Source organism: Fundulus heteroclitus, chromosome 18 (assembly GCF_011125445.2).
Source record: "Fundulus heteroclitus isolate FHET01 chromosome 18, MU-UCD_Fhet_4.1, whole genome shotgun sequence".
Lineage (NCBI taxonomy): Eukaryota > Metazoa > Chordata > Actinopteri > Cyprinodontiformes > Fundulidae > Fundulus > Fundulus heteroclitus.
Window position 1 is genome coordinate 1,222,300 of NC_046378.1, and position 62,004 is coordinate 1,284,303.

General features: G+C 42.0%; 2 protein-coding genes across 2 annotated transcripts; one reads left to right on the forward strand and one right to left on the reverse strand.

The window, feature by feature from the left end:
* Positions 1-5,940: 5,940 nt before the first annotated feature.
* On the reverse strand, positions 5,941-28,122 carry LOC105919555 (A disintegrin and metalloproteinase with thrombospondin motifs 15). Its single transcript, XM_012854885.3, has 8 exons — positions 26,936-28,122; positions 23,783-23,915; positions 15,642-15,809; positions 13,927-14,210; positions 13,653-13,830; positions 10,737-10,912; positions 9,846-10,021; positions 5,941-7,469 (listed from the first exon to the last, which is right to left on the reverse strand). Exons 1-8 carry the CDS (start codon positions 27,881-27,883, stop codon positions 6,692-6,694), a joined length of 2,841 nt encoding a protein of 946 aa, XP_012710339.2. The 5' UTR covers positions 27,884-28,122; the 3' UTR covers positions 5,941-6,691.
* Positions 28,123-32,340: 4,218 nt separating this feature from the next.
* LOC105919558 (A disintegrin and metalloproteinase with thrombospondin motifs 8) lies at positions 32,341-54,283 on the forward strand. Its single transcript, XM_012854889.3, has 9 exons — positions 32,341-34,115; positions 37,753-37,992; positions 46,854-46,986; positions 47,143-47,310; positions 48,101-48,393; positions 49,613-49,799; positions 51,413-51,585; positions 51,995-52,170; positions 52,577-54,283. The coding sequence occupies exons 1-9, from the start codon at positions 33,390-33,392 to the stop codon at positions 53,313-53,315; spliced, it is 2,835 nt and encodes a 944-aa protein (XP_012710343.3). The 5' UTR covers positions 32,341-33,389; the 3' UTR covers positions 53,316-54,283.
* Positions 54,284-62,004: the final 7,721 nt, after the last annotated feature.

The window sequence follows — 62,004 nt, forward strand, 5'->3', positions numbered from 1 at the left end:
CTCTGGCGTGTTAGAATGCCTTCTGTCTTGGGTTTCTTGGTTCCCCGGCGTATTAGGACGCCCTCTGTCTCTCGGTTCCCCGGCGTATTAGGACGCCCTCTGTTTCTCAGTTCTCTGGCGTGTTAGGACGCCCTCTGTTTCTCGATTCTCTGGCGTGTTAGGACGCCCACTGATTCTTGGCTCTCTGGCGTGTTAGGACGCCCTCTGATTCTCGGTTCCCCGGCGTGTTAGGACGCCCTCTGATTCTCGGTTCCCCGGCGTGTTAGGACGCCCTCTGATTCTCGGTTCCCCGGCGTGTTAGGACGCCCTCTGATTCTCGGTTCCCCGGCGTGTTAGGACGCCCTCTGATTCTCGGTTCCCCGGCGTGTTGGGACGCCCTCTGATTCTTGGTTCCCCGGCATGTTAGAATGCCCTCTGATTTGTGGTTCCCCAGCGTCTTAGGACGCCCTCGGTTCCCCGGCGTGTTAGTACGCCCTCCGTTCTTGTTCCTTGGCGTTTTTAGATGTTCCTGCTTCCCTTGTGCCCCGGCGTTTCCCTCACGCCCCGGCGTTCTCTTCCCCAAGCCCCGGCGTTTCCCTCACGCCCCGGCGTGTTCTTCCCCAAGCCCCGGCGTTTCCCGCACGCCCCGGCGGGTTCCCCTCGCGTTTCTGTAGGCCAGTCATGCTCCAGCGTGTGTTTTGAGCCCTGGTGTTTTCAGTACGCCTGTTCTTCCCTCTGGCGTTGTCGTACGCCTGTTCTTCCCTCTGACGTTGTCGTACGCCTGTTCTTCCCTCTGGCGTTGTCGTACGCCTGTTCTTCCCTCTGGCGTTGTCGTACGCCTGTTCTTCCCTCTGGCGTTGTCGTACGCCTGTTCTTCCCTCTGGCGTTGTCGTACGCCTGTTCTTCCCTCTGGTGCTGTGGTGTGCCCGTTCCTTTCCCTTTGGCGCTGTGGTGTGCCCGTTCCTTTCCCTTTGGCGCTGTGGTACGCCTGTTCTTTTCCCTTGGCGCTATGTACGCCCGTTCCTTCCCCTTGGCGCTGTGTACGCCCGTTCCTTCCCTTTGGCGCTGTGTACGCCCGTTCCTTCCCTTTGGCGTTAAGTACGCCCGTTCCTTCCCTTTGGCGTTAAGTACGCCCGTTCCTTCCCTTTGGCGCTGTCGTGCGCCCGTTCCTTCCCTTTGGCGCTGTCGTGCGCCCGTTCCTTCCCTTTGGCGCTGTCGTGCGCCCGTTCCTTCCCTCTAGCATTTGTGCGTCTAGTCTTGCCCGTTAGCCTGGTGGCGATGCTCGCTTGTCAGCATCTGTTAGACGCGTTGTTTTTGCCTACCAGGGGTTGTTAGAAACCCCTTTAGTCCGCTTTCGTTTTTACTTTGTCTTGGATCGCCCTGAGTGGGTAGTTTTTGTTTGATTTTTAGCCCGCCATCCGTACCACCCTCCACCCACCCTGGTCCGATCAGTTTGATTTGACTCTAGCCCGCCATCCGTACCTCCCTCCACCCACCCTGGGTTGGTGGTTGTTTAATCTGTTAGGCCGTCCGGAGACCGGCCTTGAGGGGGGGGTAATGTCATGGTTTAGTTTTGATTCGGCTTTGGTTTACTATTATTCTCAGTTTTTCCACCTTGTTTGGGTTTTAATTTGTTAAATTTTAGTTTCCTCCTTCCCTTCCACTCAGCCTTCACTCCACTCTCCTTGCAGTCAGTCACACCTGTTAGTAATTATTCAGTCAGATGCATTTCACCTGTTAGTCTTTCTATTTAAGCCTCCCTCTGCCTCACTTTAGTGCTGGTCCATCATCATTCTACACCTCTCCATGCCAGTTCCCGTTTTGCCTTGGAAGCTTTGTTTGCTCCTGTTGTAAAGGTTAGTCCTGCCAGTCACTCTAAAGACTATTTGTTCGCTGTTTGCTCCTGGAGAGGTTCTGCTCTGTGTCCTGGTGTCTCCAGAGTTCTGCTAACCTGACTAGCCGCCCTGGAGAAGCTCAGCTCTGTGCCCTGGTGTCTCTCAAGTTCTGCTAACCTGACTAGCCGCCCTGGAGAAACTCAGCTCTGTGCCCTGGTGTCTCTCAAGTTCTGCTAACCTGACTAGCCGCCCTGGAGAACCTCAGTTCTGTGCCCTGGTGTCTCTCAAGTTCTGCTAACCTGACTAGCCACTCTGAGAAGACTTGGTTCTGTGCCAAGCCTTCCAGCTTAGCTGAACTCTCTCTCCAAGCCGTCAGCTCCTGCCTTCACCTGCACCCCTGAGCCCCTGTATTCCTGCACCTCTGGTTACTTCATCCATCAATCATTCACCTTACAATAAACCTCTCAAACTTTTGTCCTGTGTGTGTGTACTCTGAGTTCATCGATAAACAAACCTGACAGTGTGCATCTGCATGGTTTTATAAATCAGGATTTATTATACGTACGTCATTTTCGGCCTTTAGGCATACGCAAACTTTAGTATAGATCCAACGCAATGTTTTATAAATAAGACCCCAGAAACTTTACCCTCAGTTTCTTTACCAAGTCAGTGGTAATCTTGAAATGTATGGGATGTATGTATGGGATTGTTATCATGTTGCAATACTACGTTGCAGTCTAGTTTCTGTAATGAAGGGAGCTGTATGTCACACTGGACATTGGCATTCATGGTTCCTTCAATGATCTGTAGGCAGGACACATGTATCCCAAAGCTATGAGACTCCAAGCACCATGCTTGACTGAAGGCAAAACACTTGTCTTTGTACTCTTCACCTGCTTGCTGCCTAACAAGCTTGATAAAATTTGAACCAGATACATTTATCGTGGTCTCATCAGACCACAGCACATGGTCCTAGTAATCTTGCCATTAGTTTGCTTGTCTACAATATACTTTACTGTGGGATTTCTTGTGCATCATCTGTAGGAGAGGGTTATTTCTAAGACAACAGCTATGCAGACAAAGATGATGCAGTGTATGGTGTATGGTCTGAGCACGCAAAGGCTGATCTTCGACAAGTAAAATGAAAATAATAGGTAAAACATTAATGCAGACAACATTTATGATGACCACTTGGAGGCAAGTAATACTTTTGATAAAGAGTCTATTCCAGCCTAAATTAGATCAGAGAGATGATACACCCTGGACAGTTTACAACCCCATCAAAAATGGCCAATATAGAGGATTGGCATATTACACCATTAACCCTTACGTAGCTGTTGACGTCTCACTTATTTAATAAAGGGTCATAGGAGGATTAATCCAATGGTGCAAACAATGTTTTTCATTGTAATAATAAAAATTTGATTACTATTAAAGTGACAGGTATCATGAGATCTTGCAACATTAAAAATCCACAACATTTCATGTCAAAGAGAAGTATGTCTTGCAAAGCCCTCTTCAACCACTGCATCAGTTCAAGCTATAAAAAGCATAATTTCCACTATTATTAAGCTAACTGTGCATTTTTATTTTTGTATCTATGTAAATAAAAGCTGCCAACAGATGTACAGTTTGTCAAAAGAGTAGACAAAATAAAGATTGTTCTGACAGTCTCTTTTGAATCAAAGGAAATGACTAATTTAATTGTCTATTTCTGTTCGATGTATTCCAGTTTTTCCTCTACATACCATGAACATGAGCCCAGAGTGACCTAGAACATGTTTCCAATCTGGCTCCATGAGAGAGATGAAGAACTATCCCTTACAGGACCAAAGCAATGCACACTTTGTCAGTTCATTGCAGCAGTTCTGTTGTTTGGTAAAGCTATCAGGTCTAAGTGGTTCAGAGATTCCCTTTTTCTACTCCTTTCAGTTAAAGTTAGATATAAGAGCTTAATAGTTGGACATTTTTTTCCATTCTTTAGCCTTCTGGGAGACTGACAATTCTCATGGAATTTTGTAAATCCTTAACCAGTTTTTTTATGGTAATTTTAAACATTGATTGTTTGTTATCTGTAGATCAATTAGTTTTGTTTGTCTTTGTCAGTGTTTGTTCATTTACTGTTTTCTTTTGTTAAGTTAGCAGCAGGAAAAAATACTTTATTATTAATAGATGGAATTCTTGAGTTCTTTGGTTAATAGCTTTCTTTGATTCATCTTATCTTTAGTTGTATAATAAGTAACAATTGATTCTAAATTAATTTTTATATGAAGCAAAGTATGAAGCAAAATCATAATTTGCTTCATATATATCCATATATGTGCATATCTGGAGCATGTAACAAAAGTAATTTCCCTCTGGGATTATTAAAGTATGTGTGATTCTGATACTGATTCGGAAACCAAAGTAGCCCTAGCTAAAAGTATAATTGACATGAACACTGAATTAACTGACAACGTGTTTTTTAAATATATTTTTGATGCATTTGGAAATTCTCAGTCAACTTCTAAATATCACAATTATTATTTTAACCTTGCTTCATAAGTTAGTTTTGAGGTGTGCAAACACCAGAACTCAAAAGCATAAACCAGTGACACCCTTACAGTTTATGTTGAACACATAAAGTCACGAGGAGGTGGCTGGCCATGAAATGCAACAATCACCCTCTGCACTAAAGGGGGATTGAATTGAACAAGAGCCATAATTAACAAAACTACCTGCAGGAACAACAAAACAACTGATGTCTAATCAGCGGTTGTTCTGTCATTGTCAATCAGAGCACCATCAGGCAAGTAATGTCAAGCCTCCACTCAAACAAGGTGAACATATTAAGTTCAAAATTTTTCTGTGAAAGATTTGTTACTACAATAATCCACTCAATCTACAACAAGAGCAAACAAAAGCCTGGAATCACTCTAAGCAGGAAGGACAGCTCGATCCATTGCCATGTTATAGTGCACCGAAAGAGTGCAACGAACAAGAGTCACGCCAGAATAAAGATGGATAAGCTATAAGGAATGTAGACATATAGATTTAAGAACTAATTTAACATCATGAAGTAGACAAAAAAAAAACAAAATGTAACACACCATGCTCCGATTTAAAAGAAAACACAAACACCTTTCTAGCATTTGACAAAAATATCTTGATGATACTCAAGACTTTTGGGAAAATGTTCTATTGACTTCCAAGAGATAAGAGAACTTATTTTGAAGGCGTGTGTCTTAATTAGAACTAACAAAGCAGTACAGAAAAAAAGCATAGTACCTAGAGTGAACCATAGTGGTAGTAGTGTGATGGTCTTGAGCTGCTTCAGGAGTGGGATGACAGACTATATTGATGAAACCATGAATTCTGCTCTCTAGTAGAAATTCCTGAATATCACATCAGTTTGTGACCTTAAGCTCAAACATAGATATGCAGCAAGGTAATGATCAGACACACACCAACATTTTAGGACATACTAAACTTTTGGCAATTCAGAACATGCTAGCTTGAATTGCGAAACCACTTACAAGTGAACTTTTAAGGTCTTTAAACTTTTTTCTGTTTTTGGAGAATTGTTGAAAAAAAAATTAATAGGTGTGTAAAAAATGTTGATAAAGCCTGGGAAACATTTTTTCTTCTGCTCCATTGTGTATGAAGGAAAAGCTGATCTAACTGATGTCAGATGGAGTTTGAAGGTTTTGTATCAGAGCAGGGTCATCTGAACAGAAGCAAGAATAAAAAGTAAAAACTGATAGCACCAGTTACATGGCTGTGTTTCACTTTCTGCCCAGTTCTCCAGTAACACTTGAAGTACTAAAATTAAATGTAACAAATCTTCCGTTTTTGAATTAATGTTCAAAGGTAGAGTGGGCAATTTTTCCAGAAGTTTCCTCAAGTCCCTTTTTAAATAACAGCACATGCACAAGACCATCTTACCTGCACTTCCGCTTCTCAGGGGGATCTCATGAAAAAAATCTCCCAAATCTACTCTGGTCTTTTTTCTTTCTACCGAGGCCTTCCTCTTCTTCTCATAAACTTGTACGCTGTTTGCTTCTTGCAACTCTCAGCCATGTTGTAAGTCTACGGTGAGAGCAGTGGAGCTACAATGAATGGCTAACACTGAAGCTAACTGCACTGAAGCTAACTGCTAAGCTAACTGGATACATAAACACTAGAAGTGCGCATGTGCAGCCAACAAGCGGAAACTAACAAAGAACGTGTGCGTACACTGGGAGATAATATTTTTAACCTCCTTTTTTGAATACATACTGTACTGAATACTTTCAGGATGAAAGGACCATTTTACCTAGTGTAACAAAAAGTGTTTCTGAACAGGATTATCAACTGCCTCTGATGATAAAACCAATTATTTACATGTTTCCTGTATTTGAATCGCCTCTCTCTCTCTCTGTTACACCAGCTCTTTTAATCTCATACTACTTTTTATTCTGAATATCAGGCACAAAAACAATAAATCTTAACATAAAGATAGAGTTTTGATGTCTTGCTGAACTGTCTAATCTGGTGTGAAACACAGACATTTTGGCATGTCTAACTGCTGATGCAAAAAGAGATGTCCTTGAACAGCACTCACTTTGCCAGCTGGACAACAAATAGCAATATGTATGACATGCATCAAAAGAGCACTCATACTCGTGCAGGTGTTATCCTGATAGGTTCAGACGGAGGTAGACTAATGTAAATGGTAACCTTTGCCAGATGGGTTTGACCGTTTTTGACTTTAGTAAACAATGTCTTTTAAGACAATGGTGTGTCATAAACCCCAGCACAGTATTCAAGAGTTTTTGCTCCTAACATTGGAATCATCATGGTAAAGGTTATGGAGAAAGATACACTAGATTCAGTAAGCCCCCTTAGTCTGTTTGGCACTAGCATGGTTTCAAGTTGCAAAGATCCAATTCCTGAGGTTTCCTCTTTCCAGAGCAGTGGTTTCTCGGCAGATTAAGGCCATTCTCCGTAATGCAGCGTACTGGACGTCTTTTAAAGCCTTTTCCACAGGACTTAGAGCACTGAGACCAGGTTCCTACATTCCACATGGGACATGGATCCCCGCACGCTCTTACTGCTGCAGGTCTTTTAGCACTGTCACAATCTGTAGCAAGATGTCCTTCTGTGCTCTGGCAGTGGACCAGCCTCTTCTGCAGACCATTCCCACAAGTCACTGAGCATGAATCCCATCCTGCTGTGACCCAGTGACTAACAGGTCTCTTCGCCATCACTTCATTTTTAATTACGTTGTTTTTGTCATCAGTCAAGACACTGTTCTGTGATTTTTGGCTTTTCTCCTCTTTCCGATGAGTCTTCTCCTCTTTACGCTCCTTTGAGATGTAAAAGGAGTAGCGGATCCTGGGAGGAGTCATCTTTCCCACAGAGAGCACCTCCACAGTTAAAGGCTCTTGCAAAGGTCTGGTAGCCTGGAGAATCTCCACAGATGTGGAAGTGCCACTGTAGCGCAGCAGGCTTCCTTTAAGCAGCAGGTCCCGCTCTGCAGCTGACACCACGTAGTTGCCATTCAAGAGGTATTTACCATGGCGATTCTTCACAGCTAGGTAGTTTTCATCACTGACCATTCCTCTGTATCCCCGTTGGCGGATGTCAATGTTGGAGGCTCCAATGGGCAGTGCCACAACAAAGTTGTAGCCGTTACTGAAGAACAAGAGAGGACATTTTAAATATAACTTTTAAAAAAAAAAAAGATATACTGCTGAAAAATAAAAGAATAAATGGTTTGAGTTAGAGTAGATGTTATCTGTGTGAAGGCTTCAAGTGATCTAAGCCAAATGGCAAGGTTTGCTATAGGCACTCAACCCTGAGTGGTAGGGGAATATTTTATTGTTTACAATTTTATCTGTTGAAATCTGGACATTCGGTACAGAAAATAAACAGGTCATGTTGAGCAGAGCTTGGCACAAACACACTTCTTGCTAAGAACAACATAGGAGTAAAGAATGTTGACTGTCTCAGATGATGGTATTCCAAAAAAACAGCACCTTAAGAAACTGGTGCCAAAGCTGCTTACAGACTGTTTCCTATCTTGCCGTGTACGAACAAGCGGGAATTTTGCTGAACATCAAGTCCTGTCACATATTTGAAGAACGGGACACATCTCATTTTGATGTGTACCGTTCTTAACAACAGATGCATCTTGGGATCAGTGGTGTGGAATGTCATCATGGGGTGAATTACTTTAAGTATATCTTGAAAGAGCAAAAAAATAAAATAATTTTTTTTTTATAATTATCCGAACAAATAGGAATAATATGTCAATTCTATATGAGTATCCCGAAGATGTCATATACTGACTAGCCAAATTAATCAGACAGAAGTGATGCCATTGTTTTCACTTTAGTTTGAAGCATCCCAAGGTAAGTAAAGTATCAGGATAAAGTGGTGTGAGATTATTTTAGGTTCATTGCTGCAATATTTTAGTTGCATAGATTCAGTAGAAGTGAGGCGTACAACAAACTAGACTGGACAATACTGATGCTCTTTACAAGGAAGGACAGAACAGACTCTACTTCCTGAGGAGACTGAGGTCTTTTGGAGTGCAAGGGACACTTCTGAAGACCTTCTTTGACTCTTTGGTGGCATCAGTCATCTTCTTTGGTGTGGTTTGTTGGAGCAGCAGCTTATCTGTAGCTGAGAGGAAGTGGCTGGATAAAGTTATTAGGAGAGCCAGCTCTGTCCTGTGATTCCCCCTGGACCCAGTGGTGGTAGGAAACAGAAGGAATCCATCACTGATGGACAATGTCTCCCCCCCCATGCATAGAGCTGGTGCAGAGCTAGAGAGCTCTTTCAGTAACAGACTGCTGTATCTCAGATGCTCTAAGGAGCGTTTCCGCAGGTCCTTCACTCCAGCTGCTGTTATACTTTATAATCTCACATGCCTTAGCTACTTCAGGATGCTGCTGCACTATCTAGCACATTGCATTTCACAGCATTGTGTAGGCAAAGAGGATATAGTCTTTTCCACTGTTGAATATTTATATTCATTTACTCTGGTATTTACTTTTATCTTCAACTCTTAGTGTTTCTTTAGAGATAATTTTACATTAGTCTGGTTTGTTCCTTTTTCCTTTTTCATTGCTAAATGTTGTGTGTAACTGTCTGTGTGTTTCCCACTGTCACACCCAAATTTCCCCACTGCGGGACAATAAAGGAATTCTTATTGTACCATATCATATCATATCATATCATATCATATCATATCATATCATATCATATCATATCTTATATATGTGACATGGTTGGCTGGAGCTGTTGTACTTGTGTGACGGGATTTCTGACATGTATAATAAAATCTGTGCGAGCCTGGCTTGGGAATCAAAATGTGTTAAAGGTGTTGCAGAGCAATGTGTTATTTCCCTATGGTGTCATGCCTTCCTGAGCCATTCAAATAAAAGTCAGACATGCAAGTAAGATGGGAGTATAGACATTTGTGACTTGTTATTTGAAATCACTTGTGATTTGAAATCACAGCTGTTGCAGGATGTCTTGGATGGCCATAATTCAGTGTCACGCAGTAGGGGCTCTGTATTACTTTAACAATACCCCCATCACTATTACTGGGTGAACAAACATGTCACTGTCTCAACCAGTCACGTCATTTGTTATAGTTGTCAAAAGACATGCAGGCTTCTTCTGACTGCTTCTCTAATTAATGTTGTCCTTGACAAGCCTGTCAGTTTAAAAGCATTTGTGCCTTACTCTTTCAGTTTTCAGATTAAGAACTTCTGCCACACCCCCTTTTAAACTTCTCCACAACTATATCCCTGTCCTGTATGCTGTGTTCCCTGGTCTTCATTCTGCTGCTTGTTCACTAATGTTGTCTAACAGTCTTCTGAGCCCTTCATAAAACACCTGCATTGATAGTCAGATAAAATAACAGATTATTTAACATTATTTACTATTTTGGTGACACCTGAAGGCAATCGGTTGCACTGGATTATATTCAAGGATACCAGAGTTCGGGGGGTTTGAGTAAAATTGCACAGTAAAAATTTGTGTAAGTGGGATACTTACACAGGCTTTGTGAACATTCCTGAGACCTTCTTGCAGCCCTGGTTGTCCCCGCCACACACTCCACACTTGTCAAACTTCTTGTTAGAATCCAGCTTGCCGTCGCAACCGGCCTTGATGCATTTTCCCTGAACGCACACCGCCGAGGTGTCAGGGGAGCAAGGCGTCCCATCTACAACCTGCCACATTCAGATCACTTCATATTATGGTCTGCATTCTGCTCAAGAAGTTTAACATTGTTTTAGTCTTCCTGCGTAAAGACACATGACTGAAAACTGAGAGGATGTGTAAAGTATACAGTGCTAGTGTTTTTACAACAATCCTGTTTCCTTGCTGATTGCGTAAATTGTACTGACAAAGCACAGCGGTGAAGTGACTCTAGCCTGTGTGTCTCCCTGCTTGGAGTTCTGACTGCATTTGGAAGTCTAATAGTTGATATGCACACTATTCTTCATAATTTAATTCCTGGTCTTAGCTTTGAGATAAAGTCCAATGTGGTGTGGTACTTGATTAGGATTAATAGCAGTACAATGAAAGCTGGAAGCACTGCTCAATATGATGCATTCAAAGTTCCCAATTATTTGCATAGCAGCTAGAAAATATCAGCAGAGTCTCATTACAGCAGATAAATTATAATTTACTAGTATCGTGAACTCTCAAAAGTCACAGAATCCTCTTAAATATATCCCGTTTTTATGGGATAAAAAATTAAGACTATGATCAATTGGTCTCAAACTCTTTTTAACAGATAATGTAAAATCCTTTACAATCCAACAACTTTGTTAGAGAGAAAATATAAAAAATCAAATAAGTCTCAATCACCTGGTTTCATAAATGTGCACATCGTTAAGGTAAAACGTTATGGGACAACTTTTTAAATGGACATGTGCAAACCTTTGGTGACAGAACATAGAAGTATCCAGTTCCATTGGCCCGGCAGATGAGCTTGCATTTATCCTTGGGAGAGATGCCAGAATATTTGGGAACCCAAACTACGCTGGCTCCCAGTCTGCTGGTGTTGAGGTTTAAGCCATTGAATGTCTCACACTGCTCTTCACGGAAACTTTTGCCTGGAGATGAAAAACAGACCAATTGCTGACTTATAGCTCTAACAGTGAAAACTGATTCATCTAATCAGATGAAGCAGGGCAGATTTTAGAGTAAAACAGCAACAGTAAAAATCAAGATGAGCGTGATGCTTTCTTTAAGAACATTGTTCAACTTTGTCATAAACTTTCTTAAAGAGTGGGATAAGACATAAATATTTGATAAATATTTCATTCTGCACTAAATTAAGTATTTTCTTCATTTTAATTTTACTAAAATTACACACCTTGATCTTGACCTAATAAATAGAAATTAATATCTGCATTTACTTTTATAATATGCAAGTAAGTCACTTGAATCTACTCACATAAACACTTGGTATACTTAAAGCTAGAAACACAAGCTGCATACAGGCTACAGTGCTGTGAAAACTATCCTCCACTTATTTTTTCTGTTTTTGCTTGTTTGTCACATTTAATTATTTTAAATCAACACAGTTTTATTTTGCAACAAAGATAATCTGAGTAAGTACAAAATACACTTTTCATATGAAACTTATTGAGGAAAAGAAACTATCTAAACCAGCCTGGCTGATGAAAAAATTAGTCGCCCCTAAAATTCATAAAAGGTTGTGCCCCTCTTGGCAGCAGCAACTGCCATCTAGCATTTGCAAGAACTGGCAATGAGTCTTTTACATGAAACCGTGATGAGCTCATACTGCAGCATCTCATTCAGATTTAGGTGTGGGTTTTGACTAGGCCAATCCAAAATCTTCATTTGGTTTCACTGTCTTGCTATTTAGAAGTGGACTTGCTGGTGAGCTTTGGATGACTGGCTTTTCTTGTAGATTCCGGGCTTTTCTTGTTAGAATGTAAGACATTATATGGATGGTGTTTCATATCCAGTAATAACCCCATCCATTATTACATTTATATATATTCAAAATGCCACATCAGTAATGAAAACCAGCCTAATGCACAGATAAGCCAGCCAGAACCTTTGACCTACTTAACAAAGTTGTATGGTGTACAGACTCAAAGATGGAGCTGAGATCAAGTAGGACCAACACAGAAGGTTTTTCTGCATCAGCAGAGATCATGGTTATCTTTTACTCAAACAGCCTCAGTTGGCTTCAGAAAGCCAACTCAAAATGATTGGAGATCTAAAGCCTACAAAGCCAGGATCTGAGCTGGACTTCCACAACTTTTTTGACCAATTTACTAACAAAAGGCAGCTTGGAGATAGGACTAAAGTTACAAATTGAGTAATTTACATTAGTTTAATTTACATCAGGATTAGATTTCTTTACGTCATGAGTCACCTGGGCCATTTTGAAGTAAGATGGAACATAACCATGATCTGAAAAATTTAAGAGTGACAAAGAAACAAAAACTGAAGAAACCAGTGGGCAAATACCTTAATGACATAACATTTGACTTGATTTACTAACAACTTTTCCGTATAGTAGTACACCCCATTTCAATAAGGTACTTATATCAGGACATAAAAAAAATTGTCTTTATAAGCTTCTGAAATTATTTGTATCTGACCTAAAATGTACAACAAATTCCACATTTAGTTAAAAAAGATAAGACAAAAGGAGAAAACTGACAATGGAGAACATTAGTACATCCTATGACTAGACAGCCTGTAGAACCACGAACCCTCAGTAGTAGTTTTCTAACATCATTGTGAAAGAATTTTGGGCCACCATTGTTTCAAACATTGCTTCTGTCTTTGCATTCTGCACAGGCAGGATTTTGACAAAGCCATCCATCCATTATCTATACTGGCCTATCCATGCAAGGTCGCAGTGGGGCTGATCCCTATCTCCAGCGGTCATTGGGTGACAGATGTGGTATACCCTGGACTAATCGCCAGTCCATCACAGGCCAAGATAGAGACACACAGGACAGACAATCATGTACTCACACCTAAGGGCAATTTAGAGAGACCAATTAACCTAACGGTCATATTTTTGGACTGTGAGAGGACGCCGGAGCACCTGGACCTTCTTGCTGCAGGGCAACAGGGCAACAGTGCTACCAACTGCATCACTGTCCTTCAGAAAAGCCATAGCAACAAAAGGATTCCGTCCTTTTTGTGCTTTCTGATGTAGATTTGCTGCCGTCTTTGATCACTGTCTTGTTAGTGGTCCAAACTGACCACGCCTTGGCGGTAAGTAAGATATCCTCCAATTTGACTTCATAGAACTTAACTTAAAGAGGAGTTCATGACTGACTCCCTGCCTGCAATGTGCCCGGGTCCTGTGACAGCAAAATAGTCCTTCACCACCACAAATCCCGTAAATTGTGTCTCCATATTATTTTTTTTACTGAGAGTAATTTGCTAGATTAGATGGAAACATTTGTGTCACGTTAAGGAGCTGGGTGTTTGCGTCTTGGAAAGGCAGCAAAGATCGGTGGTTCAAAACTCTTAATGTCTGTCACTCTGGGTCCCTGAGCAAGACCCTCGACCACAGAGTGCTCCCTGTGCACCACTCAGTTTGGCTGCACACTGCTCTGAACGCAGAGAAAAGTTTCACCTCTGTGGGACTATAAAGGGAAATGTTTATTTATATTTCATCTCTGCTTGTCCTTTTGGACTCTTCTGACTTGGTCGAAGTAATTTTAGAGCCTGCTAAGGATCAATTTCATAATGCCCAGATACATAAAACCCTAGAAAAAGGGTGGACTTTCTGAATTTATAAATCATTTAAATGACACGGAGAGAGAGAGCCAATCTAATTGAATTTGAGCTTACCTGTTTCAGGGCAAGGCATGAGGTTACATGAGCGGTATTTTATGCGAAGGCCGTAGCAGTATTTTCCACCATTCTCAGGGACAGGATTATTACACTCCCTCTTTGCCAACTGAACACCTCCACCACAACTTCTCGAGCAGTCTCCAAATGCACCCCACTTCCCCCAGCGGCCATCCACCTTAGTCGAAAGGCAGAAGAGGAACCATGATTCACTGCTCATTGATAAAAACGTTTATGTAAAATGGGACAGGGCTTTGTTTCCCCTCTGTCTCACCTTGTTGTGCATTGTGCTGCGGTTATCAACGCAGGCGCCTCGGTAGCACACTTTGCCGTAGCCGCAGTTTGTTCCGTCAGCCCAGGGAAAGTGCCGGGTTTGACAGACCTGCTGTCCACGAGCATTCCCGGTGCACCACAGCTTTGTGCAGGGCTGCATGTAGGGGCAGGGTTTGGAGCCTGAGCCGAAGGCAAGCTCACACTGCCGATGCAGGCTGTAGCTGGAGCCGGGCAGGCTGTCCTGGAGAGTGAGCTGCTTCTGAGGCTGGTCCAGCAGGCAGTCACCTTCAGAGACAAACAAAAAGAGCTACAAACAGTCAGGCGAAAGCTGTGGAAGTTGTGTATATATACCAGGAGTGTTTTTTTTGCAAATGATCTGGTATAATATTCAGATTTAACAATATGATTTAGGCTTTAGTGCAACCCTTAGACCTTATTTAAGAATAAATCAGTGGTAAACTTATGTGCATTCGTTGAAAAAAGTGTACATCTTCATTTCACACATCAGAACAAAATGCAAACAATTTGATCTTTACCATGTTCTAAAATGTTATCTGACCACAAGTATACAAAAGCTCACCACAGACTTTGCACAGACTTTTAGCAGGTCAAGTAGCAGGTCAGGTTCTAGCTTTTTTTTGTTCTTAACCAGACCCAGCATAGTTCTGTTGGAGCTTTCCTCCTGTAGTATAAATATATTTGTCTCCATTGTCACCACATGTTCTCACAAAGGGATTGCTGGAAAGTCAGTGAGTGGAATGCAAGTGTCTGGGCTTTCTTCAATACATTTCACCACTTGGCTATATTTGATCAATTGAATTTGCATACTGCATTATGCTTCGGCTTGAATTCAAATATGCCTGCTTTGATTAAACTGCATTGGACTTAGTGGGATTGATCTGAATTGAGATTAGATCGAACTGAAAAGTTCCTTGAGATGGCGTTTGTCATAAACTGAACTGAACCAAGTTGAACTTTTCTGAGTGCTAAACTATTTTATGATAAAATTTGATGCCATCTTTTCGACAGCTGAAGACTGGGTAAATGGAATGGATGCCACAGTCCCAGTCCCAGTCATGGACAACCAAGATCGACTGACTTGAATATTAAGAAATAGTTGCTAAATTGTAGCCCCCGTTTCTCTTTGAGTTGTGTCTCCGACTCATGCTATGCATCACAGTACACTGTGCTAAAACTCTGCCTTTCATCATTTGATTTCATTAACTGGACAGCACACAGAACGCCAGGAGCGGGAATGTAAATCTAAAAAATGTTATCAAGGGTGTACTTTACCTTCCACTCACTGCTTTTCAATTTTGCCTTCATTTTTGTTTGGATGTTGTTCTACATTTGCGGTTAGAGTTTCGCAATCTGACAAGAACTGGTTAATTGTTATGTCCTAATACAATAACAACAACAGCAACAACAACAACAACAACAACAACAATAATAATAATAATAATAATAATAATAATAATAATAATAATAATAATAATAATAATAATAATAATAATAATGATGACAATAACATAATAATAATAATAATAATAATAATAATAATAATAATAATAATAATAATAATAATAATAATAATAATAATAATAATAATAATAATAATAATTTGTAGACAAAGATTTAATACCTAACAGCTCACAGCTGGATAATGACGCCTGAACAAAATGAGTTCAGGATTAAATTGAGGAAGTGTTGACTAACCATGACCTCTGTCCAGGAACTCAGTAATGATGGCTGCGCTGCAGACTGACCAGGGCCGACTCCTGTCTATCTGAATCAGGGTGGGAGACATCATGTGGTTGTCCTTTAGCTTCCCAAATACCTCCTCACATGCTTTCACATTGTCATGGGGCATGTTGAAGACATGGCCTGCAGGGATAGGGTGGGAGCAGAAACAACAGGGTCATGGCTTTGGCAGATACAAAAAGCTCAGTTTTCACTTTAACACAATTAGCAGGAATTTTGGGGCAGATACAAAGAGGGTATGGTGAAAAGTAATACAAGTACAAATATTTCTTACTAATCTTTACCAGGCAGCACAACACATATAGCAGACAGCAGTGAAATACAATAAGATATGTAGCATGGCTTAGGTTCATGTGCTAAACCAATATTCCCATTCTCTAAATATGTTTAGGTTTAATATTCATATAAATATATCTAAACTGAGAGTTTAACTTGTTCAGTCATAAACGGAATTGTTTAGAAAAGGAAACTGGAATTGCTGGACATATATGTGGACGGGGGACAATAGTGCCTCTCTTGGATACTGTTTCAGGGACAAGTCCTGCTTTGTTTTAAACTACCTTTTCAAGCAGCTGTTGCTGAAAATGACCATAAAGCTGTCGCATAGACTATTGAGTGCAATGAATGAGCAGTAATTTACATCCAGTCATCATTGCCACCAAGGTTATATTCATTATAGCCTTTTAAGGATATGTTGGAGCTATTGCAGCACACAACTTCATGGATTTTACAAAACCATAATTAGGTACTTAAATTTAAATGTATCAGGAATTTTTTTTTCCCAAAGGGTCTTAATTATGGGGTCATACAGCCTCAAATGAATACAAACCTCCTCACTAATAGTTGGTTAAATGTCCATTGTCTATGCTAAGGTACATTTGCACACACCTTAGCTACTTCAACATGCTCCTGTACTATCATGCATATTACATATCATGTCATATTGTTCTGTAAATAGGCTGGTGTTTTTCCACTGTTTAACTTGAACATTTCACCTCGTTTACCTGAATAGGCTATGCCATATTACCAATAATTGTGCAATGTTTACTCTGGTATTTATTTTAACTTTTATTTTTTGCCTTTCTACTAACTGCTAACTTTAGATTAGTTAGTAACAGAGGCGCAGGTATATCCCATGGGCGAAACTTTACAGACCCTCCTGTGTCTGTGGCATCTGAACTCCACTCCACCAGAATTTGCTAACTTTACTGACAAAATCCAAAAGATTAGAGGGGCATCCATACCAAGTTCAGTGCCCAAGGTGCCTCGAACAAAAAACGATTTTGACAAAATGTCCCAATTGAGCCAGATAAGCTACAAATGCTTAGAAGAAATCGTAAACCTACTAAGTTTTCTCCTCCTGCTGTCTTGATGTTCTACCTAGAACTTTCTTTAAGAATGCTTTGCCTGTCATAATGACTGACTTGATTTGAATAACAAACATGTCCCTTCTGTCAGGTGTATTCCCCCAGTCCCTAAAACAGCAATTATCAGCATACAGTCCCATCTCAAATCTCCCCTTTATCAGTAAGATTATTGAAAACACTGTGTTTCAGTAATTAAACACCTTCTTAATAATCACCTGCCACATCTTCCAGTCAGGGTTCTGTACCACAGTACAGAGACTGCCATTGTCAAGAAGTTTAATGATATCTGTATAAATGCAGACTGTGGAAGAACCACAGTGCTGGTATCATTGAACCTCAGTGCAGCATTCAACATAGTTGATCGCTCTATTGTTTTAGAGCTTCTAGAAAACTGGGTCGGCCCCTACATAAAGCTGTAGTTGGTAATCCTGTTAAGAAACACTTTTTGTTATACTGGGTAAAATGGTCTTTCCATCCTGACAGTAGTCAATGCATTGTGTATTCAGAAAAAGGAGATTAAAAATCAATCTCTGTGGGAGCTGCAGGCCTGTATAAACTCTAACCGATCTCTGCCGTTCCGTCTGAATGGCAGGGATTTGTCAGAGTTTTGGTCCTGCTCTTAGTTTCCGCTTTCTGGCTGCACATGCACACTTCTAGTGTTTATGTATCTGGTTAGCTCAGCGGCTTGGTTAGTGGTTAGCTTCAGTGTTAGTCAATTATTGTAACTCCACTGCTCTCACTGTATACTTTGAACATAAGAGTCACAAAAAGCAAACCGAGTACAAGTTTATTCAACTCAATAAAATTTTATTTATATAGCACCAATTCACAACACATGTCATCTCAAGGCACTTTACAAAGTCAAATTCAATCAAATCATTCAGATTGGTCAAAAAAGTTTCCTCTCTAAGGAAACCCTGTAGATTGCAACAAGTCTTGACAAGCAACATTCACTCCTCCTGAAAGAGCGTAGAGCCACAGTGGAGAATCGTCTGCATTGTCCATGGCTTTGCACCAATCCCTCATACTGAGCTAGCATGAAGCGACAGTGGAGAGGAAAACTCCCCATTCAGCAGAACCAGGCTCAGTATGAACGGGCATCTGCCTCGACCGACTGGGGGTTAGAGAAGACAGAGCAGAGACACAAAAAAGCACAGAAGCACACATTGATCCAGGAATCCTTTCTATGTTATATGGTAATAGCGGATGGTCTGCCTCTACCGCCACTTAGCAGGGACAAACTCCTTGAACACCGTAAAAGTGCTGAATTCCTTTAAATCAAGGTAAAAAAAATCTTTGTTTAGAGTTGTGTCAGGGCTCAGCGGTGGGGTAAGCAGATCTGCCCTTTTTTTATTGTGTTTTCCCTCTCCTCCTTCCACAGATGACTTGCAGCTGACAGGTGGGCGTGCCTCACACCTGCAGCTCGTTGCAGCGCTGAGGGCTGGGAGTTAAAGGGAGCGATCTGAGAGCCAGAAGTCGCCAGTGTGTTAACATACCTCCCGTGGTATGCTTCTGTGGCCACTGTCAGATGACAGCCTCTCATTGTTTGCTGCTTACTGCTCCTTTTTGTGCTCCAGGTGCCAGCCTCTGATTCCACTCAGAGCGTTTCCTCATTCAGGCCACTACCACTCCCCTGAACACCTTTACCTGAGACTTCTGGCAGACGACGTTCCTTGTTCCCTCCCTCGGTGGCTGCTCTGGCTCCTCTCCGCCATCAGCCGCCCTCCTGTCGCTCAATCATCTGCCGGATAGTGTGACCCCACCGCTGGGTTCCTCTTCACGCTCCGCTCCCCCTGGATAGGTTTTGTGAACCTGGTAGTAAGCATCAGTTTCCCCTCTCACTTTCCTGCTCCGTTTCTCAGTTAAAATCTCTTCTTCTCCCTCTCGCAGATCCGATCCCGTTCGGGTCCGTCCGAGGCCTCCTCGAGCTTCGCCAACGTTTTTATATGATCTGTCAAGCTGTGTAAATAAATGTCGCTAAAACTATCTGCCTTCTATCTGTGTTCTGCATGTGGTTCAGACTACTACCAAACATGAGAAGTTGCCTTTGAAAATGAATGTTAAACTTTGAAGTCCAACTTGTCTTATATCTTGACCTGCTGCTACTACTCCACTGCAATGTTTTTTTCCTCTGTAACGTTTTCTTTTTTGTGATCATGTACAGCACTTTGAATTGTCTTGTTACTTAAATGTGCAATACAAATAAACTTGTATGCCTTGCCTTACAAGTAATTACAACATTTGACTCAAATAAACAAGCTAATAAAATGACTTAAAAACAAGAGCAAGTTGCATAAGAAAATCTTATCCTTTTGTCTGAAAAGAAATGTAAATAATCTGCTGGCCATTTCTTTATGATGGTGACAAAGTTGGTTTCCCGGGGATATAGTGGATCCCAGAAATGGTCACCGGGATGGACACATGGCCAGGAGCCTTCCTGATGGTGCACATCCTCTAAATTATGGATGCATATGGAGGTCGGAGGGGAGGGTTGAGAGCATGGCAGTTGGGTGGGGTATCCAGCAGAGGTGGGGGCTGGGCTCCTATAGTTAGTAAGTGTTCGCAGGCTTCTCCACACTTTTTGGGGAGTTGCTGGCTATTCTTCCTGGCTTTTCAGCATAGCAGCTTTTGGCTGCTTTCTAATGTGTTACTGGGATGGTTGCACAGGACTCTGTTCCTACTTCTCAAGGCCTCCTCTTTGGTCTGATGAAGCTGCCTGAGTTTTGCTCCGATCGAGGGTGTTTGGTTAGTCTGTACACACACATCCTCACAGAAACTGAGGTAAGATGTCACAGTGCATGGGAGGACAAAGTGCTCTGCATCCTTTAATATAGTGTAGCAGTGGTCCAGCATGTTAGTGTCCATGGTGGATACTCAATGTGCTGCCGGTACTTTGGAAGTCCATTGCTAAGGTTTGCCCTGTCAAAGTTCACAAGAACAATGAGCAAGGAGTGTGAATGTTTTTCCTCGACATTAGTTATCCAGTCGGCTAGATAAAGCAATGCCTCTTTAACACTGGCATGAGGTGGAAAGGAAAAAGTGACCAGAACAAATGAGGAAAACTACCGGCATGAACAAAAGGATTCACAGTTAATAAGTAATGTCTGAATATGAAGCCCGCATGGTTTCTTTAACATTGTGACATCTGTAGACCACCCTTTGCTTATAGAGAGACAGAGTCCTCTTCCTCATGGTTTTTCCTTGAGCTCCGTTGCGCAGTCTGCCAGGAAAGGATCAAATTCCACTAAGTGAATTGTGCTGTCTGCAATGTGCTCGATGAGCCAGGACTTGATAAAAAAAAAAAAAAAAAAAAAAAAGGCGGCAGATCTGCAGAACTCAGGTTAGTTCTGTTGAGGAGATGCTGTTAATCTGTTTTGTTGGCAAAAGAGCGGTCAATCCACAGGTACATAAAAGGGAGCAGAGTATGGAAACCCCACTGTCTCAGCTTATCTAATGCACCTTCTTGCTTTCTTCTGCGGAGTCGATGTGTCTCTAGCAAATTCTATACAGGGTTGCTGCTACTCCGATTTATATCCCATGGGCGAATACACATCATCTGAGCTGTCCTATATTCTCTGTTGCACTAATGCTGTCCTACCCACGAAGAAAATCTAAATGTTTCCTAGCCAGAATCCATGGGTATGAAGACCCAGAAAGCAGCATACAAGTCAGGGGATAGACTGGCCTACAGTTGCACTACAAGTGAGCTGAAAAAGGGCATCCAGAAGGCAAAGCACAGGTGCAAGCAGTGCAAGAGCAAAAACCCATGTAACATGTGGAGAGGCATCAGGACCATCACAGATTATAAGCCCCGTTATTAGCAGCTCAGCAAGGACCCAGCTCTCCACGACACCATAAACAGATTCTTTGCACGCATTGCTCTGTCTCATTCTACAGCATCCTAACAACTATGTTAGGATGCTATTTGTGTACTTCAGCATTGCCTTCAACACCATGCTCCCAGATATGTTGTCCCTGAAACTGGGCAAACTGGGATTATCTGCACTGCTCTGCTCCTGGAACAGTGACTTCCTCACCAATGGGCCACCGGTGGTGAGGATAGGGAAACTTTTTTTTTATTTAACCATTATTTAACCAGAAAAAAATCCCATTGAGATTAATAACCTCTTTTTCAAAGGAGTCCTGGCTAAGAGGCAGCAAAGATACACATTAAACAAATATACATTAGATTAAATCACAGGTACATAAAAAATAATTTATAACACAATTACAGATAACTGAAGCCGTCTGAAATTCTCTCATTTTCAACTTAAAAGCATTTGAGCCTGAAACTCAGCCAACTTCCAGTCTCTTTGTAAAAAATTCCACGCACAAGGAGCTGAGTAGATAAAGGCTTTCTACTAGCTCTGTGTGGCCAGAAGGAACCGTGAGCAACAGCTGATCGTTGGATCTCATGGCATAAGAGGCCATGCTTTTCTGTGTAAGTAAGGTACAAATATAAGAGGGCAGCAATCCAAGAAGGGTGTACCAATGACACTGCCTCCTCGTAGAGAGGGAAGGCCATCCCACCCGAGAGTACAGGTCACAGTGATGTGTCATGGCTCTACAGTTTGTGATGAACCTCAATGAAGCATGGTGAAGAGAGTCCAACATTTGAAGACATGAAGAAGTAGCATTCTTATAAAAAAGGTCACCATAACCTAAGACAGATAAAAACGTGGCAGAGACGAGGCGCTTTATCACTCCAAAAGAAAAACATGTCTTATTACGAACCCAATTTAAGTTTTAATTTCTTCACAAGTTCATCAATAAAAGGTTTGAAGGTGAAGGAGTCCATCCATCCATCCATTTTCCAAACCGCTTTATCCCTCATGGGGTCGCGGGGGTTGCTGGTGCCTATCTCCAGTGTTCACTAGGTGAGAGGCGGGGTACACCCTGGACAGGTCGGTGAAGGAGTCATCAATTGCAATTTCAAGGTATTTATATTCATGTACCGCTTCAATGACATTTCCCTCCAGAGTTGACACTACTGCTAGAGTTTGAGGCACCTTCTTATGATTTGAAAATATTAACTTTGTCTTGTCAGCATTAAGAAATAATTTAAGATTAATAAATTAATACCATTATCCCCTTTCCTGTCAGCCCACTGTACAAAAAAAAACGAGCCACTAGTGCCGTGAAAAACTTCAAAATAAATAAATAAATGAACACTGTACAGCAGCAAAGGCTTTCTGTAGGGAATTAACAACCGTGTCAAGAGATGATCCAAAGCAATAAATAATTGTATCATCAGCATAAAAATGCATATTAGCATCAGAGAAATTTTGTTCAACATTGGTGATGTACAAGATAAATAAGAGGGCCCCCAGAACAGATCCTTGTGGCACACCCTTGTGAATAGTAACACATTCAGAACAAAGGCCCTCACGTTTTATACACTGGGACCTGTATTCTAAATAGTTTGAAAACAAAGCAACCACATGCTCTGACAGTCCAATGAGAAGTAGCCTGCGTTTCAAAATACCGTGGTCTACAGTGTCAAAACTTTTGAAAGATCAATAAAGAGTAAAGCACAGTACTGTTTTTCATCAAGTGCTACAATTATATAGTTTATCACCTTTATAGTAGCAGTGATAGTGCTGTGTTTTTTCTTAAACCTGATTGATATTTGGAAAGCCTTTCATATTTCAATTGATCACAAACAAGAGACTCCAGAATTTTGAACAAAACACATACATTTAAAACTGGCCTATAATTGATAAAAACTGATGGATCACCTCCTTTTAATAAAGGAAGGACAAAAGCAGATTTCCAAATAGATGGGATGTTCTTGTTTTCAATTGAAAGATTAAAAACAATCGACAGTGGCTCTGCTATGAAATCAGCTGCCAGTTTTAAGAAGTAAGGCTCAATCAAGTCATTTATTTACTGGATTGCTGATTTGCCCGAAAGACTGAAGTCACTGGCCGCCATCTTGCTACTCCCTACTCTCACAGAATCCCATAGGATTTGGTTGCAACAACAAGCAGTTTTCTGGCTGTGTGAAAACATTTCACAGGTAATTTTACAGTCAGTGGATGTACTAACAGTATCAAGTACTAGGAAATTATGTGCTGAAATATTTTGCATGTTATTTATAGCATATATATATATATATATATGTGTGTATACATATATATATATATATATATATATATATACATATATATATATATATATATATATATATATATATATATATATATATATATATATATATATATAGATATAGATATAGATATAGATATATAGATATAGATATAGATAGATAGATATAGATATATATATATATAGATAAAGATTTAGATAGATATTCCTGTATGGCTTTTGACAGCAAAATGGCCCTCATTCATCAAAACTTTGGAAACCCTTGACAAAAAAACCTCAGGCGTGAACATTTTAGCTCATAAACTCACGTCAATTGTTTTCAGCTTTCCAATTTGCCTTTTGTAGTCAGTGCCACAGAAAGTGATGTTGTTTGAAAGTAAGCTTTTTAGTATACAAACACCTTAGAGTTGCTCTGTAAGATCAGGAGGCTGCTAATAATCTGAGAAACAGAATTAATTATCAGGTGGATGAATTACATAATTTGGTGAAATAAAGCTCTCCAGAACCTTGTCTGAGTGATACCCCAGTTACTCACAAAGCAAGTGTATGTCAGTGGCCAAATTTGTAGTACCTTGTGTTTAAAAATATGTGCTCCGCCTCCTCCACAAACAGCTGTCTTACCAAGCTCATGAGCAGTTGTGAAAGCAGAGGGTAACCCATCGTCCTCAATGACAGAACAACTTCTCCTAGGATCACACATGGTCCCAACGTCAGCCATCCCAAGCGTATCACAGGTCGTGGCTCCACAGAGATCCTGATGACAGAGATCGATATGTCAGAATTTCATTTTGTTGCTTTAACATATGTTTTTTTTTTTTTTACATAAACTCTGAAGCTCTTATAACTACATTCACCACATTCACATGAATTTCCAGCCACATTTTCATTGAACTATTCTGTTTGCAGCTAGTAAGAAATGTGTTCCTACAACGTCCGAAACCCTCATTGGCACATTGTTACCAAAAAAGTTTGGTTTTGGTTGAATGCAGGCCAGAGCAACTTCTTCCACAACTTTGTTGTGTCCTCTACGTGACACAAACTGCAAAAGGGGACATTCTTTCAGCAATAACTCTGTTATTTTCACACTATCATTAACATTCAATTTGTGGACTACCCAACTAATAGTTGGCCAGTCATCACATTTCCCCATCACTGATGCTCTCTACATCTCCTCCAAAGTTACCATGGGCCAGTTGGTTTCTTCTCTGATTAATGCTTTCCTTGCCCAGCCTGTCAGTTTAGGTTGATGACCATGTCCTGGTGGGTATGCAGCTACACCAAACTCTCCATGTTCGGATGATGGATTGAACAAAGCTCTGGGGAATGTTCAAAGCTTGGGATATTATTTTAGAACATAACCCTGCTTAAAACCTCTCCACAATCTTCTCCTTGACCTGTCTGTTGTGTTCCTTGCCCTTCATGATGTTGTTTGGTCACTAATGTGCTTAAGAAACCTCTTTACAGAATGGGATACACTAGTTTATACCTGTAATTTGAAAAGTAGAGTGTGTATGATTACTTTTGAAAAATTCTGTATTTGTCTATCGTTACAATAAGCAGAATTATTGTTTATCTTAATGTTCTAAGCACATTTACCTCAAAGCACTACCCTATAAGTCCCACTGATGATGTAGCGCTGATTATTATCAGCCATTGTTCTCCGGTGTTTTACTACCCTGTATCTCTCAGTTTCACTGTTTAGTTTGAATGTTTAGTCCCTATTATATTTCTGGCTCTATCTTAACTTCCTGTCTGCTCTTGACATTGCTGCTATCCATCTATTCATCCATCCATTATCTATATCCACTTATGCGTGCAGGGTCGGAGAGGAAGTATCCAGCGGTCATTGAGCGAGAGGCGGGGTACACCCTCGACAAGTCGCCAGTCCATCGCAGTCATTGCTGCTGAAGCTAATACAAAAACGAAGCTGCTGATGAACCTGTTGACTTAGTGTCACAATGAGGCAGAGATGCCAGAGGGAGCCTCTGCCAAACATGTGTACAACACCCCTCCTGCATTTCATAACATGCTGAAAGAGTTTTCCAACACAGCAGATGCACACATTGTGCTCCGTAAGCACAATGACACCATTCCTGAATGTGTCACACAGTTCAACCTCCAGGGTAAATAAGGAGGTTTTTTTTCCTATTATTGGAAGTGTTCTCTATCTTTCTACCCTTTACCTGAATTTGTATTTCGCTATCAGATAAACCAAAGTAAAGACTACTTAACTGAAAGCAGATGGCACTTACAAGCAAGAAAAAAACACAAGGGGAAGTTATTCACTGAGGGGGAAGATATATAAGACAGAGTTCACAACAGTGTGGGCCCCATGGGATGCACTGACAGCTGTGACCCGGATAAATGTATTAGCCAAGATAGTGATCCTACAACAGCCACGGCATATCAAGGAAGTTGTTAATATTCCAAATATATTGGTTTTACATGTTTTGATCACTTTAAAGGTGTCAAAGACTCACATAGAGAGTGGCTATCGCACACAAACAGAATTACATGGAAAAAATGTGCCCTTTTGTCGAGACTCATAAAGAAAGAAAAGTTAGCTGTTGGGCAGACGGGTGGTTTTATTGAAGCATTGGGTGAGGAAAACTTGGCCCAGTTTGTTGGGTCTAGTGATGAAATAAGAACTGGTCAGGTAGTAAAATGCTAGTGAGTAATAATGTTAACGTCAGTAGGCTGTGATAATCAGAACCAGTTTGTTTACCTAAGACAGCGTCGGTGCACTAACTGCAAAGTGGTTACTGCAAGCTAGTGCTCACTATTTACAGCTGCTGATAAAGTCAACATGGACCGGCAGTTTTTTGTTAATACTGAGTATATTGTTATCCAAATGCAACTGTCAACATGCCTTAATATACATATAAAATTGTTTTTATTGGACATTCTGAGATCATTTTTGAAATGCAGAATTTGACAAAATGAAATAAAGTCCTTCGGTGTGACAAACTGTAGCATCACAGCAAGAATGTTGGATCCTGCCTGGAGCTGTTATGTGTGGCATTTACATTTTCTCCCTATGGGTTTTCACTGCCCACTAGCTTAATTAGCCAATCTTAGGTGTGTGTACCTAGCTATTAGCTCTGCCTGTCTCTATGTTGCCCTGTGATAGACTGGTTTCAGGTTTACTTTGTTATTGACCATTGACCCTGAAAAGATAAAGCAGATATAAAAAAACAGATAATTGTTTTTTTTATTTTAATCTAAATACAACACATTTTGCCGGGTTGTTTGTGTTTGTTTGTTTTTGTCCTACCCTTATGAAAGCCTTAACTACTTTAAGTTTAACCCATTTTGAGTTGAGTCTATACCTAACCTATGCTGACTCAAACTTACAACCCAACCAGCAGTGTTAAGTCAGCCATATTTAAATGACGACTGGGTTGGTAAAATGAGCCAAAGAGGAATTTTTACACAGCAGTTTTTTAACTTGTAGAGGAGAAATGATCAGGAGGCCAGTTAGAGGGTGAGTTCCTAAACTGAAACTGAAAAAAAAGAAGAAAAAGCATGAACATCTGTGAGGGAATACAAAATTCCACATTCATTTCATCAGGCATTTGGACACGAAACATAAACACAAAAATCTGCAGAGGGAGGGGTCGTGAATATAAGATAAGATTCAGACCAAGAACATACAACGGATGCAAATGGTGCAGCTTTATATGATCGAGCACTAAAGGATGTGACAGCCGAAGGAAAGTAGCAGTCAGTGAAACACTGAGGGGTTAAAACCTAACCCACTTGTCTTGTACCCACCTGTTTGGTGAACAGGATGGCGGTGTCCCAGTACTCTGGGTGCTTATCACTGGCTTTATTCAACTTCTTCTGCCAGGAGCAGAAGTTGCGCAGGGTTAAGGCAGCATTGCTGGAAACCTTTGGTCCCTTGTCAGCTTCATTTATCACCATGAAGCCCACCACCACTATGTTTATGGAGTTAAGTATGCTGGGGTGCTTGTAGAGTCTGGCTGCTACTGACATCAGGGTCAGAAGGTAATGCTTTAGGTCATCCCCGTGGAATGCAGCCATGGACTGATCTGCCACTACCAGCACCTCCACAAAGCGGGGGATAGAAGCGAACCTTTTGGACCTCCCCAGGTATTTCAGGACGTTTTCTGTGAAGCCATCAGGGTCCAGCTGATTGAGGTGTTTGTATTTGTCCAGGGAAACGCTGAAGTTGCTCCGTGACGTGACTCCACACCTGCTGGTGAAGTTGGCCCCTGAATGTGGCGCAATCATTCGGCGGCTGATTATATGCGTTATTTCCAAAACGTTGCCGTATCCAGACGCAGCTGCGGCGTCTTCTGGTCTTGTAGTGATGAAATACTCCATGCCATTATAAGAGAAGCCGCCCTGCAGACCCCTGCACAGGCTAACCGCCACAAAGGAGTCCGGGTCTGCGTTCACGTCACCGGAGAAGAAGCATCCCCTGAGGTCAGCCGAAGTGTTGGATGCTGCAGATCCGCTGCCGGCTGCGAGGAAACTAGAATCCGATGCGAGGTGCAGGTAAAACTCCTGACTGAATGCGCTCAGTCTGAAAACAACATGCTTCCCATCCATCTGCTCCACCCGTCGGTGCGCATGCTTTTCGCGCACCTGGTGGTCAATGCGGACAGGTACGCAGAAATCCACCTCCATGCATGATGTTAATGTCAAATGAAGTGTGAATTGCGTGAAAACGAGCAGCAAACCAGCAGCTCCAGCCATCTCTGCGTAAAGCGAGCTTGTGTGAGTGATGGCACCGCGCTCCACTCGCGCGTCCTTACTAAACTTCTGCAGGCGTGCCTCCTCCCAACTTCTCACCCATCCTGTACCGCTTCCACTCTGGACACGATCCTCTTCGGCTGCTGAGCTTTATAGCTGGGCTCAAAACCGGCGGTTGGTGTCAAATGAAACCTGAGCGCCAGCGCTGCTTTAACTCTCCAAATCATAGTGTTGCCGCGCAGCGTGAGTCAGCAGCTGGAGCATCTCCTCCTCCCTGCGTCGCCACCGCTCCAGAACCAGAGGGATAAACAATCAGAGGAACTGACGGCGTCAGAAACCAATAAGAAACTGCAACAAATCTCAGTATGTTGATAGTGTACAAGAAAAGCACACACAACAAACCTGTAGGCTCTTTCTTCCCACTGTGACTTTTTACAGTTATCATGTTGGGAAACTCAACGGAACACATCAGTTAAAATATGTTCTACAGCTTAGAAACACTTTCAAGCTGTTGACATGTGAACAAAGGTGAAGTCATGTGAGTGCAAACGTCGCCTTCGTTTTCAGAAACTTTCCTGATGGGTTTTTGTGGTGCTTATTTTCATTAAGTCTAGTGCGGCATTATCAATGCGTGCAGTGCTGATATATTTCAAACAAAGAAGCGTTTTGAAGGCAATACTTGCTAGCTATGATTTTCCAAGTTTCTGATTTTTTTTGCCAACCATACCTCACGCTGTTGAATGGATTTTCTCTGCAGTAGATGGCCACATCCGACACAGAGGTCAGTGTCAAGGATGCTAAGGAGACTTGGGAACATCACAATGACAGATATAAAGAAAGGAGCCGGGAAAATGTGAACTGATCACCACTAGCAACGTCAGTTAAAATATTTAACTAAATGGGCCCTGTAGTCTAGATTGCTATAAAAAGTGATCAGGTGGAAGTTAACGAAATGTATTACAATTATCATAAAAAAACTCATATGCACTATTCCTGCCACTAAATGGTTTTGTGATTATGTGAAAGGATGACCAGTAAAAAGTGGTCAGCTTACAGAAACGTGTTTATGAGGGCAGGGCAGCTGAAATCTATTTCATTCTAACTGGATACGAAGAACTGTGCTGGAAAACATTTATCTTTTGTCAACCACGGTAACTTCTACGAAAACACACATAAAGGTTTCAGAGGCAAGACTATTGCTGCTTGTAAGATGACCCCAAATCCAACTTTTGTGGGAACCCCAAGATCTTCAAGAGAGAGATTCAACTGCTGTGCTGAAAGCCTCAATGTGCCTAAAAAACTTTAAATGCTGCCAACACTGTTTCCTGAAGAGAATTCGGTTAAGGCGTTGAGTTGCCACCAATGCAAAGCTCACTCAGGAATGGCAGCAGGAGAAACCTTTTAGATGCTCACCGGTGTCAAGGGCAGGACAAACATCAAAGGCAGAGTGAGTGCAGAAAGTCAATCAGTCAGCTCGGCCAGCGAGCCAGCCAGCTATTCGTTTATTTATTCATTCATTATTGGGTGAGATGCAGGGCAGGTCCTGGACAGGTCGCCATCCATCATAGGCCTCCTCAGGTTGTTCAGGACAGCAGGAAAAAGGACTGTCCGGGGAGGAAAGGGTGAATGCTGCCATCAGTCCATGCTGGGAGTGAAGCTCCATGACACCACTCATGTGTGGTCAACACAATTTATTTTTTATTAAAAAACACTTCCACAAAAAAACAGGTCCCAAACATCCTGCTGGATCCCAAGTGATAACTTTGTGACTCAGAAAAAATAAAAAAAATAAAAAACATGTTTTGACTCCATGGCCAGGAAACTTCGCAGATCTTAATCTCATTTGGAACCTAATAAAGCTTTACATAAACTTCTAAAAATCAGAAATTGTGTTTCTCAGTAGCCTATGAAACGTATAAGATGCTTGTTGCTAAACTGCAGTGCATTGTAGAACAATCTGGCATAAAGATCTAAGATTAATGGAGCAGGAAAGTTTGTAAAATAATACAAAAAAAATGTTTTTGTTAGTTTCAATGTGTGCCCACAATTTAGATAACAATGATTATGAATAAAACAAATCCGAGGAAACAGCGACACCAAGAGGTGATGGAATTCAACGACGCCTACTTACTCAGAGTCTATTGTTGTTCTCTTGCGCCATCTACTGTTACAAGTATGACACTGCGCTTAAAGGAGTTTGGGTTTGGTTTTAAAACATAGGAGCTTCACTGGTAGCGAGGACTTTCCTCTTGTTACACAAGAGAAAGCTTCCCGAAGAAGGTAACACGGTTAACATGTTTCTGCTCAAACTCAGGGAAGAAATATACACGGAAAAAGGAAAAAAATTACTATGCAATGATGGGAAATCTTTATCTTATTGAAAGAAGGAAATGCACAAAGGAATAATAATAATCTCAAAACTAAAAGCAAGAACTGGCGCCCCTTGCTATAGCAGCACTCAACACTCAGCTCCTTTTGTCCTTCCACCCTAACAAATCAAACTATTACAATTATTATACATTCTACGTGGATAAACTTTTCTTAATGCTTCTGTTCTGTGGACACATTTTGCAAGTTAAAGAGCTCACGTTTATTTAATATATATAATTATGTACTTCTACTAAATTACTTGTACAAAATTAGTACATTTATGCTGGCTTAAACGTCAGACAAAATAGGCAGTATTTCTTCTTTTATATTTTGTTAATCAAATGGATGTAAAATCAATAGTATATGAACAACAGGATAAAAGTGTGTATTTAACATCTTTCCAATCCGGGATAATGTTCCTTAATTTAAATTTAAAACCTACAAGCTTAGACGAATTAACGGCAAATACACCTGACCGATAAGGATACAGGTTCCCAGGCAGGCTGCAGACATGAGGGCGTACAAATAGGTTTTAAGGCTGCAGATGATCCCCTCTGTTATAACAGACATCCTGGCATCCTGGCAGCAGAACCATGACTAACAAGCACCTTTATTGTTTCTTTTGTGAAGTCATCTGGTTTGCCCTCCATGTTAAAAAGAAACAGTGAAACGGAACTGCTCTGTGATCAAGGGAAAACAAAATAATGCTTCTAGATCTAACAATAATTAAGCAGCAAAGTTTGCATTAAACACCATTTTTGTCAGTTTCAATATGTGTTTAGATAACAATGCTTATACATAAAATAAATCTGTGGAAACCTGAATCCTGAATGCTGATCACACAATCTGTTCTAAAATAAACACCCTCAACATGTTAAGAACTATAACTGAACCTTCTTCTGTTGAGTCATGTTTTATAATGTCACATCTCTAATCCTCCTCACTTACCTGGGCGTGGAATCTGCTAAAGTGGCCCAAAAGAAACATTCTGATGGAGTTACTTTATTTTTTACTCTCTGATCAGCCAGCAGCAGCTTCGTGCACACATGATGATAGATAGATAGATAGATAGATAGATAGATAGATAGATAGATAGATAGATAGATAGATAGATAGATAGATAGATAGATAGATAGATAGATAGATAGATAGATAGATAGATAGATAGATAGATAGATAGATAGATAGATAGATAAGTTTATTTAAAAAATCCATCCATCCAGGTGGTACTCCCAGAGAAACTATGTTAATTATCCTTGTTGCCTTTGCGTCTAATATGTTTAAAACGACTTATTCTGTGTGCTGATCATGTCTATGCACTGTGTTTCTAAATACTAATTTTCAAGATACAAACCACCTGCTGCAAATTAAATTTGTTTTCAGAGGTTCCACCAGCAATCATAATAATAGTCATCAATTTTATTTATAGCACACATCAACATTGACATAAAATCTCCAAATGCTACAGTCAATCAAGCAATTCAATATAATATAAACATGAACAATGATTATAAATAAAAGGCTGAAAAATACGCCAGTAGGAGTCCTGGGCCCAATAAAAGCAAAATAAAAACAAAAGCAGGAAAAACTTCAAAAAAGGGATCGTTAAAGACTCCGGATAAAAATAAATAATTTCAAGTCTGTTTTAAAGCGAGTCACAGTCTGGGCAGCCCTCAGGTGTGGAGGCAACGTGTTCCACAGACCAGGCGCAGCACAGGGAATGGCCTGAGGTATGATGTGGGATGGAGTCCTGGGAACATGAGGAAGGTTGGTGTTGGAGGAGCGGAGATATAAGAGATGGAGAGGGGGGGTGTGACGGGTGAGGAGGTCTTTCAAGAAAGTAACTACTGTGGAGACAGTGAAATATCAGCAGGGAAATATTGTAGGTGTTCCGGACGGAGACGGGAAGCCGGTGAAGCGAACAGCGAATGGCGGTGATGCACTTTCATCAGGACCCTGGATCCTGATCCCACAAGCAACAGTCGCAGGATTTGTCAAAAGTTATTTTGAAAAATAGTCGCTAGAGGAGTCTGAATACCAAGTAAGGCACATCTTTCGATAAAGTATAGCCTAAATGTTTACTGAACTTTTCTTCTTCTTTTTTTAAATCAAAAATACAGCTGTAGATGTTGTTAATATTATCCCTATTTAGAGCTCAGCTGATCATCAAAATGGAATTTCACTGCTCTATAGTTGCACTCAAGAGGTCAGATAATTATTTGCTGGACTGATTGGTGAGAAATATAAGGTGTCAACTTTTGGGTTTCAATCATCTGGCATCCCAGGGGGGTTAGAGACAGCATGGAGTAGTGTGGGAGTAAGTAATGCTATCATTGGGCCATGAACGTGATCCTTGTGCCACAATTGCTTTGATTATCTTGCAGTGGGACACATGTGCTGTAGGCCTATACATGGTGTGTGCCACCTGTGGAAAAAGCCTGAACTGGTAATCCAGTTGTGCTTGCTGCAGTGTCAAATGCACGTCTTCCTACAGTGCTGAAATGAAGGGCAGATCATGTATTGGCATAATTTGAATGGCTGGCATTTAACACCTAGAAAAATACATTCTGTAGTTCAGCGGTGGTCCGTTGCGCACCGATTAAAAACGATTGTCCTTGTAAAGGGATGTGTGCGCGCGTTGCAGTTGTGTATGAGGGACCTGCCACTCTCACACGCCTCCAAAATAACTCCGCGGCGGTGTTCCAGCTATGTGTAGCCTTGTATATAGACGTGCAGTCGCTGCCATATAGCAGGGATGGTTAATAATAGGAGCGCGGTTGTCAGGCCCCATCCGCGGGGCGAAGTGTCGGCCTGCTCTTATTGGATCCGTGTTTTTTTCCACGAGTTTCTCGTGAAGTGCTGGTGGGAGGAGAATTTCCAGCAAGTAGGGATATCAGAAATAAACCCCGTCATGTCCCAGGGAAGAGCGGAACGTATAAATACCCCTGATGCGTCCAGACTGCAGTGCTGCTCAGAGGAATAAAGAAAGCCTTCCTCAGACAGATCAGATCATAAACAGAGGACTGACTGGGAGTTTGGGCAAGGATATTATTTGGACCGCCGAGAACGCACCCCTTCCTGAACATAAAGCTGTGTTTTTTTTCCCACCGCACCAATCTTTGCTGCATTGTGTCAGAAGATGTGCATCACGGTGTGCTTCGTCTCTTTGCTTTTCTGCTTAGTCAACGCAGCACTTGCCTCTCAGTTTGAATCGGATGATGTTGTGCCTGTTCGGATTAACGGCAGAGTCAGCGGGCGCTTCTGGAAGAGAAGTGAGGAGAACCCAATATTTACCCTGAGAGCGTTCGGCAGGGACCTGACTCTCAACCTCATCCCGGACTCTAGCTTCTTGTCGCCCTCCTTCACCATCCAGCGCGTCAGAGCCAGAGAAGTGGGCGCTTCGCGCAGCGCCCCAGGTGCCCGACCTGACCTAAACTCCGACCTGCGGGACTTTATGAACCGGACAGAAGATAGCGCTGGACGCCTGCAGAGCTGCTTTTTCTCCGGTAACGTGGATCAGGACGAGAACTCGCTCGTGGCGGTCAGTCTGTGCTCGGGCATCTTTGGCTCCTTCATCACGGAGGGGACGGAGTATGTGATCGAGCCCAAACTCCGCGGCAGCCTGGGGTCGGACTCTGCCGAGCAGCTGCATGTCATCAGGAGGAGGATACTCGCCGAGAGCCCCGGAGTTCCCCTCCTGTTTGATGGCTCTGCGGAGGCGCACGGAGCGGAAAGTTTTACGCGCGGCGGCGGTGACGCACGGGGGGAAGCTCGCCGGAGACGCTTCGTTTCAGAGCCACGCTTCATAGAAACCCTGGCCGTAGCAGACTCAACCATGACCCACTTCTATGGAGATGAAATAAAGGTCAGGGGACATGAGATCACTCTCATCCAGTCACAAGACCAACTTTTAGGTTGTGTTTTCCAAATATCACCTAACCAAGAATAATAATAATAAATAGATAAATAAACGTGTTATTTTGATATGGTAAGAACAAATAGTTGACCTAAGCGCTTTACATTGTATAAGGAAATTCAGTTACCAATATAACAGGATTCAAGAAAACGTCAGACATACTTATACAGTCAAAACATATTCTGCTAAAACCTTAACCAAAAAAATCCAGAGAAATTGGTCTTCAACATGTAAAATGATTTTAGTTTTCAACCATTGGCTGTTCAAAAAAAATAAACCAAAAAAAAAAATAGAATACTCCAACAATAAACTTCCATTAATCTCTAATGTTGAAATGATCTGGGAATATCCAACAGCACACAGTTTGTCAAGCAGCAGGTCTGATGTTGCCATACTGTTTAGAATCCCAAATAATAAGCAAAAAAGCTCTGATTGAGCTCTAAACTGGACTGAAATGCAGGCCGAAACAAAGGTGACCCCAGTTCCCATTATTTCTGACCTGACAAGCTGCTGCTTTTTGTGCAGCTTGCAGGCACTTTAGTCGAGGATTAATCGAGACCAACAAAGAATCATACATTTCCATGGAAGGTTTATTAAAGGCAGGAATTACTGTCTCAAACTGATATCATGAAAAGCAAATTTTAACCTCACTGCAGAGCTTTGCGTCAGTCAAACATCACATTAACCTTCTTAGCAGATGCCGGCGCCCATAGTTTCCTAACCTGTCCGTTTACCCTGAATTTACAGCAAGTAGAAAACACACAAGGCATCGTTTTGTTTTCCTCTGCTGCTCGATAAAACCTGCTTTTGGCACTGAGGGAGGCTGAGAGGAAATCGTTGGGCTGCTGATCTCCACAGGCTGAGAGAAGAAGTCAGGCAACAGAAATGCAAGAAATGCTGGAGCACATTCCTTTGAGCTTTGTCATGTTTTGGCGGCGTTGCCTCACCATCATCCGTAAAGATTCATGTGGTTTGCAAGATTTATTGAAAGCTATTTTCTTTTCAGAGTCTCAGAAACTTCTTAAAGGCGTCCTCACTTTGTCCCTGCTGCACAAATACGCCAATGGCTGCAACAAATACAGGGTTCCTCGCTAAAGTGTTGACACATCTTGAATTTTATCACGTTTTTCACCATCACAGCAACAAATCAGTGTGTTATATTTATTTCTATGTGATAGACCAACACAAAGTAGAGCATAATTGTAAAGTGGAAGGAAAACAATGCATGGTTTTCAATGTGTTTTAATAGAAAAGCTGAAAAGTGTGATTTGCCTGTATCTAGCCCCCCCCCCCTTTAGTTAATACTTTGTAGAGCCACCGTTCTCTGCCATTACAGCTGCCATTTGTTGGGGGTCTGTCTGTATCAACTTCACGGTGCTTCCACACTGAGCTTGATGTCTGTGGTGAACCCTGTGGAGCTAAACTAAAAGCAACACCAATAGTGGCACTCTCTGTTCGTCTACCGCAGAGTACAGGACAAAAGTGGTGGAGTTTTTACAATTACACGTAGATAATGGCTACATTTACTCTGCAAAGTAGCTGTTTTTTCTTCTTCTGCTAAAACCAACAATAGAACTAAACCGGGTGTACTCAGAAGGAGGAGAAGAGGGAGAAAACACAGAATAAAAGCAATGCACAAGTATCTGTCACAGCACACTGTCAAAGTTCCTCACGGTTCAACTTTGTTATATAGCAAATCCCAACAAGGTGAGCGCACTTCAAGCCAGAGAGTGGAACTGTGCTAACTTTTACAATGCTCTGCAAATTTGCGCAGAGCCTGATGCCTTACCACATTTGTTGTGGAAGCCTCTTTATGTCTCTACAAGCCGAACATTTTCCCCACTTTTCCTCACAAAACATCTCATGCTCGATTAGATCGGACAGAAAGCATCTGGGAACTTTTCAAGTATTGCCTCAGATTCTCAACAACTGGTTTGCATCCAGGATTTCCCTGCGTCTAACTTCATTTATCTTCCCATTAACTCTGAGCAGCTATTTGGTTCCTGCTGGATAGAAAACTCCTTTCTTTTCCCAGAGTGTGGGAAATTCAGGTAGTAGCATCCTAACGGCATACTTCTGGCGCTGCCATGTTTTACCCTGGTGCCGGTGTGTTCAGGGGGGTTGGCCGTTTCCATTTTCTGGTGCATGCAGTTTTCATGTATGTTCGTAGTGAGCTGTGTGAGACTGAATTCAGTCCCTAACTACGGGTCTTCTGAATGTCATAGTTTACTGTAGATTGTTTAGGGGTGTCAGAGTAAAAGAGGCTGGGTACACACTTCTCATGTAGAAGTCTCCATGTAGATGGAGTTTACAGCTTTTCTAGTCATACTGACCATTCAAAGTGCTTTACCTTATGGATGCATTTGCCCAGTCACATGCCAACATGCAGAACAGTCAGAAACTTTGGGTTATGTGCCCTGCTCAGGGGCACATTGACATGTGACAAGGGGGGAGTGGGAACTGAACCCACAACCTCCCAATTGCAAAAAAAAAGTGCTCTGCCCACTGTGCCACAGTACTTCCGCCTCACAAACCTGAGCTGCTTTGTGTTGGATGGTTGCATAAAAGCCCAAAAGGAATACGTTGACGTTTACGCAGTAAAATGTGAAAAGGTTCAAAGGGATGATGTAACATGAACATCCTGTCTCGGCTGCCTTTAAGCAAAACAAAATCAGAAGACTTTCTTAAACCTAGGCGAGCTCCGTCTGTTTGCGTTTAGCACTGCCCTCCGCTGCCAAGCCCTCTTAGCCAACCACACACCGAGATCAGACGGCCTAAATGTTATACCAGCCATTCTCCAATACAAACACACATTTCAAATCTAAAACACATCCCCACCTGTAGCTAGGTGGACTTTTGTGCACATGTGGAAAACTTTCTATGTGGGACCCTGAGAAGGGATGTCAACGGGCTTACACATCATAGCGCACTCTCCAGCTGTCTACAAGACCATCCTAGCCTCCCTTTAGACAATTCCAGTCAGTAAACAAATAATGAGACCTCTAGTTTCTCCAAAGTTGTTCCAGGCATGGCGTGAGAAGGCATGCGAAGCGGCTCGTCTCTTTTTTCCTGTTTTAAAGCCGACCAGGAGAAATGTTCCAGCATCAGTGTCTGATTTGTCCAATGACCCATCGCATGTGCTCCATCATTCCAACTTAGTTTGGACCAAAAAGGTTTCTTTTCCATTAGACCCAGAAAGACAAACCAAGGCTATATATTGTTGAAATTAGCATTTTAACAAACTGAGAGAATGTTGAATCTGCCTTGTAGCTCCAGTTACAGTAGATGGACTGAACATGTGATTATCTTATGTTTTTATTCATTTATTGCATAAGCATGCGCAAAAACGCCCTATTGGTCTCGTGAAATGTTTGCATCTAACATGATTATATGATACTTTACATAATACAACCTAAACAAAAGATCTAGTCCTTTTAAAACACAAGTAGCAAGCAAGAATTTGTACCAAACATAGTATCTACCTCTAATCAAATCTGAAATGCAACATTTGCTTAAAAAAACCCCAGAATGAAACAACTAGCTGGTCAAACATTTTGAATGCCTTTTTTTCTCTCTCTCTCTGCAGCACTACGTCCTCACCCTCATGTCCATGGCGGCCCAGCTGTACAAGCACCCCAGCATTAAGAACTCCGTGAACATAGTGGTGGTGAAGCTGCTGGTGGTGGAGGACGAGGAGGTTGGACCGGAGATATCCAGCAACGGAGGCGTGGCCCTGCGGAACTTCTGCTCCTGGCAGCAGCTCTTCAACCCACCGAGCCAAAGGCATCCAGAGCACTACGACACGGCCATGCTGTTCACTAGAGAGGTGAGGGCCGAGCCATGATCTGCTGTGTTTTAATGATGAGCACGGGGCGTCTGCTAAAACTATGGCTAAAGAACTCCCGCGCTTTATGTTCGATGATAGGCCTAAGATGTTTGAACTTAAGGACCATGGGCCATGGGCCTGCACAGAGATTAGTTGCAGCCATTTGCATTTCCAGCTCCACAGCACAGGCAGGGACTGATGTTTATCACCTGGTTATCGCAGGATTTTTGGCTTCTTACTTTCTGAAGCAGGATTTACCCATCTCTGCTCATCACTGAGCTGAGATCTACTCATAGATGTGTTAAACAGCACCACCTGCACTCTGTGGAGATGCTTTCTGGGATGGCATGAGGCCAGGCGGTCATATTATGTGATTACAGGGCAATTGGTAAAGCAGCCTAATCCATCCACCAGAGACATTCTGTGTTTGGTGGCCGTAAATCAGTCTGGCAACTAGCTGTAACACCTCAATCCACTCATGCTGACACATCTTATACCATCTAATGCCAGTTCTATACCGTGCTCGGATTTATTTATTTATTTTTTGCCCCCTTTCAGACTTCATTGGTTTTTGCTTTTTTTTGTCATATGTAAATGTTTCAATAAATAAATATTTTATTTCGTTAGTCCACAGAACATTCAAATCTCTTTGGGATCATCAAAAAATTGTTTGGGTAAATGAGAGACTGGGCTTTTTGCTCTTTTTCAGTAAGTGTTTTTGCTTTGAAACCCTCCCATGGATGCCATTTTGGCTCCATCTCTCTTTCCTATTGTAGAATATGAACACTGACCTTAACTGGGGCAAGTGAGGCCTGCAGAGCTGTAGGTGTTGTTCTAGGCTCTTTTGTGACCTCCTGGATGTGTTGTCAATGTGCTTTTGGAGTCATTTTGTTTGGCCAGCAACTCCTGGGAAGGTTCTATGTTTTCCTGATTTGTGGATAATGGTCCTCACTGGGGTTTGCCTCATTCCCAAAACCTGGCTTTTTATTTGAATTTGAATTTTGTTCTTGAATTTATTTATTTATTTAGATCAGTGCAGGGTGTGTTGTATTCTGATTTTTCAACCTGTTGTACATTGTCAGACAGTTTCTAGTTAACTAATGTCTTGATTTAAAGGCCTTGCAAGAATCAGGTTCGGGTATGGCTAGTGGAGTGAACCAAAAATCTTGCTCAAGGTTGTGGACAAACTGATAAAGTCAAACAGAAATAATGTTTCAGTAAGAATCTAAAGGTAATTGTCAATGCTAGTCAGTACTTCACAGTGTACTAATTGATAGAAGTCTGACTGTATTTGTCATGTAAATAGCAGATGTAGGACATGTGGCATGTCTTTAAGTACGATTTATTTTTGGAATTGTGGATCTTGGCTACATTGCAGAGGATGCTACCCATGTGAGCCATGATTTGTGAGAGCAGTAATCATTTATAGCAACTCGTAATTCATGTGCATTAAAGTAGCCTGGGGGGAACACCATCTTTTGTCAGAAACAATACTATGTTCATTAGGTCCCTGACTGGGACCCCTCAGACACGTAGAGAACAAAAATCAAGAAAGGTGCTACCATCATCACTCCAAAATAAGGCTCTGATTTCTCTCAGAAACATATGTCATCATGTCACTGAAGGTCAATACTCTGATCCGGGCTGGAGTACGTCTTAACAATTGAACCATGTGTAATTTATTGAAGACATTAGTGGACCGATAAATGTGAAAACCAGATTTAGGTTTGAATGAAAGAGCAACTGTATGGGTCTTACCTAAGGCCTGTAATGACACTCTTACATAAAAAAGTGACTGTGTCTATATTTACATGTACGCCCTTCCTTCTTTTTTTTGCCAGCATGGGTGTGGTGGGTGCAAACAGACTTCATAAATTATCCCAGCTTGCTACACTGTAAACAGGGAACAGAAGGTGAGGGCACAACCAGTCATCTTCGGCCTTGGGGCAAGCTGGCCAAAAGACTGTAAAAGGTCCCGCGGGTGTTTGAAGTTGTCTGAGGAGAAGCAAAAACTATTCCAGACAGTCATTTGTTCTCATAGACTTGCTGTAGACATCTTAAGGAACCTGTAACTGATGGATATTTATAGATGGCAACTTTTTTTTAAAAGTGGCTAAGTGAACTACAGTTATACACAGCACATTGGGATCTAAGGGGAAGCTTAGTGGCAGTTACTATGGTGATAATTAAGGAAAAGATCTGTCTTAGAGGATTAATGTCAAAGCCTGCTGAAGGGTGGAGCATGTTTTTCTTAAAGGCATGTTTTTCTTTTTTTACCAGAAGACCTCTCTCTGCACTACAAGACATTTCTGTAGTTAACCGTTTGGTTTTTAACCCGCTCAGCTAATTTCCAGTTGATGTTTTTATATAGAATTTTAATTTGATCCAAAGAGTTCTGTTTGATCCGTATGAAATTCCATGACAAAAAAAGGTCAGACTCAAGGTTTAAGGAAACCAGCAGATTGCATCAAATCTTGGCATCCCTATCCTTCTCATCCTTCTATGGGATAACTGTAGAAAAGAAAACATGTTTTTTTAACTAGATTTTAGATAGTTAACTTTGACCCTAATCATTAACCATGCAACGTAACACATTTTCCTACAGTAGGTAGGATGTTAAATTGGAATACTGGAATTCCAGAACAGCAGCACCATTTGTTAGACTGTCATCTATTTACACATGGAGGACAGACTGTCCAAGCTCTCAGTCAGAACGCTTTTGGCTTCTGAGTGGGATGACAGCACTGAATTAACTTCAGTCTTCCCAAGCTGCTTCTCTGGTTCTCATGCAGGTGAAATAAGATTGGTAGAAGGCATCTCAGACCCAGCTTCCCAGCAAGTCAGCATACTTAAAGGAAAATACTGTAATGTGATGATAGAAAACTGATGAAATGTTGTGTGGACTTTGATTTAAGATCTTAGCTGGTTTATAAGCCTTTTTAATTTGTTTGAAAGGTCCTTATGTAGCATTATAGCTCATTAGTGCAAGCATGAACAACACTGGGGTTTTAAATGCTTATGACAGAGTCGATCTATGATTACAGTCTGAAATGGAGTGAAATTGAACGTCTGAGAGGAATCATGACTGCAATTCCCCACTTTACCGTCTGCATTGCTATTTACCCCTTGTCTCCAAAACAAGCCTACGCATGGGTCAGAGTTTGCGTGAGGGACCGCACATTCTAAAGATTAGTTTTTTTTTTTATAGATCACAACCTTTGCGTGGAAAGCGACATATGCAAGACTTAGGCTCCGTTTTGTGTGTACGCAACATTTATAAATTAGATCCCTGCTGACATGTTCAGAGAGGCTAATGCCAAAGCTGTCAGATACAAAAAAAAAAAATCTGTGTAGTTAAAGTCCAACATAGCTGACCAATGTTGGCTTTAAATGTTACCAAATGCTCGATAACATATTTTCTACAGCTTGTAGTTTTAAGTACGTTGTACCTCCGAATGTTTCCTTTAGATTCATGCTACTTTGACTCATGTATGACCAAATAAGAAGTTATAAAAATCTTTTCTTGGAGAAACATTTCTCTTTTTTTCTGTGGGCCATGGGGATTATAAAGAGTAGGGATAGAAAGGAAAGTCCTTCCAGCCCTTCGGGTCAATTAAGGATGCAGAAAACAGACTGCAGAAATGGAAAAGCTGTAATCCATTCCAAGCAGGGGGAATGTCAACACAGAGCAAACAAATTATGCTTTATGGATGCTTCAAGAGGAAATCAAGAGGGTTTCAGTTGTGATTGACCAGTTCTTCTATATTTGGCTGGCAGCTTCTTTCTGGTATGAGGATGCTAACAATACATTGGGTGAATAACTCAGCTATTGTTAAAGTTTTTATAGGTCAGCTCTCTAGTGTTGAGGCTGATTTGATGACAGGCCTGGCGTTTATTTGCTTACTGCCTGACACTAGAATGTAAATCTGGACCCTGGATCAAGCAAATGATGAACAGAACACATGGTTTTTCTCCATCTTGTGTTGGACTTGTTGATGTGGCTTTCAATCAGGGGAAACCATCATTCAAGCAAACCCAATTTATGATTGTTTTCCATTTGCGTGGAGATATGCTTTGAAATGTAGAGGGAGGAAGGCTCCTCATGGACGAGCTAACTTTAGTGTCACTACAAATCAGTCCCTGCCATGATGAAGATGCTTAAAGGGTCAGGGCTTAAATGTCTGGCTGGCTCAAGGTTGTGAATGTGTGCCAAGCATCTGTCAGAAAGAAATTCGGTTTGCTGTTGTTAAACTCTAAAAGTTAAACACAGTTTGACTTTGTGGAAAGATTTTGTCTTGTATTTTCTTTCCCACCAGTGCTGCTTACTAGTGTGCTTCTACCATGGCATAGTGTTTGACATATATATCTAGTTTAGCATCTATGTCTATGCTAACTAGTGGGATGGCTGCTGTTGTGGAACATTGTGTACCGATGCATGGTGGGCTACATTTTAAATGTCTACAACTTTGAGTCCAGATGTCTTTTGGATCCCAGAGTTCTGCCTCATGGTTGGGGGTGAGCTGAGGCCATGGATCCAAAGACTAGCTTCTCTCATGTTGGAAAACATTTTGCTGTATGTTATTTTTTTTTTTCCAAATCAAAGCTGATGACATTTAACAACTTTATTAAACAGCAAATGCATTGAACAACATGTTGCAAGGTTGTATATAATAGGTTGCCATGACAGACGCTAAAAATGCAATAGTTTAAAAATCCAGCACTCTCTGCATGTGAATATCAAGACATGGCAAATACTCTACTTAACATGATAAAACTTCAGTAGTGTGTCTTCCACTGAATTAGTACACAATGTAGAATAACTGAAGCAGTATTGCTGTTCTGACTAGCAACTCAGTTTGAGGAAAATAAAAAGTCCAACTGGAACAGAGAAGTGTGTGTGTGTGTGTGTGTGTGTGTGTGTGTGTGTGTGTGTGTGTGTGTGTGTGTGTGTGTGTTTGTGCCCGTGTACGTACTTGAACTTGCAGCTGAATGAGAACATGTCTTGCTCATTTTACCAGTATAGTGAAGACTTGATGTAAAGTGAGGACCTCTTTTTGATCCTCACTTTTTTCTGAGCTAGGGGTCAGGTTCAAGAGTAAGGTGTCAATTAAGTTTAGGGTTAGGTATAAAACGGTAATGGTTAGGGTTAGGGCTAGGGTCAGGATTAGGCCATAGGAAAACTTGAAGAGTTTGGTCCTCTCTATGCACATTAAATAAGGATGTGCATATGTGTGTGTTGTTTCACAGGTGCTGTTCTATTGTCCTACTCTATTGTCCTTCCTCCTATATCAGGCTAAACCTTTCCTAGATAAGTATTGATTATCAATTTATATACTGAATCTTTTAAATGTTCTTCAAAGTCAGAAGTTCACATGCATTTTCTTAGTATTTTGGTAGAATTTCCCTTTAAATGGATTCACTTTGATCATCAAATATTTTGGGTTAACTTCCAGAAGCTTCTAACAACAGATTTCTGGAATTTAAGCCTGTTGTTTCTGCCAGAACTGCTGTAACTGAATCAGGTTTGTTGGCCGCCTTCTTGCACACATCTGTTTAGTTCTGCCCACAAACTTTTATGGAGTACGATCAAGGCTTAGGGATACCAGCTGTATATCATTGGCTATACTGCCTTTTAGCCACTTTGTAGCTAATTTGAAGGGTTGCTAAGCATCACTGTCCATTCGGAAGGCCCATTTGCACCCTGTCTTTAGCTTCCCGGCTGATTACTCAAGATGTTGCTTCAATATTTCAGTTCAGTTCAATTCAATTTTATTGATATAGCACCAATTCACAACACATGTCATCTCAAGACACTTTACTGAGTCAAATTCAATAAAATCATACAGACAGATTGGTCAAAAAGTTTCCTTTACTGGTTCCTGGCAGCACTCTGTGCTGGTTCTATTCGGGGAACAGGGGTCTACATGGTTCGGGTGGGCTGGCTGACTGGAGTGTTTTTTCCCCCTTTCTTCCCTCCAGACGGTCCGGAGAGCAAAAGGGGACCGGCAGAGGGGTCCGGAGGGGGTCCCCCCAGCTCCCCCTGCCAACTGTCTCTGGCCCCGTGGACTATGGTGGTACGGCTAGTGGAGCCTCCCTCTCTGGGTGGGTTTTTGGAGAACGGGGGTGCCTATTAGAGTCAGTGGGGGAGCTGACTTCCTGAGAGGGCATGTTGCTCCCCAGTCATTCTTTCCCATCCCTGGACATCTCCCTCTGCCGGCTCCATCACGCTGCCACACATGTAGGACCTTGGGGGTTTCTGGAGTCGCTGGGGGTAGCGGATGATTTCCCAGCCCCACTGTTTGGTGATGTCCTTGACCCCACTTTTATTATACATCTTAGACATTTTCATTTACAACATTCTCACAACACACATATATGTAAGGCAGTAATTACAAGGCTGGGGGGGGGGGTAAGGCGTCAAGGGGGGTTGGCTTAGGTATGGAGGGCAGGGTCTTTAGGGTGGGCTCTGGTTGGTTGGCCCGTTCGGCTCATGTGGGCTCCATCGCCAGGTGGATGGGCTCATAGGTCGTCTGGGCTGGGATTGGGGTTCACCTCCCGGATCTGGGGGCTGGATACCCCTCTAGCATGCCGGTGCCTGGACCTGGGAGTATAGGATGTGTGTGGGGAATGCCAGTGTCACTGTGTCTCCTTTTTTTTGTAGGAGAGTTTGCATATGGGGGCTCCTGGTGGCTGCTTCGATGGGCCTGGGCCCCCGTGGCTCTGTCAGGGCCCCGCTGGGGGGCAGGGAGCCCCTGGGCCTCGGATCTCTGGGCCCATGGCTGGACCCACTCCGGCGTGGTTGGCTGCGGGCGGAGCCCTTGAGCTCATCCCTGTGGCTCCCTGGGGCTTTGGCATTGTGGCTGTAGGGGGTTTCCCCGGGCTCATCTCTGCTCTTCCCTGGGATGGGGGAGGCAGCTTTGTGTGTTGACCCCTCTTGGGCCCCTTTGCTTGGGGGGTCCCTTTGGGCATCTGTGGTTCTGATTCCCCTGGTGTCTGCCTCGGTGCTCTGAGTGGTGGGTCTTTGGCTCCTCATAACCACTATTGAGCATTTTTCTTATGGATCAACCTTACATACACAAGCGCACTCTTACAAAAACCTACAGGTGCTTGGATCCAGGCACTTAAAGATTCAGTTCTATACAGAAAAACTGTATTATTATCTTAAGCTGTCACTTTATACATTTCGTATTAAATAATACTGTATATCCTTCGGTGATGGTATCAAGGCATTGGTTGTCTGTACCTGTGATACTTTATTGGCTGGTTTTGCTGATCTTTTTATATCTCTCTTTGCAGGTGTAGAAGCAGACTCAGAGGATGTTATATTGCTCTCTCACTTTCCTCTCCTCTTTCTGTTTCACCTTTTCTCCCTTTTAGGATCTTGTCTCAACTGTTTCTCTCTTTTTCTCCTCTTCTATATTTCCGTTTCAGTGTCAATTGAACATGAAATAGTCCCAGCATAAAATCTAATAAAGTTTCTTGCATATATAAATCAAGCGGAGCACTATGGCAAAACCAGTATGACTCCACTTGTGAAAGTAATATCTGTTGGGCTCTTTTTAAAGACAATTCTTAATGCCACATTGCCAGACAGGACAGAAAAAGTTTCCTATCTAAGGAAACCCAGCAGATTACATCAAGTCTTGACAAGCAGCACTCACTCTTCCTGACAGTGTAGAGCCTTAGTGTACAGTCGTCTACATTGGCGATGGCTTTGCTACAATCCCTCATACTTAGCATGCATGAAGCGACAGTGGAGAGGAAAACTCCCCTTTAACAGTGACGAAAACCTCCAGCAGAACCAGGCCCAGTGTGAATGGGCATCTGCCTCGGCGGGCTGGGGGTTAGATAAGACAGAGCAGACACAAAACAAGCTCAGAAGCACACATTGATCCAGAAATCCTTTCTATGTTAGAGGGTAATGGCAGATCATGCGATAATAGTGTACTTGTAGGCTTAAAAAAAAAGGAAAATTAAAAATGTCATCCATGGTACCAAGTATCAAGTGAGATCCTCTGGTGGCTTATCCTAACAGTAAGAAAAAAAAGTCTGATTTTATACAGCGTTTGTAAACATATGCTGTACAGAAAACTGTAGAAGAACCTGTGAGCAGAATTACTTGTCAGCATTTCTCATACCAACAAAAACAGTGATTTTATGAACATGTAGAAATGAGTGAATGTGAGCTTTAGAAAGTAACAGCAGGTCCCTCTTACTGCTCTGTTGAATGTGAGTTTAGTCATTCCATGAATCCGTGTGATGTCTGGCCTAAACACAGCCTCTGTCACAGTCAAAGAAGAAGAATACTGCAGCCTGTATGCACTTAAGCATGAGAAAAGCTGAGTTATGCGAAGGTAAGCAAAAGATAATGCTGCAATCCTACTCCCCAAGCATACCTGTCCTGAATGTGGCAATTGGAAACTTTGTGGAACAGAGCATCTTCTTTTAAGAACTGTAAACATAATCAAAGTTGTTTGCACCAGCTTACCAAATCACTTAGCCGCAATTGGATCTGAGTGTTTGTGTTTTATTTACCAGGATTCCTGGATCAATGTGTGTTTCTTTTCTTTTTTGTGTCTCTGCTCTGTCTTCTTTTACCCCAGTTGGTTATGCCAGATGGTGGTTCACACTGAGCCTGGTTCTGCTGGAGCTTTCTTCCTGTTAAAGGGGAGTTTTCCTCTCCACCATCGTTACATACATGCTCAGTATGAGGGATTGCTGCAAAGCCATCGACAAAACTTTGTGACCAAACTATCAGGATGATTTGATTGAATTTGACTTTGTATGGTGCCTTGAGATTATATGCATTTTGAATTGGCACTATATAAATAATACTGAACTGAACTGTTTTACCATTGCAGGATATCTGTGGACAGAAGAGTTGTGACACGCTGGGTGTGGCAGATGTCGGGACAATGTGCGATGCCAAGAGAAGCTGCTCAGTTATTGAGGACAACGGACTGCAAGCTGCATTCACTGCTGCTCACGAGCTCGGTCAGCCTTTATTTAGAGTCACCAATTAAGAAAAGTAACATGCTAAAATGGAAAAGTTTTGTTAGAGATATTAGGTGTGCTAGGCACTCATGACCACAGTTTTGAATGGCTTAAAATCTAGAATGTATTTTTACCTCTGGTTCTCTCCTCCTGCAGGACACGTTCTGAGCATGCCCCACGATGACTCCAAGACATGTGAGAAGCTATTTGGAGATCTGGGAGGACATTACCTGATGGCTCCTCTGTTTGTCAGCCTCAACAAATCAGCACCTTGGTCTCCCTGCAGCGCTCTCTACATCACTGAGTTCTTTGACAACGGCCATGGTGAGTGATGCTGTGTTTCGGGCTTTTGCCTCGGAGCGGTTAACCTCCTGCCAATTTGGACATCAGCCAGGACACTGCGGCTTTGTTATGGGGCTGATTCAGGGATATATTAAACAGAGTGTTCTTCTCTCATGAATGATGTGTTTCCTGCTTAAACATGCTGCTTCACCCAAATTATAGGTTCTGTTGATAGTTTATCTTGCACTAGATTTCCACATCCTCTTCTCCTCCCTCTTGCTTTCAGGCTTTTTTTTTCACCATGACTCCATCTCCATTTCTCCCTCTCCTATCCTATGTCATATGTTTTGGATTGTTTGTATCCTTACTAGACCAATCGGTGAACCTTCCTTTCCACTGACTCATGGCATGGACTCCTTCCTGTTCTCCACCTCTACAGCCAAATGCAACAGCTGGCGCTGAAAAATCTGTTCTTAATCTGTTGGAAAACGGCTCCAGTAAAAAAAGTCATGTGGCTTGGAATATTCAATCTGAAATGATGTGATTATCAACAGCACTCAAAGCCTTACCGAATAAACTTCATTAGAGGAATGATGAAATACTATTCTTTTTAATTAGCAAAGGTTCAGATTCACAGTAGTAAACTGGGAAAGCGTGTTGGATCTGTTAAGGTTAAACCATTCATTTCAGGAGGGGACTTGTGCAGATTTTCTGTCTAATGGTCTTATACCACATAAAGAGAGTAACACATGTACAACAGCCACAACGTCAAAAAGCAGAAAATCTCCGTCACGCTGAATCTAATCCAGCACCACTGTGCTTCTAACCTCAGGAGATTGCCTCCTGGATGTCCCTGAGAGCGCCATCCCCCTGCCACGGGAGCTGCCGGGCACCCTGTACAGCCTGGATGAACAGTGTCAGCAGATCTTTGGGGAGGAATTCGTCCACTGCCCCAACACGTCAGAAAGCGATATCTGCCGCCAGCTGTGGTGCCGAGAGGATGGTACGCCGCAGTGCTCCACCAAGAACGGCAGCCTAACCTGGGCCGATGGCACTCCCTGCCGGTCCGATGGGACCTGTCTACACGGAGCGTGCAGGATGACAGAAGAAGTGATGCAGCCACTGGTATGATATCTTCAGTGTTTGGTTTTAAAAGAAATATTCTCTCAAAGTTGTCTGGAGTTGAAGGTGGGCTTGTAGAGCCCCAGAACCAACCAAACTATTCGGAAAACCATGTTTAGAACTACTAAGTTAGTTATGCTTTTAACCTGCTTTGTTTAGGATAAACACGTAGACCCTCAATGCTAGCACTAGTCCTTCTTCTTCTGTTTGTTTTATTGTAAGCCGTCAGGTGGTGCAACGAGAAGAAACAGAGCCCAGAGCTGCAATCAAAATTCCCTATATATAGCTGCATCTACAAACACACTTTATAAACACTATCAGGTCTTATATCTACAGGTGGTGTTTGGAAAGGCTCTTTAAAACAATGCGTGTAACTCACATTTGCTGTGCTGTTTATAAGTATTGACCCGAGTTTAGAAAATGGCAAACCCTGCTGTCATTGTACAGTTCATTCATAAACACCAGCTGTTGTTTAAAACAGAACTTTTGCATTTAGCAGGAGACATTAAGACTGACAATGCAGCGATTTGTGAGGTTTACAATGGAATCCAATATTAAAATTCACAATTTCCAACCTTAACTAGAGGTCAACTCTGAGCAGCCTATCTGGCTATTGAAACCCAAACAGGTTCAAATGTCATATTGTACCTTTGGAATATAATACCATAAACAAAATATGTGAAAAAAAAAATTCTAGGATTAAAGTGAATACTCTCAAAATACTGGCTGCATTATTTCTTGAATTTGGTGAGCACAAACTTATTCTTTGTACCTTTTACTACTTTGCTTATTCTGCATGATCTCATCTCACTGTTGCATTTGAAATTCGTTAGTCTGATATCTCGTGCACACACACATCTACATATGGATCCAGATTTCTTGGCAGCTGAGCTGTTTGCTGGTCCAAACTCATAAAACCTCCAGAAAGGAAGGCCAAAGCCACACCGGCAAACAAAAACACGCTCAGTTGCTACACAAACTCTCAAAGCATGGCAGCTTCCACTAGCAGTGAGTGACACATGCGGCGGGAATGTGGGCAGACAGAGACAGGGGGCGCGTGCCGAACTTCAACACAAATTTAGCTCTGAGTCTCAGCGCTGTAAAACACTGAGCAGCCTCAGACCCAGAAGCCCAGACTGCGGTTGAGGCTGCGCAGCCTTTGGCTCTGAGCTCTAACCAACCACTCTGAATGTTTCTTCTCCCTTTCTGTGTTTAACCACAGATGGTTGTGGATGGCAGCTGGAGCTCCTGGGGACCGTGGCAGCAGTGCTCCAGGACGTGCGGAGGTGGGGTGGAGTTCTCCCACCGGGAGTGCACTGACCCCGTGCCTCAGAATGGAGGGAAGTACTGTGAGGGACAGCGGGTTCGCTACCAGTCCTGCAACACAGAGTCGTGTGACACCAGTGAAGGTGAATATCGGTTTAACTTTATAAGACACCAAGAGAAGAAAAGGTTTTATTGCTTCCTTGGGCATAGAACAAGAGAACCATGTGAACACATGTTTAGGCCGGTTCCTGTTCACCTTGGAAACCTGCTTTTGATGATTGTCCACAAAAGTAGCTTTTATTCACACGGCAGATGTTACAGATTAAGTTGTTTGTTGCACCTGCTTCTTCATAAGATCAAAAGTAACACACACACACACACACACACACACACACACACACACACACACACACACACACACACACGCGCATCCTTGTTACCCTGACCCCAACCCTAACCTTTACCAGTACCTCACCCTGACCTAAACCTAATTGACACCTTAGTCCTAAACCTAACTCCTAGCCCTGAAAAAAATGAGAACCAGAAAGAGGTCCTCACTTTAGTAGTAAAGGCAAGACAAGTTTATTTATAAAGCACTCTTCAGTAACAAGATGATTCAAAGTGCTGACATGTATACACACACAAAGTCATACAGGCATATTCTCTATTTGAATGAGATTTTATGTAACAGACCAGTAGAAAGTAAAGTGGTACATATATATGCTAAATTTCCTCCCCTCACAGAACAGCTGTGTTTATACTACAGGCAAGTTTAGAAGCGAGACTATTTCCAGCCCTTTACATATGGCAGCTCCAGCACAGTGGCAACTCAGGAACCCTGAAGCAGGTGAACTTTCAACGAGAAAGAAAACACAGATTATGCAAAGTAAATGGCTACAATACTACTTTCAAAGACTCTGTCCAGCAAAAAAAATAAATAAAAAAGAAGCACCAGGCCAGGCATGTCTGATAAGGAATATCAGAGAGAGAACAAAAGTTGATCGCAGCAGTACTTGCAAATAATGAAAAACTTGGATAACCTAGCAGCATAACCACAGAGATAGCTCAGGATAACATACATAAGCCACTCTAACTATATATTTTATCAAAAATGTAAGTTTTTGATAACTTACATTTTACATTTATGCCTAGTCTTAAAAGTATACAGGGTATCGGCCTCAGCAGTAAAACCTGGGAGCTGGGTCCACAGGGGAAACACCTGATATCTAACAAGTCATGCCTCTGTGCTTCTTTTTTTAACCCCCTAAATTATATTTCAACAGATACAGATTACAAAAGTAACATATGCTGCCTCAAATGCAACAAAACATGGTCAAATCAGATTTCTACAACCACCTTGTTTCACCGGTGGTTCAATGTTCTCGTGTTGGAATGCGGTGCTGTCTTCATAACAGACACAATACTTCTTAGTTCATACAACTATAGTTCTTGTTTGAACTCATCATTTCAGAATATGTTTTTCTGACCGCTTGTTTATGCGCTTTCTGTCAAATTGTGGGCATGCATCTGTACTCTCTCTGGGATACAGTTAGTGTTATCCCCAAATCTTGCCATGTATACCATTGATTTTAAATTCTATAAAAGTGGATATATATTTTTAAGGGTACTATCAATCTTAATGTGATGGGACAAAAGTATAATCCTTTACTTTGCATTGACTGAGCTAAAAACGAGCTGATCCGCTTATAAAAATTATATATTTTGATTAATGTTCTGTTCTATGTTCCCTGTGTAGGTAAAAGTTTCAGAGAAGAGCAATGTGAGAAATACAACAGCCCTAATTACATGGATCACAATGGGAATATGAAACAATGGATCCCCAAGTATGCTGGAGTTTCCCCCAGAGATCGCTGTAAGCTGTTCTGCAGGGCAAGGGGAAGCAGTGAATTTAAAGTGTTTGAATCAAAGGTACAGTATCTGCATGGAACAGCAGAAGACATGAGAAATGTAGATCGGGGGAAATTTGTGGTGATGCATGAAATAGTCATTTTACTATTAGATACTTTTCTTATATTGGAATTTAATTTAAATGATAGACATAGGCAGTGGGAAAATTTAGGGTCTTTTGAATTTTTTTTTATCCTTGGACAAATAAAAGCTAATTCATTAGCTGTTTTATTAGGTTTCTGCTCTCATTTATACTTTTTACCTGCCAAAGTTATAATCAGGTCTAAACTTAGATTCTGACCTCAATCTACTGATGATATCCTGGAGATAAAACTCACTTCAAGATCTAAAATATGCACTTTTATTCGAAGGTTGCTGTTGGATTACACCTATAATGACACCTGTACATTTCTTTTTCGTGTCCCAGCAGGTGATTGACGGGACAACCTGCGGCCCCGACACCACATCGGTGTGCGTTCAAGGCCAGTGTGTGAAAGCGGGCTGCGACCAGGTGATTGGATCCAGCAAGAGGGTGGATAAGTGTGGAGAATGTGGAGGAAACGGGCTCAGCTGCAGAAAGATCACAGGCTCCTACAACAAAGCAACGTAAGACCACAACAACAAACGCACACATTAAAATCTCCCTTCATTAAAAAAATGGCAAAACTTGGGACCACTGACATGCACTCAATGCGTATACTGAAGGGTTTGCTTGCAAATAAAACAAACCAGCTATTACCTCGTGAGATGTGTTGTTGAGTGGTACAAATTGGTTGCTTATGAATAAAATAACTAAAAAGATATTTGTGTCATTTTAGAAACACGATATGAGAATTGGTATTATTATAAAAGCGTGCCCCAGCTTTCCTTAGCACACAGTTGGGTTCTGAAATTATTTACTAATAGTTAATATATTACCTAAAGTAAATAATGTAATGAGCATCTGCACTTGATGAAACAGAAAATCAGCTAGTGAGAGCGTTATCTAAATGCTTTTTCTTCTTTCTATCAGCTATGGCTACAGCGACGTTGTCACGATTCCTGTTGGTGCTACCAACATTGACATCAAGCAGAGGAGCCATGGAGGAATCAAGCATGATGGGATCTACCTGGCTGTGAAAAGAGAGAGTGGGGCTTACGTCCTCAATGGTAACTACTCTGTATCCACAGTGGAGCAGGACATCCCCGTACTGGGAGCAGTGCTGAAGTACAGCGGCTCCTCCACCACACTGGAGAGGATCCAGAGCTTTAGGCAGCTGAAAGAAGCCATAACAATTCAGGTCCTGGCCACGGGAGGGGATGCAAATCCCCCCAAGATCAAATATACCTTTTTCATCCCTAAGGATGTGACGTTTACCAAATCCAAAGAGAAGAAGAGCTCATACTTGTCTTTGCATATTATCAGCGACGCCCCTGACTGGGTGCTAGGAGAGTGGTCCGAGTGCTCCAAGAGCTGTGGTTCTGGATGGTCCAGGAGGAGCGTTGAATGCCGAGACAGCGACGGCTTTCTCTCCAGCCAGTGTGACAAAGAGCTGAAGCCCACAGACATCACGCCTTGTGGGGATCTACCGTGTCCCATTTGGCAGATGGGTCCTTGGTCTGCCTGCTCACGAACTTGCGGCCAGGGTGAGCGGCGCCGGAGCGTGTTCTGCATAGACTACACAGGCAAGACCGTAGAACCAGAGATGTGTGATCCGAACAAAATTCCAGAGCCTGTCTCTGGGGAATGTAACAACTATGACTGCTTATGAAGAACACGATTAGAGTGAACATTCCTTTTTTCGGTCGGAGTGCACATACAAATCCAGGATGGAATAGTGAATGGGAGCACCAGGAGCAGACATTTTGGCACAAACAGCTACAGATGTTGGATGACTTAGACTCTAAGTGTTAGAGAAAAGTCATCAACCTTCAATTAAAAACAATTGCTAAACAACTCAAATCTACAGCCACCTTGGTTTTATTTCTAAGAATCTGAAAAATGTGCTTACCTGCACTGCAGGTGATGTATCTAATGACTGAAGTGTGTTGGATAGACTTGTACATGTCTATAATCCCTGGATTTACTATCTTACGATCTGTCCATGTTGCCAGATAGTTTCATCAAGTGACATCAAAGGCTGTTACCTATATGAAAGTTTTCTTTTGTTGACATTTGACAACCACTATTAAGATTACAAATAATGAAAATCTACCTCAGGATGTGCATGTGATGTTATGTGTAAATGCTAGTTCTAGATGCAGAGTAGGAGTTCCTCTAGAACGAGATTTAAAAAACAAAGGATTCATTATAGGAATTATTTTGGCATAATTTGAAATTTATCTTCTAGAGTTAGATGCCAATTTAAGTGGGCCCAGAACATTAGCATGAAACCTGCTGTCAAAAGCCAATACTGAGTATGTATACCTCCATCCATCCTTCACTGCACCTAATAAGCTAGAGAGCTTTAATCGAGCCATCTGTCACCTGTCCAGGTAGCCATGTAAGATTGAAGCATGAGGCTTTCCAACCTTGGAGAATAGTTTTCATCTCTGGTTGCTTTTTTACTATTTACATCCACATGGGATGTGTTAAAAGCAGCTCTGGGCCACCTCACCCCTTCGTCAATTCATACCCCCCCCCCCCACACATTACCAGTTCACCCCTTCTCATCTCCACATACCTATGTACTTAAACCACTGCATCCATATTTCCTTTGGAGATAGTCATAAAAATGCACAATTTTTTTTTTAAATTTCATTTAGTTTCATAATATCTCCTGAAAACTTTGTATCTGACCCTATTTCCTTACATTTTGGTTCTTATCCCCATTTAGACCCATTTACTCTTGTGAAATATGACAAATTATGATCCCGGTCAACCTTTAAACAAATAACCTCCTGCAGGTATACTGTATTGTATAAGGGAGTCATTTAGCTACATTTCCATATAGTAGACTATGACTACTCTTACTTTACATTTTCTGTAGTACGAAGCACCCTCCCTGGTTGATACAATTTCACACATTATTGACACGAAATGAGCAAACCACAACTTATAGCTACAAGCTGTGTACTGTCTTCAGAAATCTGGATCCAGCAGTCACTTCACAGTTTGCATAAAAAAGACCCAGTTTGCAGACTATTTATAAAAGTAAAATCTGTTACAAAAATACTATTCATTACTAGGGCCTGGCTTCAGAACATATACAGCTCTACCAGAAAAACATTTAAGTCATTTTCCCCAGGTTATTATATTCTGGATCATCATTTTGATGTTCTTCCAGAAATTTTATTAGTTCTGAGCCTTCACCAAAGAAGACTAATTTGGTCCAAGGCAACTTATTTTATTTCAATTATTTTATTTCAATTCAAACAACGTTCATTAAAGCAGGTTTGTCTTATAGTTTGAGCAGCGGTATATTATATTTATTGCAACAAAGCTTCCCCCCTCCAGTTTCTTTCTGTTTTTATATGGTTTTGTGATGGTTATGCTATCTTTGCTGATTATAAAAAGTACTGCTAATTTTATTAATTTTTTTAGACTTTGTGGTTATTTGTTAATATTTCATATAGAAACCCTCACCGATTTCTGTCTCCTATATGTATATTTGTTGTATTCATTCCTTTTGTTAACTTACAGTATAATATAATATAAAGAAATGGATTATTAGGCTGATATCCCTTCAGTGAAGGACAATGCTAAAGTATTGTTACAGCTTTCTAAGCTATTTATTTTTGTAAGGTTTTTACTTTGAATATGTAATTAACATGGCGGATGATGCCTTTGAATTTTGTTCATTTTTGTTTGTTAATAAAATGGTCAAATAAACACATTTATGTCAACAAATGGCTCTTCTCACTATACCACCAAAGAAAACCCTCAGGCAAAATTGTACAGGGCCTCACAAAAGTATTTAAACCCCTTGAATTTTAGATTTATTCACCTTAAACCAAAAACAGCAATATATTTAATCGGGATTTTGGGTACTAAGCCAACACAAAGTGGAGCATAGTTGTAAAGTGGAAGAAAATGATGAAAAGTGCATTCATACTGATTTTAATGTACTTGTTATTTTAATTGGTTTTGAAAGGGAGACCAGATGATGTTAGAAGCAGCTGCCTTTTTTTCTCCTGATTGAAATTACCATCTTTTGGCTTGAAGTGGATGTGAAGGTAAATGCTGTATATTGTGATCAAATGACCTGAATGACGATTAAAACGTGAAAGGACTGACAGACAGCCAACTGGTAGCCTATCACCAAGACACAGAATGCTGATAAGAATGAACTGACAAACAGTCCTGCAAAGTCAAAAGGTATATCCCTTCCTTCCGATCTGGGAATACGGCAGGGAGAACCCTGCATCTAGACTAAACAGTTTAGCAAGCATTGCAGAGATAAATCTCTTCAACCCCAACACCATGGAGAAAACAGCTGCTGACTGTGGTCACAACAAACTATAAAAGCAAACCAACTGAAAACACAGGACATCCACCAGAAAACAGGTTTACTCTAAAAGACTCTGACAAAGGTAAGCTCATCTCCAAAAATAAGCGAGATGTATGACACTAGACTAAATGGTTTGCCTTCTAAACAGGATAAGAAAGTACCAGCCACTAGGCCACAAACCGTAAAACTGGGTGATGGAGTTGTGAATGAGATGTTTTTGCAGCTTGAAAAAGTTCTTAGATTTCTGCATAATAAGGTGTCTGTTAAACTGGATGATCACTGATGAGTATCCAGCAATGAAATATCTCATCATGGACAGAGGAGTCTTTGACGTTTGAAGCAACAATTGGAAACCTTGAAAGAGTATTGTATTCAACCTCCATGTGGACAACCCCTAAGACACAGGAACAAAACAAGTATGTTGTGCACTTCATGTTTATTTGACTCAACATGTTAAACAGCCAACACACAAAGACGGAATATTTTGGACGGGATCATCAACTATTCCAAGGTCTTTGCAACTGATGTTACTTTGTGGGACTCCTTTTCTGTAATCTTTGAAAGCATTGTTTACACTGACTCAATTAGCCAAAGAGATATTATAAGAAAAAAGAAAAGTAATAATAAGTTATACTGAAACATTCAAACAAGTTTACTGTTCCACTTCGATTTTATCCTGTAATTCAGTAAATCAGCTGGCAGATGACTTCTATTTTAAAGACTCAGACATTATTGAATCCATTGCTCCCATTAAGGCTAAGCTTGTCTCTGGTACGAAGAAATCTCAATGAAGAAAAGCTCAACTGGTAAGAAGTGAAAAAAGGGAGTGTCTAAAAGTCAAATGGAGGAGGTGAAAGACTGGACTCCAGGTTTACAGGTGACAAGGCCAGCTGGCAGCTTTGCCTTGCTTCCACCTCTGCTGCTGTCAAACAATGAGGCGATAAGGATCGGGACAGTCAACAAACCGTAGCTACAAGCACCAACAGCTCACCATTTGCTTCTGATTTTGTAAAGTACCTTGAGATGACATTGAGTCTGAATGGACCATGTTCCACGCCTCTATTGTTGAGGCGGCTAGTCGGAGCTGTGGCCGCAAGGTTGTCGGTGCATGTCGCGGCGGCAACCCTCGAACCCGCTGGTGGACACCAGCGGTGAGGGAAGCCGTCAAGCTGAAGAAGGAGTCCTACTGGGCTTTTTTGGCCTGTGGGACTCCGGAAGCAGCTGATGTGTACCGGCAGTCGAAGCGGCAGGCGGCTCGACTGGTCGCCGAGGCAAAAACTCGGACGTGGGAAGAGTTCGGAGAGGCCATGGAGAAAGACTTCCGTACGGCTTCGAAGCGATTCTGGCCCACTATCAGGCGTCTCAGGAAGGGGAAGCAGTGCAGTACCAACACTGTTTACAGTGTTGGTGGTGTGCTGCTGACCTCGACTCGGGACGTCGTGCGTCGGTGGGCGGAATACTTCGAAGACCTCCTTAATCCCACCAACACGTCTTCCATTGAGGAAGCAGAGCCTGAGGACTCTGGGTCGGGTTCTCCCATCTCTGGTGCTGAGGTTGCCGAGGTTGTTAAAAATCTCCTCGGTGGCAAGGCCCCGGGGGTGGATGAGATTCGCCCTGAGTACCTTAAGGCTCTGGATGTTGTGGGGTTGTGTTGGTTAACGCGGCTCTGCAACATTGTGTGGACATCGGGGGCAGTTCCCCTGGATTGGCAGACTGGGGTGGTGGTCCCCCTATTTAAAAAGGGGGATCCTGTGGGGGGTACTCCGGGAGTATGGAGTACCGGACCCTTTAATAAGGGCTGTCAGGTCTCTGTACGACCGGTGTCAGAGTCTGGTCCGCATTGCCGGCAGTAAGTCGGACTCGTTTCCGGTGAGAGTTGGACTCCGCCAAGGTTGCCCTTTGTCACCGATTCTGTTCATAACTTTTATGGACAGAATTTCTAGGCGCAGCCAAGGTGTTGAGGGGATCCGTTTTGGTGGCCTTAGGATTGCGTCTCTGCTATTCGCGGATGACGTGGTCCTATTGGCTTCATCAGGGCGTGATCTACAGCTCTCACTGGAGCGGTTCGCAGACGAGTGCGAAGCGGCCGGGATGAAAATCAGTGCCTCTAAATCCGAGACCATGGTCTTGAACCGGAAAAGGGTAGAGTGCCTTCTCCGGGTTGGGGAGGATGTGCTGCCCCTAGTGGAGGAGTTCAAGTATCTTGGGGTCTTGTTCACGAATGGGGGGAAGATGGAGTGGGAGATCGACAGGCGGATTGGTGCAGCGTCTGCTGTGAAGCGGGCGCTGTACCGATCCGTTGTGGTGAAGAGAGAGCTGAGCCAAAAGGCGAAGCTCTCGATTTACCGGTCGATCTACGTTCCTACCCTCATCTATGGTCACGAGCTTTGGGTCGTGACCGAAAGAACGAGATCCCGGATACAAGCGGCTGAAATGAGTTTTCTCCGTAGTGTGTCTGGGCTCTCCCTTAGAGATAGGGTGAGGAGCTCAGTCATCCAGGGAGGACTCAGAGTAGAGCCGGTGCTCCTCCACGTCGAGAGGAGCCAGTTGAGGTGGCTCGGGCATCTGGTCAGGATGCCTCCTGGACGCCTCCCTGGAGAGGTGTTACGGGCACGTCCCACCGGGAGGAGGCCCAGAGGGCGACCCCGGACACTCTGGAGGGACTATGTTTCCCGGCTGGCCTGGGAACGCCTTGGGATTCCTCCTGAGGAGCTGGCCCAAGTGGCTGGGGAGAGGGATGTCTGGGCCTTCCTACTGAAGCTGCTACCCCCGCAACCCGACCCCGGATAAGCGGAAGAAGACGGACGGACGGACGGACGGACGGACCTTGAGATGACATGTGTTATGAATTGGCGCTATATAACTAGAATTTAATTGAATTCTGCTTAGCACTCATAACCTGGACAGCTAGATTGATAATGTGTAGCACTCTTCATTCTGCACATTATCAATCTTGGACTGCTCCTATTGAATCCGTTGAGGGAAAGGAGAGACAGTCAGCAGAACTCTCCGAGTTGATTGGACGAACCGACACCTAGAGCCCACCTACCAAAGGTTGGTTTTAGCCAATTACAGTCTCAAATCAAAACGTAAGCAGCAGATATCATGAGAAACCACAAAAAGGTAAGTTACTCAAGGGATGCCATTTTGATGTCTTTTGGGCTGTTGGCTCATTAGCTCTTGCTTTCGTTGCAGCGACATGTCCCGCCTTGAACTTCAAACGGCAACGTGATTGGTCCGAACCATTTTGGGTTCAGATACGAACGGTTGAAGCCGGTGCGGTACAAGATGGATTCTCAAGAATTCATCTTGCAGGCAAGGTTACAGCAATTGCACAAACCTCTGTCAGTACAGTAACTTCTAACTAGTCTCTAAAATGTTATTACGTCGATTTGTCCCCAAATTTCAAGTGGACTGCAGTTAGATAGGCCCAGGAAGGCAAAGTCTGTCCAAGGATACCTCCTCGACCCACTGCAGTTGTGGGAAACAGAAGGAAACCAGAAGAAATATTGTCTGCCACCCCATGCATGAAGCTCTTGCAGAGCTGGAGAACGTCTTTAATGACAGACTGCTAAACACACAAAAGAGTGTGATCGAAGATCCTTCCTCCCAGCAGTTGATAAACTTTACAACTATCACTACTCCCAACAAACATGTCCCCGCTGTTAATTGCACAGTTGTTTCCCAATTTTCATGCAGATAGTCTGTTGCTGTTTTTTAGGCACAATTATACATGTACATTTTGTACACTTTTGGGTCAGCCTACTATGTTTACTTGCTGCTGATACACTTGGATTTCCTCACTGTGGTTGAATAAAGAACTATTCTATTCTATTTTATTCAGTATTTAATGTTTTTTCTTGCAGGAAAGTGAACATCCTCGCACGTCTCATGTCTTTCACATCCTCTAACATATTTTCTTCCAGGATTGCTCTGTGTTTAGTGCCATCCTTTTCCTGCTCCCAAATTACCAAAGAAAAATTAGAGGTTGACCGATACGTCGTCTGGCCGATATTTTTGGCCAATATTTGCATTTTCTTTTTGTATCGGCAGTGCCAGTCATTAGTGTATTCAGCAGCCAGGACTCGGGATCAAGTGACGTACATATATTGCCACCCCGTCCCTGGGAGAGAGCGGACAACAACGAGGTACATTTTCAACTTTTGACATAGTTTTAACCAGAGTGCGAAATACGGGGGGGTCCGGGGGGGCTCGACCCCCCCGATTAACCCATGAGAACCCCTGAAAGCCTCAAAAGCAAAATTTAAAGGGGGTCTCAAATTGTGTCAAAAAAATTAAAAATGAAATATTTCTTTGTCACTAATGGTCACTAAAAAATGTTTAAGCTCAACATGTCCAGTATTTAAAATTCAAAACATTTATTCACAAATATCAGAATTAAAATCAGACATACTTTAATGATCCCAGGGGGAAATATGTTCTGTTTTTTGCCAAGTGGAGCCAGCCAATCCTGTTCGCGTATGCAAATTAGGCATGCGCGTGCCAAACAGAAGAAAGACGTAATGCTGACAACAATTAATACTAAAAATTTTTACATTTTAGTATTAGGAACTGATCTTATCTGTTGTGCCTTTATCTGTTTCACTGTTGGTGAATGAGAAACGTCCTCTCGAGTCCTTGTATGTCTGGTGAATGTGAAGAATTGACATTAAAGCCAACTTTGTCTTTGACATTGTAATGTTATAGGCCTACTGCATATTGAGAAAATTTACATCAGTATTGCGCAACAATCAGGAGATGGGGACCCCCCAAATATTGACAGGTATTTCGCACACTGGTTTTAACTATCTAATTTAGCTGTATCTGGCCTTTGAAAGTCTGTCACTTTCTCACTTTGAGCAGGAGGAAACAGCAGTGTGTGTCTGTTTCTGTATTTAAAAACCCACGTCTGATCTCCAGCTGGCGAGCTGCCACTGCTGAGCGTGTTTTTGTTTTGTTCCCATGGAGAATTATGTATCCACACAAAAGTAATTACCAATCACTACACGTACAGCATCTAACTTTACATAAAATAAGGTCCACACAGTGCACCGGTGGTCAGTGTTTTTCTCTTCCTTCTCCCCATAACTAAAGAAGAGTGGCAGCAAAGCGCTGCCACAAGAGTGGTCATGCATGTTTTTTCTGTGTACCTTTCAAACTGTGGTATAATTCAATTCATTTCAATTCAATTCAATTCAATTTTATTTATATAGTGCCAATTCATGAAACATTTCATCTCAAGGCACTTTACAAAGTCAAATTCAATCATATTATGCAGATTGGTCAAACATTTCCTATATAAGGGGTCCAGTTGATTGCATCAAAGTCCCGACAGGCAGCATTCACTCCTGGAGAAGCGTAGAGCTACAGGGAGAGTCGTCTGCATTGTCCATGGCTTTGCAGCAATCCCTCATACTGAGCAAACATAAAGCTGATTGTTAATATTAGCTGGTTTAAACGCAAATTTTAAGACTTGTGTAACATTTGTTGTCATTGTCCTTTTTATCATGTAAATAGAGGAAGAAAAAACAATATCGGCTTCGAGAATTGGCCCCAAAAATATCGGCAGTACATATCGGGTATCGGTTAGACTGACATCAGTCTGTATTTTTGAATTGTAACACTCAATCACAGGCAATTATTATTATTTTTTTTTACTTTGGTTTTAGTTAAACAGTATACACCAGTGTTTCTATATTAAAGGTGAATAATAATGATTTGCAGAAAAAAAACACGGAAAAAAATCAAACCAAACTGTCATTGTGTTGAAAGGCAAATTGTTACATGCCGCTCAGCTGATCTGATAGCGGCCAAACTTCACCGGTGAATTTTCTTCAGACAAATTTCTGCAGCGGTTTATTTTTCTGGCGAATATCTGCAGCCTACGGAGCCCCTCTGGTGACATGGACAGATTTTTTTTTTTTGAAGATGTTAAGTTGTGGCCACGCATTAGTAACGCATGGCCACAATTTACTAAGACTTAACATCTTCAAAAAAAAAATTCTGTCAT

Bases quoted from the DNA above. Each gene is read 5' to 3' on its own strand.
- LOC105919555 (XM_012854885.3), bottom strand. From the start codon at position 27,883: ATGGCTGGAGCTGCTGGTTTGCTGCTCGTTTTCACGCAATTCACACTT. The intron at 13,831-13,926 runs GTGAGACAGAGG...CTTTCGACTAAG, and splicing joins GCAGCACAATGCACAACAAG to GTGGATGGCCGCTGGGGGAA. The intron at 7,470-9,845 runs GTAAGTATCCCA...CTTGTTCTTCAG, and splicing joins GGAATGTTCACAAAGCCTGT to TAACGGCTACAACTTTGTTG.
- LOC105919558 (XM_012854889.3), top strand. From the start codon at position 33,390: ATGTGCATCACGGTGTGCTTCGTCTCTTTGCTTTTCTGCTTAGTCAAC. The intron at 46,987-47,142 runs GTCAGCCTTTAT...CTCCTCCTGCAG, and splicing joins CACTGCTGCTCACGAGCTCG to GACACGTTCTGAGCATGCCC. The intron at 48,394-49,612 runs GTATGATATCTT...GTTTAACCACAG, and splicing joins AAGAAGTGATGCAGCCACTG to ATGGTTGTGGATGGCAGCTG.